The sequence below is a fragment of the Helianthus annuus genome, chromosome 13, assembly GCF_002127325.2.
Source record: "Helianthus annuus cultivar XRQ/B chromosome 13, HanXRQr2.0-SUNRISE, whole genome shotgun sequence".
NCBI lineage: Eukaryota > Viridiplantae > Streptophyta > Magnoliopsida > Asterales > Asteraceae > Helianthus > Helianthus annuus.
In genome coordinates, this window is record NC_035445.2 from 15,797,335 (window position 1) to 15,862,118 (window position 64,784).

The 64,784-nt window shown below is 36.8% G+C and overlaps 5 protein-coding genes and 1 long non-coding RNA gene across 15 annotated transcripts; 2 read left to right on the top strand and 4 right to left on the bottom strand.

Moving 5' to 3' along the window:
- Window positions 1-2,359: 2,359 nt before the first annotated feature.
- LOC110897526 (flowering time control protein FPA) lies at window positions 2,360-8,312 on the bottom strand. 2 transcript variants are annotated; one of them, XM_035981513.1, is made up of 5 exons: window positions 8,149-8,298; window positions 7,874-7,990; window positions 7,474-7,785; window positions 3,951-5,122; window positions 2,360-3,586 (listed from the first exon to the last, which is right to left on the bottom strand). In XM_035981513.1, exons 4-5 carry the CDS (start codon window positions 5,042-5,044, stop codon window positions 2,518-2,520), a joined length of 2,163 nt encoding a protein of 720 aa, XP_035837406.1. In that variant the 5' UTR covers window positions 5,045-5,122; window positions 7,474-7,785; window positions 7,874-7,990; window positions 8,149-8,298; the 3' UTR covers window positions 2,360-2,517. The 2 variants fall into 2 exon arrangements, with proteins under 2 accessions (XP_035837406.1, XP_021999970.1); XM_022144278.2 differs by lacking the exon at window positions 7,874-7,990 and having other exon boundaries at window positions 8,149-8,312.
- Window positions 8,313-15,289: 6,977 nt separating this feature from the next.
- Window positions 15,290-17,845, bottom strand: LOC110897527. Of its 4 annotated transcripts, XM_022144281.2 has the most exons (6): window positions 17,607-17,845; window positions 17,436-17,487; window positions 16,925-17,002; window positions 16,753-16,830; window positions 16,487-16,532; window positions 15,290-15,554 (listed from the first exon to the last, which is right to left on the bottom strand). In XM_022144281.2, the coding sequence occupies exons 1-6, from the start codon at window positions 17,701-17,703 to the stop codon at window positions 15,507-15,509; spliced, it is 399 nt and encodes a 132-aa protein (XP_021999973.1). In that variant the 5' UTR covers window positions 17,704-17,845; the 3' UTR covers window positions 15,290-15,506. The 4 variants fall into 4 exon arrangements, 1 of the variants encoding a protein (XP_021999973.1); XR_004876022.1 differs by lacking the exon at window positions 17,436-17,487 and having other exon boundaries at window positions 17,607-17,844; XR_004876020.1 differs by lacking the exon at window positions 17,607-17,845 and having other exon boundaries at window positions 17,150-17,477.
- A 4,345-nt stretch (window positions 17,846-22,190) lies between these two features.
- Window positions 22,191-25,468, bottom strand: LOC110897528 (ras-related protein RABB1c). Its single transcript, XM_022144282.2, has 6 exons — window positions 25,233-25,468; window positions 23,907-24,046; window positions 23,744-23,826; window positions 22,922-23,126; window positions 22,790-22,858; window positions 22,191-22,430 (listed from the first exon to the last, which is right to left on the bottom strand). Exons 1-6 carry the CDS (start codon window positions 25,276-25,278, stop codon window positions 22,338-22,340), a joined length of 636 nt encoding a protein of 211 aa, XP_021999974.1. The 5' UTR covers window positions 25,279-25,468; the 3' UTR covers window positions 22,191-22,337.
- A 3,655-nt stretch (window positions 25,469-29,123) lies between these two features.
- On the top strand, window positions 29,124-43,763 carry LOC110897529. 3 transcript variants are annotated; one of them, XR_002568723.2, is made up of 12 exons: window positions 29,124-29,331; window positions 29,407-29,463; window positions 29,817-29,871; window positions 30,308-30,485; window positions 31,051-31,101; window positions 41,062-41,151; window positions 41,268-41,326; window positions 41,833-41,871; window positions 41,974-42,084; window positions 42,209-42,315; window positions 43,352-43,457; window positions 43,539-43,763. It is a non-coding gene; the product is annotated as an uncharacterized LOC110897529 (long non-coding RNA). The 3 variants fall into 3 exon arrangements; XR_002568724.2 differs by lacking the exon at window positions 29,817-29,871 and having other exon boundaries at window positions 29,126-29,331; XR_002568725.2 differs by lacking the exons at window positions 29,124-29,331; window positions 29,407-29,463; window positions 29,817-29,871; window positions 30,308-30,485; window positions 31,051-31,101 and adding an exon at window positions 40,941-40,978.
- A 4,064-nt stretch (window positions 43,764-47,827) lies between these two features.
- On the top strand, window positions 47,828-53,051 carry LOC110897530 (uncharacterized membrane protein At3g27390). Of its 2 annotated transcripts, none has more exons than XM_022144284.2 (10): window positions 47,828-47,876; window positions 47,961-48,045; window positions 48,121-48,229; window positions 48,442-48,634; window positions 48,801-48,937; window positions 49,083-49,371; window positions 49,565-49,671; window positions 49,836-50,194; window positions 50,364-50,604; window positions 51,146-51,405. In XM_022144284.2, exons 1-10 carry the CDS (start codon window positions 47,862-47,864, stop codon window positions 51,315-51,317), a joined length of 1,707 nt encoding a protein of 568 aa, XP_021999976.2. In that variant the 5' UTR covers window positions 47,828-47,861; the 3' UTR covers window positions 51,318-51,405. The 2 variants fall into 2 exon arrangements, with proteins under 2 accessions (XP_021999976.2, XP_021999975.2); XM_022144283.2 differs by lacking the exon at window positions 51,146-51,405 and adding an exon at window positions 52,501-53,051 and having other exon boundaries at window positions 47,834-47,876.
- A 122-nt stretch (window positions 53,052-53,173) lies between these two features.
- LOC110897531 (transcription factor bHLH79) lies at window positions 53,174-55,501 on the bottom strand. Of its 3 annotated transcripts, none has more exons than XM_035981516.1 (5): window positions 55,316-55,501; window positions 55,169-55,231; window positions 54,045-54,245; window positions 53,867-53,958; window positions 53,174-53,525 (listed from the first exon to the last, which is right to left on the bottom strand). In XM_035981516.1, exons 1-4 carry the CDS (start codon window positions 55,388-55,390, stop codon window positions 53,935-53,937), a joined length of 363 nt encoding a protein of 120 aa, XP_035837409.1. In that variant the 5' UTR covers window positions 55,391-55,501; the 3' UTR covers window positions 53,174-53,525; window positions 53,867-53,934. The 3 variants fall into 3 exon arrangements, with proteins under 3 accessions (XP_035837409.1, XP_035837407.1, XP_035837408.1); XM_035981514.1 differs by having other exon boundaries at window positions 54,045-54,251; window positions 55,316-55,496; XM_035981515.1 differs by lacking the exon at window positions 53,174-53,525 and having other exon boundaries at window positions 53,865-53,958; window positions 54,045-54,251; window positions 55,316-55,499.
- Window positions 55,502-64,784: the final 9,283 nt, after the last annotated feature.

Sequence of the window (64,784 nt, forward strand, 5' to 3'; positions counted from 1 at the left end):
ACGGTATTCTCTAAGTTTACGTGACATTTATAAATAAATACAATAATAAGTATTATATAATATATTTATTTTTATATTATTTTCAACAACAGTTTGATTACATGCTTCTTTGATAAATTTTATAATACTAACATAAATCATCTTTATATTAACTCATTTATGTCAATTTGGTATATAAATGTCTCCGTCTTTAATTTGCATTTACACGAATATTTATTAAATAGTTTAAATTATTCAACCCGTGTAACACACGGGGAACTAACCCAGTTAGTACTAATAGAAAAAGAAACACTATACATTATTATAAAAATCAGACCATTATCGATACACACTTTCAAATTATATATATATATATATATATATATATATATATATATATATATATATATATATATATATATATATATATAGGGGGCTGCTAGAATGAAAACCACCCCGAGTTGTAAGAACCGCGAGAACTACACCCCACGGAGCGCCGTTCGCCATGATTTTTTTTTTACAAGTAGATGTGTGTATTATAAACACAGCCGTAAAAAATCATGGCGAACGGCGCTCCGTGGGGTGTAGTTTTTTACACCACAAGTTTGGTGTTTTTAATTTTTTTTCTTTTTTCTTTTTTTTTTCACCAAACTTGTAGTGTAAAAAACTATACCCCACGGAGCGCCGTTCGCCATGATTTTTTACGGCTGTGTTTATAATATACACGTCTACTTGTAAAAAAATCATGGCGAACGGCGCTCCGTGGGGTGTACTTCTCGCGGTTCTTACAACTCGAGGTGGTTTTCATTCTAGCGGCTCCCTATATATATATATATATATATATATAGGTAAAGAGTAAAATACAAATGCGCTTATCGTACGATACGTACGCGATCATCCCAGCCGTTCGATCAGGTGCAGATCTGCTGCGAATTCAATACATATCACATGTGAAAAAATGGTTAGCATGGGGTAACGTGAAAAATAGCATGGGGTGTGTAGAATCGCATGTGGAAGATTGAATATCGCATGTGAAAAATGGCATGGGGTAATGTGAAAAATGGCATGGGGTGTGTAGAATCGCATGTGGAAAATTGAATATCGCATGTGAAAAATGGCATGGGGTAATGTGAAAAATGGCATGGGGTGTGTAGAATCGCATGTGGAAAATTGAATATCGCATGTGAAAAAATGGCTAGCATGGGGTAATGTGAAAAATGGCATGGGGTGTGTAGAATCGCATGTGAAAAATTGAATATCGCATGTGAAAAATCTGTGTGTGTGTGTGTTACTGTTCATCTTCTTCGACTGTTGGTCGATCTTTGCCAGTCTTCTTCCGTTTGACCCTTACAACTCCCAAATTAGCAGTTCTTATTATCGATATCGCACTAAAAGGAACGAAGGGAGGTTGGGGAAGAAGATTTTCAGGTTTTTGAATTTGATTTAGGGTTTGATTTTGAACTATCATCGGTCAATTACAGAGATTTATGACCCCGCAATGACGTTTAACCTTCCTGGTATGATTTAGATATATTAAAATGATTAATTTAATCATTTAAATTAGTTTTGCTCGCGTTTGATCGATTGAATATCGTACGGCTGAGGGCATCGCGTACATAATGTATGATAAGAGGTATTGTACGTTAACCGGCCTCTATATATATATATATATATATATATATATATATATATATATATATATATATATATATATATATAAAATAAATATGTGATACTCATTGACAAAGAATTAACACTTTTATTAATCATTTTATTATTGTTACGTAGGTATGTCTCCAATTCATTCATTATAGAGTAAATTACAAGTTTTGTCTTTTATGTTTACATCAAATTGCAGGCGCTGTCCTTTTAGCCAAAGGTTTACAGGCGGTATCTTTAACCTTCCAAAATCTTGCCGTTATATCCTTTAAGCCAAACCTGGTTAGAAATCTCAGTTAATTCTTATCACATGCAATGTACATGATGGTGCAATGGTCTTTTTCCCACAACCCTTTCTATTTCCCTCATTTATAACCCTCACAACCCCTCAATTCATCTCTGACATCAAATTGGAAAGACACCACCTGTAAACTTTTGGCCAAAAGAACAGCGTCTGTAATTTGATGTAAACATAAAAGACAAAACTTGTAATTTACTCTTGTATATTTTGTAACATTTATTTGGTTATCCTAATAGCGTAATTATAGTTCTTCAATCATTCAAACCAATTTTAGAAAAATAAATGGAACTAGTAATCTTGGAAGAAAAAAATAATCCTGTCCAAACCTCCAAACGAAACCAAACCGTTTTTGGATGGTTGGGCTGGTCCGACACAGTTTGGCTTGCTATTTCAAAACCGTAGTCATCCGTACTCTTACTGTAACCAGCCAAAATGGTAAACAACTTAAGACCACGTGTTGAAACAAAAATCTTATGAAACATCAACCACCATCAAACTACAAACACATCAGATTCTTGACCAAACAGAAAACCACTTGCTATGTTCTTACTTTTTAAAGTTACTAGACTTGTTTTAACTTAAGTTTTCCCTTGTTGGATCTGCTTGAGAAGAGTTGCAGCCAACTCTAACGTCGCCTGCAATCGTTTCTGTGGATCCGGATCTCCTTCTTGCGCGTTTACTTGACCGCTTTGACCCACCGGTGCTATGTTCGACACTTGTTGCTGCTGAACTTGTTGCGTTTGCACATGATGGTACTGTGGTGGTGCTGGATGATGCTCAGAACCAATCTGCAAATTTGGTGAAGGATGCGTTTGTGGCATTCCGTAAACATTATCAGATGTGACCATATTACTCATCTGCCTAAAATCTTCTCCCATTGATTGCCTCGCATTCCCAAGATACGATGCCAGCTGTGCGAGTTGATCTTGTTGGATGCCGCCTGCTACTTGTTGACCATATTGTGGCACAATGGTAGGACTTCCAGGTCTGTAACCACTTGAGCTAACGGAATCGTTTGAAGGCGGGATCATGAAATCACCACCGCCTCGTGATGGTGGTGCTAAGTTTCTACCACCCGCGATTAGATTCTGCTGCTGCTGCTGGTGGTGCACATGGTCCTGTGTGTTTTCTACAACAGGCTCAACCATGTTCCTGAATGGCACCGGACCAAGAGGTAGCCCGGGTAACGATGAATTAGCTCTAGGTTTTCCATGATTTGAAAACGGTGGATAGGTTCCGGAAGGTGATGCAAATGATGATCTGGGATCTTCTCCATGAGAGGAGACGAGATACGGATGTGGTTGTGGTGGTAGCGGTGGTGGTGGTGGTGGTGGTGGAAGCGGCTCGACACCGGAAGAAGACGAATCTAACCTCAGAATGACACCAGAAATGCTAAGTTTTCCAGGTACTTTGAGTATTTTCTCTGAAAAATCTGATGGGGGTACAAGAAACAAGGTGGTTTTGTCATCAAGTTTAGCCACTGCAGCGCGCTCTTTTTCTCCCAAATAGTTCATGAATTCGTTGTAAAACCCCATATCCGCATCACTTTCAGGAACAAAGAAGACAACCCATGACTTACTAGCGCGATAGTAATGTTTTGCCAGGACATCTAAATTAGTCCTCGCAGTGCAGTCCAAGAACTCGGGCCTGCATATTGATACAGTTCACATAAAATTTATCTCTGCAATTTAAAGCAAGTCATTTGTGCATATATACAGTGGCAATTCTGACCTGTTTAACTTATAAGTTGTAACCAATAGATCAAATAAAAAAACTTCGACCCTCCACATTTTTTCGATTTTAAGATGTATATCATTTGTAACAATGTCGTCTTTATAATCATAGTTAACGCATTAGTCATTTTTAAGGAATGAGTTAAAGGGTACCGGTGGATCAACTAAGTCACTTCAGCCCAAAACTGTTTTAATCCGTCACACAACCTGGTTGACCCATATGTTTATATTTTTTAAAAGTAAATTGCGTATTTCAGTGAAAGATGTCAAGAACTTACAAATTCATGTCAAGTACTTTCCCAACGGGAAAGCAACGAGCACGACAGATTGATGTCCCTCCCTTTGCAATAACCCCTTCCCATTTCCACTCTCCAGTAGCAGGTTCAGGAGTCGATCGTTTCCATTCAACAGGATTCTGAGCCGATGGAGCTAAACCGGTCTGGAAACTATCATAAGATGAATTACCAGAATTACCCCTACCAACAAACGGTTGTTGAGGGATGTTAACAGGTGGATGATCAGGGATGATTTGCTTGTGGTACCCAAAATGCCCCAAGTTATTATCAATCATGTCATGACGGGGAAACTCAGGTGCTCGTGGAAGAACGTGTTTCACTTGTTCAGATTCAAAAAATGGATACTCTGGAAGCTCAGGTTGTTCATGAGGTACAACCAGATTACTCTTCAGTTTCTTCGCACCGTGATAAACCAACGCGTCTTCAGGCAAATCCCATTCGTCTTCATCATTATATAACGGGCCTTGATGGCGGAAGCTCTGAGGTGGATAATCATGAAACCCCGGGCCCACCCTATCCCTAATTGGACTATTTCGTCCATACATATTTCCAGGTAATCCCATATCGGGCCCCACGTCATGGAACCTAGGTGGTTCGAATGGAGCATTCCTGCCGGTCGGCCTGTTACGCTTTCTATCAAAACCCATGCCATCATCAAGACCCTCAGGATCCATATATCGAGGGGATCTGGATCTTCTGGTGTGCTCAGTGTCATGGTACCTATCATGGCGTCTGCCCCGAGGGGATGTGTTTGACGGTCCAGAATCACTCTTTGCAAAAGATATGTGTACTCTGGGGTTGTTAAACAATTTACCCTGTAAATTGTTTATGGCCCGAGATGCAGAATTAACATGTTTGTATCTTACAAAAGCAAAAGTTCGACCTGGAAACATGGAGATCTTTTCAATTTCACCGAATGGAGCAAAGGCATTCCATAAACCGTCTTCATCTACCTTCATTGATTGTGGGAAGCCGACCCATAAGACCTCACTGGGCTGTTCTGCATTCTCATTCCTGTTGTGGTATATGGGGTCAGAGCTGGCGTGGCGGGTTCTAGAGTCCCTTTGAGGAAACATAGACCCTCTTACTGAAGAACGTGGTTCATCTCGGGGCCGTGAGTAGTGTTCATCATGTTTTGATGCTGATGATTTCTCCTGATATATCAGATGCAAGAGATTTTCATTAACTTATTTGGGACTAGTGAATCATGATATATTTTATTTACTTTTGTGAGAATAATTTTCAAGTGCAGTTTTCAAATATCTAAAATCTGCAATAAAGCTATATGATATTTAACATTTCCATCCTTACTAGTTACTACTATCTATTTACTTAACAAGATGACATGATTCTTGCTGCAAACTCTGTAATGCGATTGTAGATGAATTGTATGTTCTAGTTACATTTGCTATGTGGATGAATGAATATTGATATCATTGTGAGGGCTTCATTCCAGTTACAGGAAGGATTCAAAATTTCCAGGGTGCCAAGTTATTCAAGATTTCAAGTATGTGCATCAAAGCCTATATGTGTTTATCAACTGCTTAATAAGATTTTAAGCACACAGATGGTGTATTTTATTTGACGAGTTATTCTTTCTTTTCTGCCTATTTATAAACCTATGAATCCCTATATAAGATGACAAATTTCAGCATATTCTTCACTCTCCAATGATGTAGAAGTTGAGAAAAGGAAAACCGAAGATAACCTTATATGCAGCTCCATTTAACTTGGTAAAATGGGTGACCTTGTGTGGACATGAATTTGCAGATTAAATGAAGGCAGGTATCTTCTTGCAAATTGTTTCTCCACGAATGCAAGATAATCATCCTATTACTATGGTAAAGCTTATTACCTAAAGGAATTGCGTTAAGTTTCACAGGTTAATCAATCTTATGTATGTGTGTATCATCTATATTCTCAAGACTCTCAGTTCTTTGAGCGAGTAAGCAACACAATTGAAAATGTTATATATGCTATTCTTTAAGCCTAAGATGGAAGTTACAGTCAAGATATGTGAAGTTAACATGATAATGTGTCTGAACGGTGTAAGAATTGCTATAGAGTTGGACATGAGCCACTTTTTTTTTGAAACAGATATGTATTGTACTCCAACAAGGTTGATAGAGTTTTCTGGGATTCTGAATCTAGAAACCCTGCTCAAATCACATTACATAACTTCTGGGCACTGGGCAGCTATCACAAATGACGGGTCAAAATGTTAAATGTTCCCCCATCTCTTAGTGAAGGTAGTTGCATCGAGAGTATATGATTTATAGAAGACAACATTTTCAGCTGGATACAAAAGATTAATCCCAGTGAGAAAGTGTTCACTTTGTTATTGATATCTAGATTTATCATTATGCGAGTTCAGAGGCCAGTGGTTCACCTTGTGCTAAAGAACTTCTTAGTAATTGTGATAACATTAATCTCATTATGAAAGTAAAGAATCTAGAATATAAGAGTTTATTTTATTTACAATATTTAGTTTCACTATTATGTCATCTTAGAAGCCAATGGTTTACCTTGTGCAAAGGTTCTTCTTGGCATTTGTGATTCTGCTCATTATATACTGAATGCACACTTTTTCAAATTTGTCACCTTACCAATTTACCAGTCACAGCTCACAATAAGCAATTGTCCTTTTGAGTATAGGTCATCTGGATAGCTGGTATGATATTAGACAGATAAGTTCGTCTTACGTCACCTAATGGTAGCGTCAAATCTGCAGCAACAGCCAAAGATGGCCCACATTGCAAGTGTGTTTTGTTGTTTTTCGTTTTAGTTTTTTCTTGGGGAAGGAGAAAAGGGGTGTTGGTAAAAGAAATGACTGTTTGTTGAATGAGCATGTGTTGATGCGGAGAAAATTGGTTTTTCTTAATGATGCGGAGCAATTTATGGGGGTAGAAGACGGTGAATCAGTATTGTAGAGAAACTCATGGTGGTAGAAGATAAAAAAAAAATTGCACTGTAAACCCTATAACCTTTGTAATAGACTGCTCTTTAATACCTTAAATTTACTATACCTGTGATATAAAATTAAAAGTTTAACCTATTAATTAAGCCTCTGGGGACCAGTATATTTATTCAAGGTGGATCAGTGGTGTTCCGTTGGTGACAAGTAATCATTCGATTGCATGACAAATACATATTCAGTTAACGCAGTATTAGTCACCAGCCTTTGTTGGTATGAAGGCGTTTTATATAAGTTGAAATCAAGGGCTAAACCTAGAGCAGAGAAATGGTTTTATAAAGAAACACAAGTCTTCACCATAATGCTTTGGGCACTGGTTAGCGTCTTTTGCAAATTTCATAAAGCTGTGACTTAAGACTTGAATAAGCATACATATACATAAAGTATAGAGAAAACATGGGTAGACAACACTAACCGCCTTTGTAAACTCAATTCTAAGTCTTTTGCAAATTTCATAAAGCTGTGACTTAAGACTTGAATAAGCATACATATACATAAAGTATAGAGAAAACATGGGTAGACAACACTAACCGCCTTTGTAAACTCAATTCTAAGTGCATTGCCCGCAAGAACGAAACCTTGAAGTGCTTCATATGCTGCAAACGCAGCACCCTCATCAATAAAATTGACAAAAGCGTAGCTCCGACCAGGTTGAAATGCTACACTCTCAAGCTCCCCAAACTCCCTAAACTGATTGCTCAATGCACGCTCGGTTAAAGAATGCGATAGATTCCCAATCCACAGATGTCTTGAAGGAGGTGCACTGCTACGACCATGATGACTTTTCTCTTCCGATCTCAAAGGATAGTCCCTCCTCGGTCTGTCACGTCCCCCTCTTAAACTCTAGAGAGCAAAAAACAAAACAAATCACATCATTAACATTGATTTACACATAAAACTTTGAAAAACGACACCAAAAAACAACTTCCACATTGTTACTCCTCCCCTATTCCAAATCCAAAAACGGATCGTTTGATTTCTATTACTTATCCACATGTTTCTAACATCGCACATGAATTGGTACTTCAGTAACCCTAGAAACTTGCCACTGCCAATTCGAATCAAATATTATGAAAATTTCAGATTGAATTAGATCAGATTGCAATACCATAAGATAATTACAGGAAGAAAACAATATCTTAAATGCTGACGTCATCATTAACCCTAAAACAATGAACGGTAACGAGATAGAAATTAAGAACTAACCATTATCGTTCGAATTCAGTGACTATTAGAAATTTGGTAACCGGAAACTATGCAAGAGAGAATGGTGATTCTTTGCGTTGGTGTTAGGGTTTGGTTACTTATCAATGACAGCTTCAAGAGCGATCGCAGCCCTTCATTTGAACTTGTACTCATCACAACCCCTTGTACTTATTTGAGGGTGCCATTTTTAACCCACATTCTTTAGGGTAGAAGAGAACAAAACTATAAACCCTGCTTGGTTGGTCCCTGTGGTTTTCAAAAATTTCATACTTGGTCCTAGTAGTTTACTAATTACACGCTTGGTTTCAAAAGTTGTCAAAAATGCACTCGGTTGGTCCCCAGCCCTAACATCAGTTAAATTTCTCAGTTAAGTCCATGTTAAATGACCAAAATACCCATCTTCATCACCATCATCTTCATCACCAACCTCTGCAATTTTTAAAAACCTAAAACTAAGATATTCATGTTTCCTCTCTGTATTTCAACTCACACAAAATCCACCTTTTCTTCCAAATACAACCCCCCCCCCTATCTCCCCCTTTCACTTTTCTTCAAAATCCCAACTCATTTCCCCTCTTAACTAAGCTTCTTCATCGTCCCCTGTTACAATCTGTATAAATTGGTTAACTGCACCAATTACTAGATATCATCATCCCCAATTGTTGAACTAAAACATCAAACTCATTAGAACAATGGGTGTTTCCAATTCAAAAACAGAGCCCTGCTGCGAACCATTGCGATTATGCAAAGAACAAAGACGCTTCATGAAACAAGCAATCGATTCACGCTACAATTTAGCAGCATCCCATGTTGTTTACATCCAATCACTTCATAACCTCGGAATCACCCTCGGTAAATTAGCAAAAACAGGGGAATCCTCTGTTCCACCATCTCCAACCCACATTGACTCTGCGAGCGCCAAGCCTTGTTCTCCCGCAACAACTCCGGCCATAACTCCGGCCATAAATGCTTGTTCTCCTGCAACAACTCTGCGAGCGCCAAGCCTTCGCTGTTAACTCCGGCCTTCGCTTTTAACTCCTGCCATGTCTCTGATAGATTTATCAAGCATTCGCTGTTAACTCCGGCCATAACTCCGGCCACCACATCCGCTACTATGGTGGTGGGGCTTGTTTGAGAAGAGAAAGAGGGACCTTGGTGGTGGTAGGTGATCTGTGGTGGTGGTGGTAGGTACATAGAAAGATATATATGGGTGACAGTGAAATGGGGATTGAAGAAGAAGAAGTGGGGTGCATCTCTTTTTGGGTTTTTTTAATTATTTAATTGTTTAAGGGTAATATAGTCATTTCACACATAGTTAACTGATATTAGGGTTGGGGACCAACCGAGTGCATTTTTGACAACTTTTAGGACCAAGCATGTAATTAGTAAACCACTAGGACCAAGTCTGAAATTTTTGAAAACCACAGGGACCAACCAAGCATTTAGCTCTTATAATAAAGCAAAATCATTATGTACAAACATTGCATCGTTAGACTAGAATCCTTTGGTATCTATACATTATAATAAAGCAAAACAAACTTTTACCCCTTGCGTCATTAATTGTCATGTGGAGGATTTTGAGTCGAAGAGATCAAAATGGTTTATCAAAGATGAGGAAAAGGAAAAGAAAGGAAAAAGAGGTACTCTGAAGAAAGCAACTAGAAAGAAACTTGTTCAAAGACAGTTAGTTGATGAGGGAAGTGAAGATGAAGCTCAGAACGATGAACAGAATGTCGAAACAGGTGCAACTGGTACGTCTACAGCAGAGATTGCTCATGAAATAGAAGAACGACCTTTCGGAGGTACATAAAATGTTGCAGAGAATGTGAATGTTGGTGAAAATGTTGAAGGCACCGCAGAGAATATTAAAGGTGCTGCAAGTTCTAGTTCAAGTGATATTCCGTTAACTCAGATAGCACCAACAACAGGTGATCCTATGGCGAAATGGAGGAAAAGAGGGATAAGGCGTCTAAGAAAAGAAAGAACAGTGACGAGGAAGATGCAAGTTACCAATCATCTGGTTCTGAGGTGCAAAAGATAAAGAAAGGGAGAACAAAGCATTCAGCAAGAAGAATAGATTCTCTAGCACTGAAGCGAGTACGAAAGAGTACAACGAGAGTTATTAAAGCTGCAACTACTAAAGTACCAGAAACTAGAGAACCATAAATAGTTGAAGCATCTACTGCTGAGTCGTTTGATATTCCGATTCTATCACCGCTAAGATCCCCCATGCAACAAACGGTTCATGTTCATACAGAAGCAGTACAACAGACACCACCGTAGCAGCAACCAATCGCTCTACAACAGCAAGGATCGACATCAAAGAAAACATCGACTCCAATACAACTACAGTGATCTGGTGAAAGTTTTCCAGAGATTCCTGTAATCAATTTAGGTACTTGGCCAACAAATTTGGATGATATTCCAGATAAGCCGTTTTTCGATGACAGTAGAATGAAAGCCGTGGAAGATAGGGTTGCTAAGCTCGAAAAAGATAAAGCTGTGACAGATGAAAAAGTGAAGAATCTGGAAGCAGAAAATGTGGTGTTAAAAGATGAAGTTCAAAATTTGAAAGCTGAAAATGAAGCTTTGAATGACAAAGTCGAGAGCCTTGAAGCAGGAAATGTTGCGTTGAACGAAGTAGTTCAAGGCCTTGTGACTACAAATGATAGCTTGTCACTTCGAATGGAATGTTAATGTCAGAGAATGAGTTGTTAAAGAAAATGGTGAATGACCACGAAGCTGACAAGAAGTTGAAATCAAAGCAGATGGATATGTTGTTTGTTGTGTTCGAAAACAAATGGGCATTAGTGTTGAAACTGTATTTGATCAGATAGAAATCCAAAGAGCTGAAACTCGGTGGATCAAACAAGAACGAAAAGCAACAGAAGAAGCATCAGCAGCAGCAAAAGATATGATAGTGATAATGATGATGAGGAGGAAGAGGAAGATGATGATTTAGAAGATTTAGATGATCCTGCTAACTACCCAAAAGACGATAAAGATGATGATGATGATGATGATGATGATGATGATGATGATGATGATCAGGGTGGTGGTGGTAATCTTCAGATTGCTAAGTATTCTAGTGGTAGTTAGATGATAGATTATATAAATGACAGCCAAAATGAGGAAAAAGAGGATGATCACACTCAGGGGGAGAGTGAATCTGGTGGTAAAAAAGATGAAGAATCTACCGGAATCTTCACAGAGGCTGTCCCACTAAACTTTGTTCCGGTAGATCAACCAAAGACGATTTACCTCTGTCACGACATCGAGGAAGGTGAATTTGTTCATAACTACAGTCGTGAAGAGTTAATGGAGATGATGGGAATAAACGATGAATCCTTCAAATTCGATTTCGAAAAGAATTGGAAGAGATCAATCCAAATGAACCAGAAAGCTATGTTTTCAAAGACATTCCTGACGTTAACGATATTAACAACGTTGTCGTGGAGGATGATACTGATTCTGACAATGATGAGCCATTCAGATACTTGGGTGAAAGATCAGAAGACTTCCCAACATTCACATAATTGTTTTCTACTTATAATGAAGATATGTTGCATAGGAAAGTTGAAGAAAGGGTTCGTGATGAAGGTGAACCATCGACAATTTCGAAAGAAGATCTTCGTGAAGCACGAAAGAAGTGGATATGCCGAAGGAACGAAAGTATAAAAGACCACTTGCTTTCTTCATAAGGCATCCTGATGCGTCGTTGGGTGATATACTTTCATGGGGTTATTTGTTTGGATGATATGAAAGTTTATGCGATCAAGAGAGAGTACAGAATTTAATATTCCAAATACCTGAAAGATACAAAGACTCTACCATGGTGGGATGTGGAAGAGTTAGTTCCAACGAAGTTGATTCAAACTAACATATTGAACAAAGTATGTTTTCACGAAGCCAGACTATGGGGTGTTATCAAGTATCAAGCGATGAATGGTTTTCCTGATTGGAAACCCCATTACCCCAAGAAGATCGTGAAGATTGATCCAGTTACGGGTGAGAAGGATGTAACTCTGCACATCAAGAGACCGCGATGTATGAGAAATATGCCGCTAAAGAAAATGGAATAAGATTTCTATACGGAGTTTCAGGTTTGATATTATGATCCTAAAACTGCCGAAGCGGTCATTGCAATGAAGAATGAGGAAACATGGATGTGGAGAGGAATTAGAGTACTAGACCCGATGTGGCTAGTTAACTGCTCAAAGAAAGACATTGAATTCTTGTTCTTCACGAAGATCTGTTACTTAGAAGATGATAAAGAACAAGAAATGCAATTCCAAAAGATAGTCAATGTCTGTTACGAAAAAAACATCAATTCAGGGCATTATTGGAAAATCAAACTAGAGAGACTTGGAAAGAATAGAGTTTCTAAAGGAGGAAAAAAGAATCGAGCGGATCAATGAATAAATAAAGAAAGCTACTTTTCTGGCAGGTTTGCAGCTGCCGAACAAACCGGTCGAGACTGATCAAACTCCTATTCCAAGTGAAGAGAAGAAGAAAGTCAGAATTACAAAGTTCTTCGACGCTAGTGTGAATGCTAGAGAATGGTGGTTAACAAAAGGAAGATGCGAAAGAAGAGAGCTGGGAGAAGAGCAAAGACAGAATAAGAGAAAGAGGTAGACTTTTGAAGACCGAACGTGACTACGGCTACATCCAAGGGGGAGTTTATGAGTACATATGTCAGTAGCCTATGTCCACGTGTCGTGTCTAGTTTGTAATGTATAGATTATGTAGTATATCGTAACGAAAGGTTGGTTTTGTATGTAAAAACTTTCACACGAAAGAGTCTTTCGTGCGAAAGGGAATTCAATGGCTTTTGTGTGATAGAGTCCTCTCGTCCCAGGCATTTCGTGCCACAGGCAATTGCCTATAAATAAGGGATGAGCTTCTCTCATTTGTAACTTTTGGCTCTAGAGGGGAAACTCTACCAAAATTGATTCTCAGTTCAGTACTTCAAATCTTTTAATAGAATCAAGGTTTAAATGGTATATTCTTGTGTGTGTCAACTTCATACATGGATTCCGCACATGATATGAAGATTATCTTATCGCTCGGGGCATTCGGAGACCCGAAATGGTCCTCACAGTTTTACAATTCAATTGACTCTACATACTCCCCCTCAGTTGATCACATAAACCAATCAGTACATACAAGAGAAAAAGGTGAAGTGTGTGATAATAATCACTAACATGTGTGATCTATTTATACTAAGTACGAAAGCTCTGTTCAGTGATTGGCTGACATCACCTTGATATTGACATTTAACATTCCTAACAGAAAAGATTCCACAGATGTTACAAACATCTATGCAAATCCTAACATTTGTTTTCACTAGTCTAAACACCGATACAAGATAAATACTGTTACTTTGGGAAAACACTGTCTAAGCTATCCTCTGTTGCAGTTGTCCAAACATCTGTTTGGCTATACGGATGTTTGGTCTTCTTCATCAGACCTTTGACTTCATCAGTGTTTTGGGCTTCAACAGCCTTTAGCTTTTAACAGATATTGTATCCTCTTGAATAGCAGTTCCAAGTTTTGATCAGATGTTTGCTTTGTTCTTGAACAAATGTTCTGAATAGGTGTTCAAGATTCACTATCTTTGGGAAGAGACTGGTTCGATCTTTTGCTTATTTCTTGATTAGTGGATCATGCTTTGGCTTTTGGACATCATATGTTCTTTTACAGGTCCAACAAATGGCGGCAACACCTCCCGAAAGACCTCTGTCAGCAAAGTACCAAGCTTTGAAGCCCAATCTTCAGTTCATCTCCATCCAAACTCTTCATGGGAAATTCCAACATATTATGAGTCCAAACACCCAAATAATCATCATCACACAACCCTTGACCAATACACATACTCTTATCCAGGATATTAAACCAATTACAACAAATAGAAGATACGGTCAAAACCTTATACATTCTGTATGTGTAAATGCCTAGTGAAGGAGGCTAGCAACAACCGACTGCAACTTATACAGAACATTATGAAAAATTAAAAAAAACATACTTTGATGTATATCTTATCTTTTAGGTAAAGGGTTTTTATCAACTGAGGCAAAACTATTGGATTACTTTAATCCTTGTCGTCTGTGGGACTTGAACCCAAGACCTCTCCCTTCTCAAACCTAGTGTTTAAATCGAGACTAATAACAAAATCAGAAACTAACAAACCAAAAAACATTTCAAGATTAAGCAAATTAAACAATACTAACCACCTTTGTAAACTCAATTATAAGCATGTTGCCCGGAAGAATGAAACCTTGAAATGCTGCAATCACTGCGCTATCATCAATAAAACTAGTTTAATACCCGTCCGGTGGACGGGTTACACTAACAGCGTAACAAACAAAGATATCTGTATTGAGGGTGTTTAGTATTGTTTCTCTTTTTCTTCTTTTCTCCATCTTTTTTGAAAAAGTCACAACCCTCTAACTTTTCCTTTTCTTCTTTTCAAACACAAATTAACTTTTAAGAAGTCTAAAAGTTAAAAGAGCTCAAAATAAGCAATCTCAAACATCCACATTAAGTGGACACAAATCTAAACAACATTACAAACAAAAGCACAATTCTTTAGTTTATAATTCTTTAAAAGGAACCGAACGTGAATAGTGTACAACCACAAAACAATATAAATATAAAAGGAAACGAACGTGAATAGTGTACAACCACAAAACAATATAAAATAAAACTGATAGAATGGTAAAACATGAAATGGTGTCATTTTAATGAAAAAGTAAACGTTAAGCAACATTGGGGGAAGATGTAATAACATTCACACATGGTTGGTTTTTTTCAGCTTTTATATCGTCCTCTTTAAGCTCAAAAGTGGCCTCTTTTCGACCTGTTGACGTTTTTATATGACAACAGTCCAACCAATTAAAACACTTTAACATAACCACAAACAAATAAATTTAGAAAGTCAAGAGGATAAATGTTAAGTAATACATAAAATATTTAAGTTGGATGAAAATATTAGCGGTAGCCAAGAATTTCTCAAAGGGAAAAGTAGCAAGTATGAAAGAGTCAGTATGGCGGTTTGTCATCACTCATATTTTCAGTTTTCAAAAAATGCGCTAAATCCATCTAAAGATCTGGGAGTTTCTCGAGAAGATTAGCAGGTTAGTAGTCTGAAAATAAATGTCATATATAATGAAAAAAAAATAAAAAGCATTACCAAGTTAAACATTACACTCTTTTTTGCTCTGATGCAACAATGGCTAACATGCATTTGAAATGAAATTATATTATATCATCATTCAAAGCATGATGTGCAGATGCAGCAGCAGAAGCATCCGACATAAAGAGGGTGGTGGCATAAGGCAAGAGAATGGCCAAAGCACTCAGCACTTATTGACGCTCTGACCGGGCTGCCTGCATAACAAACATATCTGCAAACACATCCACAACTGTAAGTTCCCAAAATGTCATAAAAGGTCAATAATCCCATATTAAAGAAATAGTAGATCAGGAGGAAGAGGCAAGTTGAGAAGGAATAAAGGAGGAAGGTGGGTTACTACAGATGTGATTATGGTCAAGATGTAGGGATGACAAAAATACCCGAGCCTGACGGGTATTGGGCCGGGTATGAGATTAGTTTTTAAAATTTTTACGGGTATGGGTCGGGTATGGGATTAGGTGATACCCGACCCGATTACCCGTAACCACATACCCGTTTACCCGAACTATATACCCGATCACATACCCGGTTTCTTTTAATATATATTTCTATTTTTCATTAACCATTGTCTATTAGGGATTTATTTTAATATGTTTATAATGTGAAAAAAATAAATTTTCTTCTAGTATATATGCATTTGATAATAGTATTTATATTTTGTATGTTGTGAAATATATACATGTAAGTGTATAAGTATTATAAAGTTATTATTAATTTATGATAAAACTTATATATATGTAATGTACATTTTTAATTTATAATAGCTGTTGTATAAATAAAATAATATGAAATTACGATAGTAAAAGAAATGTATTTAGAAATTCCAACATATATCTTTTAACAAACTAATAGGTATACCCGATACCCGACGGGTAATTACCCGACAAATACCCGATGGGTATTGGGTCGGGTATGAAACGCGATTTTATTAGCGGGTATGAGTATGGGATTACCAATACCCGACCCGGACCCGACCCATTACCATCCCTATCAAGATGGGAATGAATGAACCAAGCCTGAGTTCTGTGTTACCATATAATATTATACAATGAAATATTGAAAACACATAAAAGTAGTCTTCTAGACAATATTGAAAACACATAAAAGTAATCCTCTAAACAATATACTTGATAGACAGCTAACCTTTAGTACTTTTGCAAGTGAAGTCATGCCTAGTTGATCCATCCAACTGCCCATCAACATAAAAAAGGAGAGTATAAGAAATAAGGCGAAGGAAATGAATGCTTTACTATTACGTGGTGAAAAAAAACAGCCACTTATGTCTCAATGTGTGTCCATTAAAGGGAACCCAACAGACATATGACCATTTCATCTCTCAAACGAATGAAACATCATATATTACTCCAACATCATATGAAAGCACAAACATTATAACTTACAAAACTCACTCAAGTTGAATATTTGTTACAATGACCCTGAAATGTTTTGCAATAGCATAACAAATTCTGAAGAAAAGCCCCGAGTAACTGCAAATCCATGTACCATTATAATTATATATGATATCAAAACAATTAGGATAAAATATTGGCCTAATCCAAGAGTATAAGTGTTTGGACTCACCAATGCATTTGCCCATTGGCACAATAACATCCAAACCACCAGCTACCGCATGCACAAGGCCGTATGCCAGCTTTCCACCTGTTTAAATGCAATTCTTAGTAAAAAATACATCAGCAAGAATGCAATATGACTGCAATTGAGTTCATATACAATTATGCAGTAACAGATTGACCAATTGGTATCAAAAAAGATATTTGAAGACAAAATATTAAATGAAAATGTGACCTTAAAGGAACGACGGAGGAGGAACTGGGTAGTCATCCCCTTGAAAGTAATCCGAAATGTATTCAAATGCATAAAACCTTCTATAATTTATAAAAAAAGTTAACATTATAGCTGTAATTAAAATAATGCAATCTTGTACATCTATGATCATACCCAACTGCTAATTATTTATAAAATTCATAAAAAAGGAGAAACTTTTTTTGCGGAATTGGCCTGATCCAACCTGTTTTGACTCATACAACAGAAAAAAGAAGTGATTTGAGCTGAACCAACTATGGTAAGTTACCCAAGAGGGATCGAACTCGAGATGTGGGTGAGTTCCGTAGAGAGGTGTACCGCTAAGCCATTCAAAAAAAATAAAAATAAATAAATAAATAAATAACAGGTGAATACATTCACAAACACAAAATAATTATACATCTGAATGTGGTGAAAAGACATAATAGTATCAACTTACCAGCGGGAGAACTCTTACATTGCACCTTTGTAGCCTGTTTAATTTCCAAGAACAAAATTAGAAGGACCTTACATTGAATTTTACTTAGGCATTTCATCAAACAGGTTGTATTGGTAAACCAAAATCAAAATACTCCAAAAGTCCAAGTTCAGGATCCCCCTGCTCATCATTTCTCCTCAAACCCTATAACCAACCTATCAATAATCTCATTTTCAGCCAGATTTCAAAACATTTAAAGAAGAAGTCCAATTTCAGTTCTATGAGAGAGTTTTTTTAAGTTTACTTTTTCGTTAAGAAGCAGAGTTCTCTCACCTCTTAAACCATTCATACCACCACCATAGAATCTATCCATCACAGAGAGATTAGATTCTATATTTAAGTCGTCGTGATGATAAACCAAATAAAAATTGACAAAGCCATAATCGAAAAAATTGAAGAGAGAGTTCGACTGTTACTTGGTCATGTGAAATAGAACAAATCACATTGCAGGAGTCGTCGAAGCGAGGGCAGTGGTTGTTCGATTAGGGTTCGATTGTTGCGTTGCAACTATAAGAATTGCACTGATCTTTGTTTTTGGAAGTGCTTATGTCATCGCTAGAGAGAGAGAGGAGAGAAGAAGAAGAAGAAGAAGAAGGGGTTCCAGGGTTTGTAAGTCTGTGCGTAACAACAACGGTGGAATATGGGGAGCGGGGTTGTTACTAGTTTCAGGCGAAGTAGTAGGGGAGTGGGGAGTTTCTAGAGAAACCAATGAAACTTATCAATAGGGGAAGGATGAAGACGTGGGTTGAAGATGTAGACGTGGGTTGAAGGTAGAAGAAACTGTTGTGAACTGCCACAATAGCAGTTAAAAAATGAGTTTAAATGGTTGAGATTTCATCTTAGCATGATCCAATGATGGATATTTATTTTGATGGTGGTTAGACTTAATGGGAACCATAGATATATATAATTGTGGAACGCTTAGCTCCAACTAGGCTAAAATGTCATACTCTAGAGCTCCCCAAACTCCCTAAACTGATTACTCAATGCAATATCGGTTAAGGTATGCTATAAATTCCTTATCCACATATGGGGTTGAGATCCTGTACAAACAGTGCTAACTGTAAGAACCGTAAGAACAGATCTGAGCCATTGATAGTTTAAATTAAGGGTTGATATTGATTACAAATAAAACCCCTATAATTAATAATTAATACTATCAAGTTAGGGTATTTTAGTCATTTAGTCATTTCCCATAAAATACTAATTCCATCAAGTTTTTTAAACTAAAATAACTTTTATATATTTCATTAATTTTGAAAAAAAATTATACCATAAAATCAAGTATTTTTTTATCTTTAATATGAGTACCATATTGCTATACTTTTTTTTATTTAGAAAAATGACTTTTAAAAAAGTTACAAAAAAATGTTTTATAATTGTGCTAGTTACGTAGTTGGAATGTGCTAATATGAAAATGTATTGTGTTAATTTTAAATCTATACGTATGTTCTTATTTTATTATGTAATTCTTATATGTTGTTATTTTTTTTTCCTTTTGTGTTGTTATTGGGAGCCTATTTATAAATAAATTTGTTTTCTACTAGTTATGTAATAGTATGTGTTATTTACAAAATTAAAACAAAAATATGAAATTGTGCTAGTATGTAACAGTATGTGTTGTTTATAAAATTAAAAAAAAATGAAATTGTGCTAATTATGTACTAATTATGAAATTGTGCTAGTATGTGTTTATAAAATTAAAAAAAAAATTGTGCTAGTATGTAACAGTATGTGTTGTTTATAAAATAAAAAAAAATGAAATTGTGCTAGTATAGAACAATATGTGTTGTTTATAAAACTAAAAAAATTGAAATTGTGCTAGTTATGTAATAGTATATGTTGTTATTTTTTCCTTTTGTGTTGTTATTGTGAGCCTATTTAGAAATAAATTCGTTGGAATGTCGTATTTTTATTGTGCTAATGTTGTTTTGTTGGTGTTACCGTCGGATGCCCAGACGGTGGTGTTAAGAGAGTGCTAATGTCGTTATTTGATTGTGCTAATGTCGTTTTTTGATTGTGCTAATGTCGTTATTTGATTGTGCTAATGTCGTTTTTTGATTGTGCTAATGTCGTTGATAATGGAAGTTCCTTTTTTGATTGAAACGAGAATGCTGATAATGTGGATGGTCTTACGTTATGCTAATGTCGTTTTTTGATTGTGCTAAGGTCGATGATAATGGAAGTTCCTTTTTTATTGAAACGAGAGTGCTAATAATGGAAGTTCCTTTTTTGATTGTGCTAATGTCGTTTATGTTGGTGTGCTTATGTTTTTTGTATTGGTGGTTCCTGCAGGTTGGTTTGATCTGAATATGTTACAAAAATTCAAATTTTGGTTTAAATTAATCTGCATGGATTTAGGGATACTTTGATAATTAATTTTAATTAGTTATAAATAAATAGGGTCAAAATGTCTAAATTACCCCTAAACTAATTTTTAATTGAATAACACTTGTCATTTATGTATTGGTTCTTATGGTTCTTACAAACATAAGAGTTTGTATTTGATCCCATGCCTCCACATATGTCTTGAAGGAGGTGCACTACTACAACCATGATGACTTTTCTCTTCCGATCTCAAAGGATAGTCCCTCCTCGGTCTGTCACGCCCCTCTTAAACTCTAAATAGCATTTTTTTTTTCATATTATTAATATTGATTTATACATAATATTTTGAAAAACGAGATCGAGATAGCATTTTAACGTAATTAAAGAACTTCCGTACTATTACTCCTTTTATACTCCAAATACCAAAAACAACTTTATGAACATTCAAATCTTATATTTATATCATCTGTAAAGCCAAAAATGAAGCGTTTAGTTTCTATTTCAAGAAAAAAACACACACACATGCACAAATCATTTGATTTTTTTAACATCGCAACTCCATACATCAATTGTTACTTCATAACCCTAGAAACATGTCACTGCCAATACAAATCAAATATTGTGAAAACTTCATATGAATTAGATCAGGTCACACTAAACACACGAAACGTCATCATTAACCCTAAAACAAAGAACAATAACAAGAAGTATCAACAAGAAATTAAGAACTAACAATGATGAAACAGTGGTTAACCAGGGGAGGTTAATTCACTGGTCTCGTCAAGTAGGGTTAATCCCTTCTTTCCGAGGATCGGTGGCTGGATCGTCCGCTGGTTGATCTCCTGCACAAGGAAACAAACCGTGACTCGTAACAAGGAGGATGGGGTAGGGGGTGCTCCTTGTTACTACTCTCCGGCGTGAGAATCAGTAATTTGCTTGTGAAGCAAAGTGTGTGATAGTAGTAGTGAGGGAGTTGTGAAGAGATACCTCAAACTTGGTTTGGGATGGGTATTTATAGCCGAGGAGTGAATATCGTTTTCAAATTCAGTGATTACGAAATTATACTACGGGATTGACGCCTTTACTGTTAGGGTAAGAACATTGACACACGGAGAACAAGCTAAATTAGAGAAGAAGAATTAGCTGATGAAGAAAGATACGATGATACGTCCATATATATAAATCCATGCAATAACATCATTGACCACTACTATATAAATTTACTATCACCCCCTAAACAAGAAACAATAATAATAAAATTGACACTTACCCCCTACATATGGGGTTGACTAATCTAAGGGTGACGAGTTTAATAGTGATGGAGGTGAGATGAAAGGTTGCTTCAGAAAAGGGTTTTACGAAAGGTACTCTTTAAACATAAGCTATTACTCGTTGTAGGGCCTGGGGCCTCCACTATTTTGGGGCCCTAAATTTTAAACCCCTCTTATTTATATATGTAAGTTATGCACTGCTAAGTGCTGATACACCCGTTTCTTGGAAATCTTTATTTCTTACTTTCTTAAGTCTCAACCTTTACAGTATGATTATGCATTCATGTTATATTTTTGTCAATTTCTTATAAATTTATGATTAACTAATTATCTATTTGTTATTGTTTAAACTGATTATGTATCTTGTTTAGTTTATTTATATGAATAGCCTAAATCATGGTTTGAAAAATTACAATATTGTTAGTTGATTTGTGTGAATGATTAGAATGAATTGATATAGTTCGTTCCCAAGCCCAAATCAAGAAAAAGGGTTTAAAGTATAATGAAATTTCAAAAGAAAACTCGGATTTTAGTTTCGTCTTGGCCTCCAAATTGGTTAAGCCGACCCTATAGGTTAGAGACATGTCTATAATTCCATGTAACAAACTAATATCATGCCACCAAACACTCAAACGGAGTGAACTACAAATACAAAGAAGAATTACTTGTATTTCTCAAAGTTAAAGTAAAGTTAAAGTACGAAATATATACGGTATTTATAGATTAAGAAAAGCAGCCATCACCACTTTGGTGGGGTGGCAGAGGCTTTGTGCCTCTTGGAGAGAGACAAGGGGTCAATTCCTGACATGGGGTAAATTGTTATTGTTCTAATTTAGAAGTAGTGATTATGTAGCCTTTGCCGTTCAAAAAAAAAGCAACTTGTCTACCTTATATAGTAATATTTAATTTATATTTTCTAACAAATAAAGATAACAATAGCAACAAAAAAAGACAATAATCACAATGATCATAATCACTGAAAGAAGCATTAAATTAAGAATCTACATGTGTTTAAAAAAAAAGACAAATATGAGCGACGACATGGTCAGAAGAAGACAAGAATGGATCAAGTGATGAAGTTGGTCGTTTCTTTTTAACTGCAACAGGCTCCTCCTTGAGCAGGAGCCCCGTCTCTTCCACCTGACGGCCCGGCAGTGCCACCGTACCCGACTTTAATCCCATAAGACTGCCATAACCCAAAAACAGTAGGGATGGAGAATACTTTAGCACAAGTTAAACTGGAATGTGTTGGATTGACCCGCAAACACTTTTCATATACTTCTAAAAAAGAAATAGGTAGTATGTTAACTGTGACTAGAAGAAAACTATTGTTACAATGGTAATCCAATTTTTTTGATAAAACAATTTAGGAGGGTGTGTGTAGTAAAAATAGACTTGGGCCAACATTTAACCGTCTGACCTATTCTTTTAACTAAATTTCTTTACTTGTTTGGGGTAAAGCACAACCCAAATCAACCTGCTAAAAAATAAACGGGTGGTAATTGTTGCGTCTAATTAAAAAAAAGGAACAAAATGAAAACATGCCTCGTTAGATACGTCAAAAACTCCATCTTGAATCTTCTTATAAATTGTTCCCGCTGTGTTTATAAATGCCTGAAAAGGGAGATTATCAGAAATCGTAAAATAGTAATTATTATACAAGATATAAGAAATTACCTCCTCGACATTCTGTGCGGTTTTGGCAGAGGCTTCCATAAATACGAGACCATTTTCCTTGGCAAACTGTTCCCCTTCTTCAGTGCTAACAGCCCGTCGGTGTGCAAGATCACACTTGTTACCAATAAGCATAACAGTCATATTAGCGTTTGCATGCTGCCTAGCATCCTCCAACCAGCTTGCAAGGTGATTGAAAGTTTCCCTCCTGCATTATAACCACGTTAACATTATAGTAAGGCAGTTATAGTAAGCTTTCAAAATAAAAAATGAGATCACTGATTGTAGATATTTAATTGAACTTCAAAAATGAAGTCTAAACTTGAGCCATAAAAAATGTCCATACTTTCTTATTTAGTATGTTATACATATATACATAGAGAGAGGGTCATTCGATACAAAACCACTTTTAAGATTAAGAACCACTTAAACACTTGCATATCGTTTTGACTGTGACCCTTTATAAACACCTGTACCACTTCCGCTTCATAAATCTCACTCTCCCCCCTACCACGTATCACATCCAGATTCCTCTCATACCCTTTTACCCAAACTTCCTTTTTAGTATATGATGCCCAGCCTACACACACACTTAGACTAAGTTAACAAAAGTTTATTTTCAGTGATGTCCTTTTATCCTAGTTTTTTAGAAAAGAAATTAGACGGACTAGAACATCGATCTAGTGCAAAAAATTGGACTTGTGCTTGCTTTACCACCAGAACAATGATCCGGAGACAAAAGGAGTACACAAACCAGAAATGAAATGCATAATAAACGACATGTGAGCAAGAAACTTTTTATCTTGCAATGCAATGGAATCATACCTGGTTATGTCATAAACCAGGAGTGCTCCAGCAGCACCTCTATAGTAAGACCTTGTTATAGATCTAAATGATTCTTGGCCCGCCTGTCATACCAAAAACAAAAAGCACAAAGATGAATAGAAATTTAGAGATTTGTCAGAAGACACGAAAGAAAATAACAAACCGTGTCCCAGATCTGCAGCTTTATTGGTTTGCTGTCTATGGTGATCATTCTGGCACCGAATTCAACACCAATGGTTAAATCATGAACTGGCTGAAAACGCTTGTCTGTGAACTGCAGAAGAAGGCATGATTTTCCAACCCCTGCATATTAAAGCTAGTTGACATCATTTGATATTTTCTCTTCTTTGATATTAACTTTATTACAATTCATGGAAACTTATTTCCATATGTGCTGCAAATGCTACAAACATCCGTTAATTAACAATCGTCCTTAATTGTTTGAATATCTATTGGATCACAAGACAAGCTATCATGTTCATCCCATGCCCACTCTCAGAAATTCAATACTTGGAAATGTAAGTCTTACCTTTCGGTTGACCTAGTTGAAACTACATGTATAGATAGATCAAGTAACTGGATCCCTCCTGTCTCTCTCTCACACACACACACAAAATGACAACTGGGAGAGGACAAATCAAGCACTGAATCATATACACACCATATGGTATATCTTTCTACAATGTCCGACAGGTGTGTGAAAAAAGAAGTAATAAGAGAAGTAAGGCCACTACATACATAGATGAAGAAGTCTTAAATAAATATTTAGTTGTCAATAGAAACTCATTAACCTGATCTATTGTGCTTAGTTGAGTTGAGAAATTAAAGGATACGAGCAATTCCTAAACTTGGTTTTTAAAGGCGCTAGACAGAAGCTTCAAGTATGCAATCCTAGAAGACAAAAAATAAGATGATAAAAAAAGCTTTATGTACAACCTAAAAAACTTTGTGTATGTTAGGTAATCCTGTTAATGTAAATGGTCAATCGGCCCTAGGGTTTTGTTAGGTTCAGGTTCCGGTTCCTTCTCCCACCAAGGTATTGTGTTTTGTTTTGTTTTGTTTTGTTTATTACATCATTCATATGTCAATTGTGATTCTAAATTTTGAGCTCATAACTTGGAGGTAGTCCTACACTTTGGGCTATGCATTATCATGATACCGATTTAAGTCATACACAGACAAGACCAAGTTTCTGCTGAGCTTTCTTTTCATTTCCTAAATCCTTAATGTATGAATAAGCAAGAATATGCTATAATAGGCACATGTGTGGCTCGGATTACTTGTAGAATTTGATCAATATTTGAATTGAATCTACATTCAAGACAGACATAAGCTAGGGCATAGTGTTACAGACAAATATAAAAACAGATATTATAAACAAAACCTATTACAGTCACTGATTGATGAAAATCATAGAAAACACGGCGATACACACATAAATCTGATTGATTATACATATAATTGAAGAAGAAATTTAAAAATGGAATACCGGTATCACCGATGATGATGTACTTGAAAAGGTAAGCGTAGGACATGATTGATTCTTCAGATCTTTTAGAATTTACGAATATTAGTTGTAGTGTATCAGATCAGATCAGTTATGGATGAATCTGAACAATTTATATCATCACAACACATGGGAAAACGTTTGAGATTAACAACAAATGAAATGCTCAACTCGAGTTTGCTTGATTTTGCCAAAGCCCAAACCATGAAGAATCCAAGGCCCAAATACAACAAATGAATTTCAAAATTAAATAATAATAATAATAATAATAATTATTGGTCTATCGTTCGGATTTGAAGGTTTTGTGCTCTCATCTAAAGCTTTTGTGCTCTCACTTTAGATTTGACACTATTTGCTATCAATCACTTCATTTAGGATCTAATAAATTTCTCATAATCACAATATCCTAGTGGATACTATGACAATTTAGGTCTTTTTATCGATGCATACTATGCCGTTTTAAACCAAATATATGCATCCTCTATGTCACACAAGAATCAACTCGTCTATTATTTAACCACATTTTCGGGATCAGAGGTTGTGATTTGATCAATAAAATAATTATAATTCATGATTTATTATATTTAATTGTAGCAGTATTAGTAATCAACCAAATACAGAAATGAATTGTTGAATGGTCATTAATCATTTTTATATCACTGAATCATAAAGGTGTTTACAGACTCTACTCCCTCTCAACACTAAATCTCACAATCGTATCGCACTCATAATCACAGGAAATGACAGACAATAGATCATGATAGACTCGTGATCTATTAATACAAGTACAGAACAACTGATGACCAATGATGACTTCACCTATATAGCGATTTCTAACAATCATATTATTGAATGGTTCTTCTGTCTTGGGCAACAGTTCTTCATTCAACTTTAACAAGCAATTTTGACGAGCTCTTTCATCGTCTTGATTAGTCGTTTCATTGGAGAAAACATATTGTAACACCTATGATTCAAATCTTTATCTCTTGTGAAGGACAATTTATTTTGGATCAATTATTTGGACTTTTGGCATATTAGTTCTTTACAGGTTCAACAATATCCTCTTGAACTGATGATGCCAAACCCGGTTATTCTTTTTAACCTTCGCTTTGTTTCCCTAACGTCATGTATGATTTGTCCTTTGAATTGTAATTCAAAGCTAGAGTGTCATCTTCTTCCCTTTCCAATAGGAGTTCCAGTAAATCCTTTTGATTATCAATTTCAACCCAAGTATTTCATTTCAATAAGCAAGTATTTTTGACCTACCATCTGACCATTCAATTGTGATTGCAAATGTTGCTTTGTTGCTGCTCCACTTTGTAATTGTTGGTCTTGATGGGTTATTTCTTGCAAGCATAATAGTAGATGAAGGATTTGATGAAGATGGTCTTGAAGGTTGCATGGCAGAAGAAGTGTGATGCATCACATCTGCTTCAAGATCAATATCTATGTCATTGTAGATGAATTTCTCATCCTCAACAACTTGTTTGTGATGTTAAGGCTTGCCATGTAACCTCTTGTAACTGTACATATTATTTCGTTACTTATAGTAGCTTTACATGGCAGAAGAAGTGTGATGCATTGCATTCGCTTCAAGATCAATATCTATATCACTGTAGATGAATTTCTCATCCTCAATAACTTGTTTGTGATGTTAAGGCTTGCCATGTAACCTCTTGTAACTATCCATATTCTTTCTTTGCTGGTAGTAGATTTACTTAGTTTTGCAGCAGTTTGAATTGGAACCTTGATTGAGGAGTTATCAATAGGAGGTTCATGTTGCTAGGAAACCTCTTTCTCAAATCCTCAACGTTCTTGTAAGGTTTTACAAATTTAAGTTCTGGCCATCTGTTTATGGCCATCTTCAACTTTATCAACTTGCCTGTTGGTATTACCTTCATCTTCGCAGTTTTCCAACCTGGAGGAGTATTTGTAACTGTTGGATTTTTCGTTAATCTTTGTAAGTCCAAGAATCTTTTTTTTTATTGCTTCCAGTGTTTAACTCTTAATCTGACTTCTATTGAACTCGTATTTTGTAGTAGCTTCAACCATTCATTTCTGATGTTTTGCCTAAGTTTTGGATCTTGAATTAGAACATTTGATAGTTTTTGACATTAGTCATAAAACTTATTTTCCAACTCTTGTCCCTGGGTTTCCATTGACTATTATATTTTGTACTAAAATTTATCAGCAGACTCCTTTGAATTCCTTTGCTTATACTTAAAACATTTGTTAGTGAAGGGGTATGGTCCCAAATGTCGTGCAAGCCATGCACGTGGAGGACCATACCCACAATTAATTCTCAAAACACTCGACTTGTTCCAAGGTTCTTGTGTCGGGTCTACATGCATACATGCAACCATGACAACTAATAAAAAGTACAACCAGTACAAGGCAACAGCCAATCAACATACGCCAAGCTCGGTCACAGGCAATCCCCACGATGATCAATCGTGCAGGGGATAAACAGTACAAAAGGACAATGACACGTAATAATAGAATACGGTACCACACATAACCGAACGTCATAGATACGACACGTATAGAGCATATACTTCATAAAACGACACGTAGCGACAAAATATGGCCCAAAATACGCATCGAAAAGGTAAAACCTAAAATTATGAAATTTTGACCTATACGATGCGTATAGGGGTAAGATCAAAATTTCATAATTTTAGGTTTTGCTTTTTCGATACGTATACGTGTCGTATTTTGTCATTACGTGTCATTTTATGAATAATACCTTCTATACATGTCGTTCCTGTGACGTTCAGTTCTGCGTGGTATCATATTCTATGATTACGTGTAATTTTGTTTGGAATCAACTTGTACTCTAACGTGTCGTGTTGGATGTACACGCGTCGTACGGTATCATTACTTGACATATTTTGTCGTTAAATGTCGTATTATGACGCATATTGCCATATGTTCCATATTCTTGTCCGTACGGGTCATGTCAGTGACGTTCTGTATTGTCACGTTTCTCGTATGTAAGTGTCTTATTAGGGTGTAGATTGTCTATACGTGTTGTGTTGTCGCGTATTATGGCGTGTTATGGCGTATTATGTCTCTACTTGTCGTATTGTTCCGTATTTATGGCGTATTATGTCTGTAGGGTGTCGTATTTTGGCGTATATTTCCTGTTAATTAACGTATTGAATCCATTAAACAAACAAAAAACACTTGAAATACATTATACAAACAAAATACCTTTAAATAAATTCCTTCCACTAGAAAATTATAACTAAAAATTTCCTAATTTTTGAACATTATATAATAAATGTTACATATGATACTATAGTTTAGTATATTATACTATACTACAACTATAAGCATATACAATATCTATACTACGCATACAGGTCTATATAAGGTCTTATACTACACATATACTACATCTATTCTACACTATACCTATATGTTCATACAAAACCTATACTTCACCTATACTATATTACTATACAATACATGTTTTTTGACAAATCACGGATATAAAACAGATAGTGTGACATATCATAGAATTACAAAAAAGTAGCATATTTATGATTCTCTCTTTTCTTATTAAACAACTAACCATAATTCATGTAAATAGACTAACAAATTTATCAATACTTAATTATATATATCTATATATATATATATATATATATATTAATAAATGAGATGATTTGGGCCATGTGTCATTGGATGATGGAGCAATTTTGCTTATGTGGCATGTTATGGTGGATTAGAAGGTGATTTTGGGAGGGAATCATCTCAATTCTCAATACACAAACCAGATTCTTAAAACACAAACCAAAATCAAAATGGACGCGGGATCCGGATGTCATTTGGATCGGACTAATGGATCACCCACTTCCACCTTTTCAAAACGCAAACACAATTAGGGTTTCTTCTCATCTCTCTGTCGCTTCTCTATTCTCCATGGATCTTAGATCAAAACACAAACACAATTAAGATTTCTTCTCCATCTCTCTGTCGCTTCTCTATTCTCCATGGCTCTTAGATGCTGCTCCATCAATGTGTGACCCAAACGCCTGTTCTTCTTCTACGTTGATTCATCATCCAAATTTTATAGGTATTGTCTTTGTCCATCAATTTTTACAGCCTGATGTATGGGTTAAGATTTAATTAGGGTTTATTTTCTGTGCAGCCTTGGATTAAGATCGAGTTTTGCTTTTCAATCGATTATACGCTCCAAATGCTTAAGGTTTTTCAATTCTTCATTTCCATTTTACATTGCAGCCACCTGTTGATCTCCATCTTCAAATTTTCGATCTTCATATGCATATACAAAATTGAACAAGATCCTATCCTCTTCCATAATTCCCAAAATCGCCATTAATTTTTCACTTGAAGTTCGTATCTCCTCAATTACGAACCAGTTATACTTTTCTGATCTTAATTCCGAGTAGATTTATAAAGATTTGTAATCAAATTGAAGATTTACGGTAACATCGTGAATATGTGTTCTGTTAATTAGGGTTTATTTTGTCTACCACCACACCTTTTGTAATTATTACTCGTTTTGTTATAATTAGTAATCGTATCGCTCATTTACAGGCTTTATCTCTATGATATTATTCATTCATTCAAATCTTTGATCTTCATCTCGACGGTGCAATCTTCTCTCCTTATTTGTTTGTATGTTTTTATTTTTTGTTATGTGGGTTAGGTTCGTCGTTTTTAATTTCTGTTATGATTAGTAATCGTATCACTCATTTAAATTGTTTGTTATATTGATTTTTTATTATTTTTTGGGTACGAGCAGTTTTGTTATTATGCAGATAGTGTGTTTGTTGGTTCGTGATCTTTTAACCGGTTCCGAGAGGATAAAGATTGAAAATTTATGTGCAACATTTGATAATTGAAGTGGGTTTTTATGGATTTATGAGTAGATCATATAGATTTAGCATACAAATGAAGCTTGATCTCAAATGTTCAATCAAATAAACATAGTGTGCCCATTTGTACATGTCACATAGAATCTACAGATAGAGTGTGATGTTAACAAATTGTGAATGAAACAAACTCATGTTTCATTTGTTCTTTAGGGTGGGAGTACTCTAAAGATGGGAAATGTGAGAAAATGCCTTCTACAACATTTGTCACCATGAAGATAAAGTCACTTCCATGCATTAAACATGAGCACATGATATGGATCTGGCTTGGAAATGAACACCTATTATGCCTTAACTAAAAACACTCCTATGATTCCAAATACATGCTGAGGTATGTTACTAATGCTTATGTTCTTTTTTGTGATTATGCAAGTTAGAATTAGAGATTCATGCTCAACTCTTTTTATTGCGAATGAGTCATTTTGGTTTGGGTATAATCTCAAACGGGTCAAATAATTTTTTACTCTATAAAATGGGATGTGGGTCAAGTTGGAAATGCCTACATCTCCTTTGGGCAATGTCCATTTTGGTTTGGGTATAATCTCAAACGGGTCAAATAATTTCAAAAAAATTGTGTCCGTGGGATATTCCAGCTTTTGGAAGCAGAATCTCATAATTATGCTATTGTATTCTTTTTAAAACTTTTAGGAATTAAGGGTGCTTTTCGTATCATCTTTTCAAGATATACTTCTTATTTTTTCTAAAATATTGATATTTTTTTTTTTGTGGATCAATACGAGTACCTACTCATTAGTTCTTGGTTATTTTCATGATTTATCTAGAAATAAATTAGTAGCTTTCTGTTGGCTACAAATACTTCTTTGTCAAATTCTTAAATTGATGTTTTTATATGTTCTTTTTTTAATATACAACTAACAGTTTTTTCTACTTGGAAGGATGTTGCAATTAAGGTAGGTTGTATGTCTCGCAAAGGTACATACCTGCAGGTTAGTTTCTTTATGATCTACCCTTATAAAATGATTGAATTGATATCTACCAATGTTGTCTTAATAATTCTTTAAAAATGGATGAGCATGAGATAGAAGATATCATAAATCTCATATCTAAAATAGAGGCAAAGCATCCAGTGGCTTTGCTTGCAAGTTGACCCTTTGGTTTTTTAATACATGAGAAAGAAATATCCAGCTTAAACGTTGTGACACTCGAGGTTTTTCCGAACGATCACCTTGTAATATTTTGTGCATATATGAATATTATTAAATGAAAACGTGACCTTTGTGCATGATATGTGTGTTGAATGTACGTATTAAATATAAATATACGTGAGTCGAGACCATGACTCGCAACCGGGCGGTTGCGAGTGGGCCGTTGAGCCGAAACCGGTTTGGGCCGAAACCCCAAGCCCAACCCGAAAACACCCCTTGTATATATATCCCACCTTTCCCCCACTTCTTTCATTTTACACACCAACACACCCCTTAAACTCTCTCACTAGAAACCCTCTCCAAACACCACTTCTCTCCTTCTCTTTTCGGTTCAAGCTTGGATCCCGGACAAGAAACTCGGACAAGTTCATCACCACTAAACTCGGACACTTCATCTCCTCGGCTTCTTCCTTTATTTCGGCTCATTCTTCTCCTTTTCAACCGGTTAGTGATTATTATGTGCATAGGGTTTATATTGTTGTATGAACTAGATTTTTATGCATGTTTGGTTAGAAATATTATGCTTGGTTAAGAAATACTATGCATGATTTTAGGAAGATTGTGAAGTTTTAACTATATGTGTTAAACCTTATGTATGATACTTGCTAACATGCTTAAATGGTTATGGAATAATGGCTTAAGGATGTTTAGGGCCAACCGAGTTATGTTAATGCCACTAAGTGTATGTTTTACTTGTTCTTGCATATTAATCTTGTTAGAAATAGGTGATTTTCGGTCCAAAAATGTGTGATTATGTTGGCATGAAAACCCTAGAAATTATGAACATAGGATGAACTTGTTGAATGTGGGTTGAAGATTTCAAATAAGGCAAAGTTTGATCTATTTTTACTACTAGTCAAATGAGGAAAAGTGTTTGTAGAAACCTTATTGGTAGTTTCCGGATTTGGGTCTGAATTCTCGGTACAATTTGGACTGTCATATCTGCATCATCACGTGTTCATGAAAGTGACAGATTACGACTCGCAACGACGGCATTACGACTCGCAACCACAGCATTCCGACTCGAAACCACACCGTTGCGACTCGCAACCAAAGCATGACAAGTCGAAACCACGTGATTGCGACTCGAGACTACGTCGGTTGCGACTCGCAACCACAGCATGATGACTCGAGACCACGGTTACGACTCGCAACCAAAGCATGACAAGTCGAAACCACCTGGTTGCGACTCGAGACCAGCTGGTTGCGAGTGGGCTGTTCATTTTAGTTATTGGGCCATTCTGTGTTGGACTATCTGTTAAATGGACTTTGTGATGCTGTGTTCTGTTTGACTGTGTTACTGTTAGGGCTGGCCCAATAACCCCATGACTGTTTACCTGTATGTATGTTACGTGCCAGTATGTGTTTTACGTGAATGTTTGTACACCGAACCTGACCTATACCGGTAACCATGTTAGGACGTGGTGACCAACGTGATTGACAAGTAACCTAAACCTACCGAGCAACCCAAGGTGAGTTCACAACTTAAAAAGCATGCGTCCCGGTGGTTTGGGACACGAGACTGAAACAATCCTATCCCCTGGTAAAAGGGGATACTATTCACATACCTTCCCTAGTTTTCGGGAACAAAACTTACTTTTCCTTCCCGGGTATTGGGAAACCTTTTGGTTAATTACTGTTTATACGGATTGCAACTAACGGCACTAAACGAAACTCTATCACTCAAGTCCCTACTACAAATACCGATTAGTCGCCGGGTTAGGCGAACGGGTTATTAGTTGATAGCGCTATTTAGGTGTTTACCAGCCTCACACCGTGCCCTGGTTTGGGACGGTCGTGAACTAATGTACTCAGAAATTCGTCAATGATGATAGAACATTGACATCGGGGCATCCTGCGGATACGCAACGGTTACCTAGTGTTCGGTATTGGAAAAACAGTTTAGTCGCTAACTTTTGGGGTAGCTCCCCAGGGCATGTATAAACGGATAAATTAACCGGTGAAACAAAGTTTTTGGTAATTAAAACTGGACAACTAGTGAACTCACTCAGCATTATTGTTGACCCTTTACTGCATGCTTTGCAGGTAACCAGTGACGATGGAGCTTGCAGCTTGGGAACGTGTAGTGTCTGTTCACCCTTGTGTTGGGTGTTACCTTATTTTGAAACATGAACTTTGTTTTAAACTACCTTACTTATGCTTCCGCTACTTAATACTGTTTTGGAACTTAAAACTTTAAAACTCTGAACTTAATATTTGCTAAGCTTATGAATAGTAAGTATTACTTTTGTTATCAACTTAAGTATTCGGTATAATTGGTGGCTGGATCCTGGTCGGTCACGCCCTCGAAGCGGGTGTTATCCGCAGGTGGATTTTGGGGGTGTGACAGATTGGTATCAGAGCCATTGGTTATAGTGAACTTGGTTTTAAAAGGGGAAAAATCTTTTTGGAGAAAACCAGACTATAACCCGTGACTCGCGACGACACTACACTCCAAGTGCAAGGCTCGACACATTTGACCTCATAGCTCGGACCAGTGTTTACTTGTTTGCTTTATGTTTCCTGTTATGCTATACGTACTAGTGTGCCTAAACTAGATAGATACACCTCTCTCTTCTATCTCATTCTCGTTACACTACGGCATCGCACTCATACTGTGTTTTCTGGTTATGAAGACAATGAGTGGACGCGGAAGGGGAAACATTAACATGACGCAGGCTCAGTTCACTAACCTGCTCAACACCGTGGCTGCAGCTTTCGCAGCTCACCCTATAGGTCAGCATGCACCTGCGCAACCACCCGTGTGTACTTTCAAAACTTTCATGGATTGCAAGCCTCTCCCTTTCAACGGCACTGAGGGTGCCATAGGTCTTCTGCATTGGATTGAGAAAATTGAAGCTGTTTTTGCTGTTTGCGAGTGTCCCCCTGCGAACTGGGTGAAGTTTGCTACTGCTACGCTTGAAGGAAGCGCGCTTTCTTGGTGGAAGGCGCAGATTCAGATGTTTGGTTTGGAAACTGCTAATGCTACCGCATGGGAGGATTTCAAGGATATGATCAAAGATGAATACTGTCACCGGGATGACATCCACAAGCTTGAGAACGAGTACTATGAGCTCAAGATGGTTGGGTCGGAAATTGAAACTTACACCAAGCTGTCCAATGACTATGCTGCTCTTTGCCCAAACATGTCTCGACCTATGTACCGAAGGATCGAACTGTACATCAAGGGTTTGGCTCCAGAGATTCGAAGCCATGTAACTTCAGCCAACCACACTACCATTCAGCCAATTGTTCGACTTGCTCACAAACTTACTGATCAGGCCGTGGAAGAGGGCAGGTTGCCCAAAAGGATCAGTGCTACTGTCGGAACTTCTAGTGACAGCAAGCGTAAGTGGGAAGGAAGTCAAAGCAAGGATGCTAACCCCACTCAGGCCCCAGCACAGCAAAGGAAAACTGAAAACAACAAAGGCACCCAGCAACAGGGTGGCTACCGGGGAAGCTACCCTAAGTGCAACAAGTGTAACAAGCACCACAATGGGGCATGTAACAAGGGCCAGTGTCAGCGATGCCACAAGATGGGGCACGACGCCAAGGATTGTCGAAGTCAGTTCCCAGCTAGACAGAATCAGCAACAACCCCAACAGCAACAGCAGCAGGGAAACAACAGGGCATGTTTTAAGTGTGGAGCTGAGGGGCACTTTAAGAAGGATTGCCCTGAACTGAATCAGAACCGCAACAATAATCAGGGAGCTGGGAACAACAATCAGAACAACAATGCTGGGAATGGTGCAAGAGGAAGAGCTTTCGTGATTGGAGCTGGCGAAGCAAGGAATGACCCCAATGTCGTGGCGGGTAAGTTCCTACTCGATGATCGTTATGTTTCTGTGTTATTTGATTCCGGTGCCGATGCTAGTTATGTATCCCTACGTATTAGTAAGAAGCTTAAGCGTCCGCTCTCGTTACTAAGTTCTCCTCATATCGTCGAGATAGCCAATGGTAGAAACATCGAGGCCTCACATGTTGTCAAAGGCTGCAAACTAGAGTTGTCTGGTCAGACCTTTACTATCGATCTTTTCCCTGTTACTCTCGGAAGCTTCGACGTCGTTATTGGTATGGATTGGTTATCCAAGCATCGCGCTGAGATCCTTTGTCAAGAGAAAGCAGTTCGTATACCTCGCCGTTCTGGCAGACCCCTCATTGTACAAGGTGGCAAAAGTGGAGAAATCTCCGGCATTATCTCGTTCTTGAAGGCCCAGAAGTGTTTACGAAAAGGGCACACCGCTATCTTAGCACTCGTCACCAACACGCAGGAAAAGGAGAAGAGGATCGAAGACTTTCCAGTAGTGCGTGACTATCCCGAGGTGTTTCCTGAGGAATTACCTGGACTCCCTCCCCATCGTCAGGTCGAATTCCAAATCGAGCTAGCTCCCGGAGCAGCGCCTATAGCTCGTGCACCTTATCGACTAGCCCCCGCAGAATTGAAGGAACTCTCGACACAACTACAGGAACTTTTGGATAAAGGGTTTATTCGCCCTAGTTCATCACCCTGGGGAGCACCGGTACTCTTTGTTAAGAAGAAGGATGGCACGTTCCGAATGTGCATTGACTACCGTGAGTTGAACAAGGTTACCATCAAGAATCGTTACCCTCTCCCGCGAATCGACGATTTGTTTGACCAACTGCAAGGATCGAGCTACTACTCTAAGATTGACCTGCGATCAGGCTACCATCAGTTAAGGGTCCGTAATGAAGATATTTCCAAGACTGCATTCAGAACTCGTTATGGTCATTATGAATTCCTCGTTATGCCCTTTGGAATGACCAACGCCCCTGCAGTGTTCATGGATCTCATGAACCGGGTATGCAAACCCTACCTCGACAAATTTGTGATCGTATTTATAGATGACATCTTGATCTACTCGAAAAGTCAGGAAGAGCATGAACAGCACCTACGCCTTATCCTCGAACTCCTTCGCAACGAGCAACTGTATGCCAAGTTCTCGAAATGCGACTTCTGGCTTCGAGAAGTCCATTTCCTTGGGCACGTGGTTAACAAGGATGGAATCCACGTCGACCCAGCTAAGATCGACTCTATAAAGAATTGGCCTACCCCTAAGACTCCGACTGAAGTTCGCCAATTCTTGGGATTGGCAGGTTACTACCGCAGATTCATTCAAGGATTCTCAAAGATTGCGCAACCCCTCACTACGCTCACTCAGAAAGGCGTCACCTACAAGTGGAATGAAGCGCAGGAATCTGCTTTTCAGAAATTAAAGGATAACCTCTGCAGCGCTCCTATTCTATCGTTACCTGAAGGAACGGACGACTTTGTGGTTTACTGCGATGCGTCTATTCATGGGCTCGGTTGTGTGTTGATGCAACGCGAGAAAGTTATTGCTTACGCCTCTCGACAACTTAAGACACACGAAAGGAACTACACAACGCATGATTTGGAACTGGGAGCAGTGATATTTGCGCTTAAGATATGGAGACATTACCTGTACGGTACCAAGTGCACCATCTACACCGATCACAGGAGTCTCGAGCATATCTTTAAGCAGAAGGAATTAAACATGCGTCAACGTCGATGGGTTGAACTTCTGAATGATTATGAATGCGCCATTAAGTATCATCCGGGCAAGGCCAATGTCGTGGCAGACGCCCTCAGCCGAAAGGACACTATACCACGGCGCGTGCGAGCATTGCAACTTACCATCCAGTCTAGTCTCCCTACCCAGATTCGAAATGCTCAGGTTGAAGCTCTGAAACCGGAAAACATCAGGGCTGAGTCCCTGCGAGGATCGAGACAGCAACTAGAACAGAAAGAGGACGGCGCCTACTATGTGGCAGGGCGCATTTGGGTCCCACTTTACGGAGACCTACGAGAGCTTGTGATGGACGAAGCTCATAAATCCCGTTATTCAGTACATCCTGGTGCAGATAAGATGTACCACGACTTGAAAACCACATACTGGTGGCCTGGCATGAAAGCCCACATAGCCGCCTATGTTGGCAAATGTTTGACCTGCGCAAGAGTCAAGATCGAGTATCAGAAACCAGCAGGCCTACTACAGCAACCCGAAATCCCGAAATGGAAATGGGAACAGATTTCTATGGATTTTGTTACAGGGCTACCTAGATCTCAACGCGGGAATGATACTATTTGGGTAATAGTAGATCGTTTGACTAAGTCTGCACACTTTCTGGCCATTAAGGAAACAGACAAGTTTTCTACCTTGGCAGAAATCTATTTGAAGGAAGTAGTCTCCAGGCACGGGGTGCCAACTTCTATTATTTCCGACCGAGACGCTCGTTTTACTTCCGAATTGTGGCAAGCTATGCACAAATCCTTTGGCTCACGTTTGGACATGAGCACCGCTTACCACCCGCAAACGGATGGGCAGTCTGAACGCACCATCCAAACCCTGGAAGACATGCTTAGAGCATGTGTGATCGATTTTGGCAAGAACTGGGAGAAGCATCTACCGTTGGTGGAATTCTCCTACAATAACAGCTATCACACTAGTATTCAGGCGGCACCTTTTGAGGCATTGTACGGTCGTAAATGCCGATCACCTCTTTGCTGGGCGGAAGTCGGTGATAGTCAACTCACAGGCCCAGAACTAGTGGTGGACACAACGGAAAAGATTTCCCAGATCAGGCAGCGCATGGCGGCAGCTCGTGACCGTCAGAAAAGATACGCTGACAAGCGTAAGAGACCATTAGAATTCCAGGTCGGGGACCGGGTTCTACTAAAAGTCTCACCCTGGAAGGGTGTGGTCCGTTTCGGTAAACGAGGCAAGCTGAATCCACGGTATGTTGGACCATTCGAAATTACCGAGAAAATCGGTAAGGTTGCTTATAGATTAAATCTGCCTGTAGAGCTGAGTGCAGTGCACAACGTTTTTCACGTATCTAACCTGAAGAAGTGTTTGTCGGATGAAACACTTGTGATTCCTTTTAAGGAACTGACGATTGATGAACAGCTACACTTTACTGAGGAACCGATTGAGATCACGGATCGAGAAATCAAAACCCTCAAACGTAGCCAGATACCCCTTGTGCGAGTTCGTTGGAACTCACGGCGCGGCCCAGAGTTTACCTGGGAGCGGGAGGACCAGATGAAGTCCAAGTATCCCCAGTTATTCCCAAACGAAAACCCCAGCACTGAAGCTACAACCGAATTTCGGGACGAAATTCCAAACTAACGGGGGGATGATGTGACACCCCGTTGAAACACGCTAGCTTGGCAGTGGCTGCTTCAACTTTCGGGACGAAAGTTCTTAAAACTTGGGGATAATGTGACACTCGAGGTTTTTCCGAACGATCACCTTGTAATATTTTGTGCATATATGAATATTATTAAATGAAAACGTGACCTTTGTGCATGATATGTGTGTTGAATGTACGTATTAAATATAAATATACGTGAGTCGAGACCATGACTCGCAACCGGGCGGTTGCGAGTGGGCCGTTGAGCCGAAACCGGTTTGGGCCGAAACCCCAAGCCCAACCCGAAAACACCCCTTGTATATATATCCCACCTTTCCCCCACTTCTTTCATTTTACACACCAACACACCCCTTAAACTCTCTCACTAGAAACCCTCTCCAAACACCACTTCTCTCCTTCTCTTTTCGGTTCAAGCTTGGATCCCGGACAAGAAACTCGGACAAGTTCATCACCACTAAACTCGGACACTTCATCTCCTCGGCTTCTTCCTTTATTTCGGCTCATTCTTCTCCTTTTCAACCGGTTAGTGATTATTATGTGCATAGGGTTTATATTGTTGTATGAACTAGATTTTTATGCATGTTTGGTTAGAAATATTATGCTTGGTTAAGAAATACTATGCATGATTTTAGGAAGATTGTGAAGTTTTAACTATATGTGTTAAACCTTATGTATGATACTTGCTAACATGCTTAAATGGTTATGGAATAATGGCTTAAGGATGTTTAGGGCCAACCGAGTTATGTTAATGCCACTAAGTGTATGTTTTACTTGTTCTTGCATATTAATCTTGTTAGAAATAGGTGATTTTCGGTCCAAAAATGTGTGATTATGTTGGCATGAAAACCCTAGAAATTATGAACATAGGATGAACTTGTTGAATGTGGGTTGAAGATTTCAAATAAGGCAAAGTTTGATCTATTTTTACTACTAGTCAAATGAGGAAAAGTGTTTGTAGAAACCTTATTGGTAGTTTCCGGATTTGGGTCTGAATTCTCGGTACAATTTGGACTGTCATATCTGCATCATCACGTGTTCATGAAAGTGACAGATTACGACTCGCAACGACGGCATTACGACTCGCAACCACAGCATTCCGACTCGAAACCACACCGTTGCGACTCGCAACCAAAGCATGACAAGTCGAAACCACGTGATTGCGACTCGAGACTACGTCGGTTGCGACTCGCAACCACAGCATGATGACTCGAGACCACGGTTACGACTCGCAACCAAAGCATGACAAGTCGAAACCACCTGGTTGCGACTCGAGACCAGCTGGTTGCGAGTGGGCTGTTCATTTTAGTTATTGGGCCATTCTGTGTTGGACTATCTGTTAAATGGACTTTGTGATGCTGTGTTCTGTTTGACTGTGTTACTGTTAGGGCTGGCCCAATAACCCCATGACTGTTTACCTGTATGTATGTTACGTGCCAGTATGTGTTTTACGTGAATGTTTGTACACCGAACCTGACCTATACCGGTAACCATGTTAGGACGTGGTGACCAACGTGATTGACAAGTAACCTAAACCTACCGAGCAACCCAAGGTGAGTTCACAACTTAAAAAGCATGCGTCCCGGTGGTTTGGGACACGAGACTGAAACAATCCTATCCCCTGGTAAAAGGGGATACTATTCACATACCTTCCCTAGTTTTCGGGAACAAAACTTACTTTTCCTTCCCGGGTATTGGGAAACCTTTTGGTTAATTACTGTTTATACGGATTGCAACTAACGGCACTAAACGAAACTCTATCACTCAAGTCCCTACTACAAATACCGATTAGTCGCCGGGTTAGGCGAACGGGTTATTAGTTGATAGCGCTATTTAGGTGTTTACCAGCCTCACACCGTGCCCTGGTTTGGGACGGTCGTGAACTAATGTACTCAGAAATTCGTCAATGATGATAGAACATTGACATCGGGGCATCCTGCGGATACGCAACGGTTACCTAGTGTTCGGTATTGGAAAAACAGTTTAGTCGCTAACTTTTGGGGTAGCTCCCCAGGGCATGTATAAACGGATAAATTAACCGGTGAAACAAAGTTTTTGGTAATTAAAACTGGACAACTAGTGAACTCACTCAGCATTATTGTTGACCCTTTACTGCATGCTTTGCAGGTAACCAGTGACGATGGAGCTTGCAGCTTGGGAACGTGTAGTGTCTGTTCACCCTTGTGTTGGGTGTTACCTTATTTTGAAACATGAACTTTGTTTTAAACTACCTTACTTATGCTTCCGCTACTTAATACTGTTTTGGAACTTAAAACTTTAAAACTCTGAACTTAATATTTGCTAAGCTTATGAATAGTAAGTATTACTTTTGTTATCAACTTAAGTATTCGGTATAATTGGTGGCTGGATCCTGGTCGGTCACGCCCTCGAAGCGGGTGTTATCCGCAGGTGGATTTTGGGGGTGTGACAAACGTCATCTTTAAAGTTCTATAGTTGGTATTGAAAGGTAATTTTATTTGCAATAGCATATGATAAATATTTTTTTTTGCTATTTATGGACCACTTCTTTACTATTTTTATGCATTTCAGAATCAAAAATCACTGCTGATTATAGCCGAAGATATTGAAAGTGAGGCCTTAGCCACTCTCATTCTTAAGAAAATTTGTGTTGGCATCAAGGTATAATTTCTTTTTTTTTTCCTCTCAGTTTAAGATCAAAGCATAACTGTATGCAGAATTTTTTATTCGTTTTTTAATAATTTAGTTGATTGGGTAGTGTTCTATCTTTACAACAGGTCAAACGGGGAAGCAGAAAATAGCTAGAAGGATTGAAAGCTGCCAAAAGTGTATTTTAGTATGTATTATTTTTGGAAATCCAGATAATCTATAAAAGTTATGGTTTATAGAAAAAGTGGTTTGAGCTAGCCTAACTGTGACAACCGAGAAAATTATTGCTTAACCCGTACGACCAAATCACAGTTTAATTATACGATTACGTGTATTTGGACTTAATTATCAGTAATTGAGTCCATGAAGTATGGCAAGGTCAGAGTAAATGCATGGGATTGCATTTGATAACCATTGGATATAGCTTTATCGCATTACGGTAAAATTGTTCAAAACAAACGTTGGTGATAAGTCATTCGAAATATTAAAATATGATATATAAATTTAGACATGGTTGTTTTGACTCTTTTATCTAAAAGCGGATTGACATGGGTTTTTTTTCTTTTACGGGCCAATAAATTACGCTTAAGAATTAACTAAAAAGGAAGCACGTCAAAGGGGTCATGAAAGTCAAATGGGTTGATGGTCTTTTGTTTGACTCATGATTTTACGTTGTTTGTTTTGTTTTGGCAGGCGAGCACTCGATGGGTAAAAAGACAAAATAAGATTTTGGTAACTTTTATTTAAGTTTTTTATCACTTTCCGATTCATAAAACATACATCAAATTGTGTCGTACTCATTTTATAACAAGTCACCCATATCCTGAATGTCAGTTGGAACCTAAGATAAATGAAGACTCGGCAAAGAATGGACACGAGGATTATGAATCACATTCACATGAAACTGTTGTGTGGATATGTTGTGATGTTAAAGATACCAGGATAGTACGTTTTAAAATTTTATTTTGTCAAGTTGGCGACTATTTTAGTTGTTTGAATTATTAAGTTATGAGATATGGGGTTTTTATTCCTGCATTAATTGTGGTTTATTTTATTACTATGATGTCAGAAACTGTTTTGCCAAATTTATTCAAGAAATACATGCAAGCTGGTGCAGATACAACTCCAAAGTATGGTGGGACTGGATTAGGTTTAGCAATTTGCAAACAACTACTGGTAATGTTTTCTTGGTTGAATTCTTTTGTCTTTAATCAAATGAAATGGGAGCTTAATTGCATATTCAAGGGAAGTTTTATGCTTTTTGTGTTCACCATGATTATATATTTTTATGACTTTTGCTTTTATTCCTATAAAAACTTAAGAGATGACGACTCTAAATAGATGACTTTTGCTTTTATTCCTATAAAAACTTAGGAGATGACGACTCTAAATAGGACCTTAATCAAGGATGGTGTTATGTGTGTGTGTGTTTAAGACTTAAGTATGGTTTATCCGGATGTTTTTTACTTATGTAGGCAGCTTATGTTGTTTTTTCAATCTGAGTTTAATAAGAGTTGTTATTTAAAGCTCAATTTGATTCTGGACAGAAGCATTAAAATTTTCTACAATCTTTGTATCTTAAATATCATCTCTAATGGTAAATAGTTAAAGAATTAATAATTATTTTGTTTAGAAATTGAGTATTGTTGACCAAAAAAGTCAACAACAATAGTTAAGAGTAGTTAAAAAATTAATAACGATTTTGTTTAGAAGTTAAGTGCTAAAGTCAACACTAATAGTGAAGAGAAGTGGCCATGTGGGTGTACGCTAATTCTGGAAAGAGGCTTGCTTTGCTTGAAAAAGAATATTTTTTAAAATATATTAAATTTTATATTCTGAAATATATTAAAGGATTTACTCTCATATGGGGTTCATTTGGTCAGATTTAACAACAAAAATACCCTCATGTGGGGTCCATTTGGTCAGATTTAACCATAAAAATTAACTGAGTTAGGGCTAAAGAACATAACTTGCAAGGGTTTGCAAACATCGAGTACGTTTTCTGTAATTATTGAAGATAAATGACACAGTTTGCAATAAGTGACATACGTAAAGGACGATCTTTGTAATTTACTATAAATATATCTATATATGGCTTACCTCTTATAGTCTTATTTTGGCTTCTCTTAGGTGTCGGCGCATTACCTTTTTCTGTGTTTTAAAAATAAGTAGACGTTCTACAAGTCTAAATATGGCGTTTATGTTCCTACAGGAACCACAATTAGGTTTTTTAAAGTAAAGGAAAAACAAAAAGAAGAGGCTGGAAATGCATATAGGAGCGGACCTTTAAAGAAACAAAGTGCAGGGGAATCATAAAGGTTAACCTTTGATCTATTTATGTTGAGCAACATATAGGTTTTATGTATTTATATATATTAATTTTGTGTATCTTTTGTTAGGAATCAAGTGATCGGTTTTCTTAAACTAAGGTTTTGCCTCTCTACCATTACCCGAAAAGCAAAACATTCATTGGGATTAAGGTTTTGCCTTTCGACCATTACTCGATAATGTAGGTTTTCCTTTTAACTCATTTGTATGAAAACGGGCGAAATATGGGTGTATTTGTTGAATAATGGGTCAAATGTGCAAAACACATTGAATATATAAAGTGGATCTTTATCGTGTATTCATGTGTTCACGAAGCCACCAATAGTTTATTTAGAGGACATATTATAATGCCAATAATATATTTTTTAATTGTATCAAATACATCAATTATTTACGTATTTCTAAAAAAATGATGCTGAAGTGTTGGTGGATCAGCCCAACCACCCGTTTTGACCTGCATATAAAGTTATCCACTTTGACCTGAACCCATTTCCCATCTTTAATACATGTGACTTACTTCGTCACCTCTATGATTAGTTGATGTGATTTTTAATGCATGAAATCTGCCCTCAACATAAATACAATTGTCTTATGGATTGTATCATCGTATGATTTACATACTTAGATCATAGATACATACATATAAAATCTCAAATCCTTTTAATAGAATTAACTATTAAGTGGATAGTTATTGTAACAATATAGCTTTTGTTATATTATTTAACTCATTAGTTAAGTTTTAGTAAAGAAAGAAAAAGCGTATGTAGGTTGGGCTGATCCAACATGTACTTATAATGATCCATTTCACTACCAAGGTGTTTTCCCTCTCTACTGAAGGTGTACATAATATGCAGGGACCAAACCATAAAGATCCATTGAATCTGGAGGCTACTGTTGTTCTAAGTGACAACCCACAAGCATATAGATCTAATGTTAAGACAAAAATGGGTGAACGACATGTGGGCGATACATATTTTGCGCGATGCATGTAACGTTTTTCTCGCTACAACAGAAACCTCACACTATATAAAGTACAATGTATTTGGTTTTTCTCTAGCCTTTTGGTTGCTCGGTTTCAGAAATTACAAACTGTATTGGACGATTTGGTTTACAATTATTACTTTTATACTTAAAGTCATTTGTATAAGGTTTGTTTATTTTAGTTTTAAATTATTTTATATTAATATGGAGCATCAGATCAACGTACATCAAGGGGAAAACCATGGTGAAGAATGTTAAACGGCAGAAAAAACGAAGGTTTTAGGTATGCGATTGAAGGATGGCTGCTTTTCATGAAAGCGAATGACCTTAATACGGGTGATATACTGCATTTCACTTATGTGACTTCAGCAAATATGCTCGACTTAACACATGTGGATGCGGTATAACAGGTAAGGTTAGACGTTGATGGTGTAATTATTGTCTCTTTTTTAGAAAAAAATCCAATCGGCCCTATTGTTCGGTGTGTATAATGTTTTTACTAATTAATTTTCAAGTAATTGATGCATAGATTAGCAAAGAGGCATTGGCGGATAATTCATTAACAAAGGAGGGTGGGCATTTACCCACTGGACAACCCATAAGTTTAGTGGTTGTGGCCCAAGTGCCCAAGCTTTTTTGAAGAAATTAAATGCCTTATGTTATGGGTGATTCTATTGCATTGACCAAAAATGTTTCATGTACTTTCTTTAATTTTTTTTTCTATTAGAGATTCCAATGTGATGGTATTTTTGTTGTTTCCTCTATTATTTTCTCTATATAATATAGAATAGAGGCTCCAATGTAAATGCTCTAAATATACATGCGTACTTTACATTCTTACTTTTGTATGTTTTTATGTCTCTTTACAACAAGAAAAGTTTAAGAAACCGAATTAAAAATTTATGGTGGAGAAAAGGGAAAGAGGATACTTTAGAGGTTAAAAGTGTTATTTTTATACTTTTATTTGTTGCAAATTAAATTTTCCTACCCGGAAAATTTCCGGATTATAGCCTAGTATTAATTTAATATATAACAAAAGTAATTATGAGACACGTGTTAACACATGAGGATTTTCTGTGTTTGGTTTCTCGCGTCTCTCTCATATTTAATTACTAGGTTAGAACCCCGTGTATTACACGGGTTGAATAAATATAATGTAATTTAATATATTAAGTAATAAAAAGGTAAATATATTTATAAAAAAACCCGTGTATTAGGTTGAATAAAACCATATATTACACAAGTTGTATAATATATAATTCAATCGGTTAAGAATAGGGGGAAGCGGAAAAAATAATGATTTGATATTGTGATTTAAAAGGAGAGAGGAGCAAACATATTATTATTTAATAAGAGAGTAAGACGTTCTATTACTTTGAAATCTCATATATGACCTTTAACTTCATATATTATTTTTACTCTTTTCTAGCTTAATTTAGTTAGCTTAAATATTATATATATGGAGAATACTATTGTGTATAGAAAAAAATAGAAAAATAAAAACAAAAAAAAGGGTAAAAATAAATTTAAGCTTAAAATGTATTATATAAAAATATGAAAATAGAAAAATAAAAACAAAAAAAGGGTAAAAATAAATTTAAGCTTAAAATGTGTTATATAAAAATATGAACATATAAGAATACTTAAAAGTTAAGAAAAAAGTGTAAATTGACTATTTATTAGATTGTTTTTAATAAATTGGGTATTTTTGATATTTTAACTATTTGTAAGGACATATATGATATTTTTGGTTTTTGTAAGGGTGTATATGATATTTTTCACTTTTTGCTGGGCATATATGAAAATTTTCAAGCTTGTAAGGGTATATATGAAATTTATCCTATTATTATTATTAATAAAAGGTAATGATAAATTAAAAGATTAAGTGATTAAGTGATAATTAAATAAATAAGCATTAGGGAATTAAATTTAATAAAAAGGAAAAACCAATCACATATGTATAGTATACGTTCAAGGAATTCAAAATTTTAAAATTAAACTTCCTTAATTTTAGGATTTATAAAAGCAGATATATTTGAAATTTAAAGTATTTATCTACAGTATAATATGTGCTGATAATTCTATTTAGGCGGGAAAACACATTAAAGGGCTTCCTATTTAATGACACGTGTCCTTGATACGATTTACTTTAAAATTAAACTTCCTTAATTTTAGGATTTATAAAAGCAGATATATTTGAAATTTAAAGTATTTATCTACAGTATAATATGTGCTGATAATTCTATTTAGGCGGGAAAACACATTAAAGGGCTTCCTATTTAATGACACGTGTCCTTGATACGATTTACTTTATTATATGTATGGATGAGTACATATTTTTTTAATTAGTAATAGTTATCATATCATAAACCACATAAATTTAATATAAAATTACTTATGATTTTTCAAATAAACTAAGTTTATTTAAAAGCTTTTACTTAAGTCTCGGAATATCAGTAAGTTAAAAATCATGTTCATTAAAATTAATCTAATTCTTTTTTTCTAATGTTTTTTTATTTAACAAAAGATACCACTTTTATATGGTTATTCAATTCATATTTAACACTAAATATATTTCAACCACTAAGTGTTTTTTTAACAATTTATGAAAAGTTGATGATGTAGTTTATAATTGATGGATCATATACATTGAAATTTATAAAATTGATAAACATCACATACATTTTGATCATACACACCACAAAAATTATTCAGATATTTGAAAAAGGTATCAAAAGTATTGTTTTATAGTTATTAAACCTTTATTACTAACTATTTAATTTTTCTTTATTCAACACGTATAAAACACGAGATTATAAGCTAATATTAAAATAAACCATATCTATTATTCTTTAAAAAGCTAATAATATAGTATGATACTTTTTTTATTTGTAACAAAAAATGGTGTAAACCGTAGTGTTCGGGCAGCCAATGGTTTTAGACTTTTAAGGAAAGGAGTGAAACAAATACTATTATTGCAAGAAGGATCAAGAGAGAGCGACATAAAGGGTGAGACTGGTGTAAGACTTCTTGTTTGTCTTCTCGATGAGGGATATATTAGAGATGTATAATTGGGTTGGTTTCGGCGGTCAGAAAAAGAAAGTATTTCATGGTATTGCCATCCTTATCTGTTGGAGTGTTGGAAAGCTAGGAATAGGTTGGTTTTCTCGGATAAGCCTTTAAAAATTGAATATGTTTTTAGTGAAATTAGGTCCTTGGGGTTTGTATTGTATAAGAATAGATTGAAAGATAGATGTATAGATTGGAAGAATTGGTGTAATTTTGTAAATATGTAAGTTTGTGGGTCGGCCGCTCGGTTTCGAGCTGGCTTTTGGTTTTTAATGAAGTTATCTTAAAAAAGGGTGAGACTGGTGATGTGGCAGGTATAGGTCGCCACGTACAAAAGAAGAGCCATGGCCACACTCCACGTACCCATCCATCCTGCTTTTTCATTCATCCTTACTTTTTTAGTTTTTTTTACCAAAACAAAATTTCATTCATTCTGTTTGCAGATTGAGTGTAAAATGAAAGTAGCAGTAGGATTTATATGGAGCTTCATCTCCTTCTTCCTCCTGCTCTCTCTTGGCATCCTCAAGGGTATCTTTTTTCAAAAATTTGTTATCTATAATTAATAATAAAAGTTAATAATAATAATAAATGGAGTTGCTGCAGGGACAATAATCGGCCCAATTGTGGTGCTCATAATGATGGTCGGCAATTCGTCGGTGGCGATTGGGCTTTGGCCGGCGCATTTCTTCTGGACTTACTACTGTCTTATCAAGTATTTCCTTCCTTCCATACATACATATCATGTGTAATTAATTTATACAGTAACGTGCTAAGTATATACTCTCTTTTATTAATGTGATAAGTTATTGTATGGTTAGTAAGCATTCCAAGTTATCACTAATTGACCATTTTGTAGATACAACAATTAGTTCGTTAAGTTTATATGAAGAAGAGATTCTTTCTGAAATTGTGTTTTGTTTGTAGGACCAAAAGGCTTGGATGGGTGTTGAAAATGGTCATACTTTTCTTATTGTTTCTGCCTCTTGTGCTGTGGCCGCTGGCCGCTGTAGCTGGCAGCCTCCTCGGCGGCATAGGTTTTGGGTTTTTCGCACCCTTGATCGCCACTTTTGAAGTCATCGGCACTGATCACAAAGACAAGTGCTTTCATTGCCTTGTTGTGAGTATCAATGAAATGAATTATCATCCATTTTGTTTAGGCTAACTAACTGGATTTTAACACTCGTATCTTTCAGTTTTCTTCACTCAACGGAAAAGTAACACCCTCTATAACGGATATATTCCAATTTGCTATTTATTTTAATGGGTCTTGATTTCAAATTTAGGATGGTTGTTATTCAACACTCGAAGGCAGTTGCACGGTGGTTCGAGATTTTACAGATCTTTGCTTCCATTCTTACTTCTCCTTCATGGATGATCTCAGTGAAGAAATGCCCGCTGGCGAGAAACCAGTCGATATCCGGTTAGAAAAATCCAGTCTTTCTATTATTTTTAGCCACCCTTTTCAATAAACATCGACACCCAGATCCCAAAATTCACAAATTTACAAGAAAATCATCGTTTTTTTTTTTATGTTTGTGTTAAATAACTTTGTAATGATGCCGTAGATTATCCAAGGTGCCAAAGTGTTTATTCATCATTCCAGTAGCCATTGCGATTGATGTGCCGCTGATAACCGCTGTGGCTCTATGCAAGAGCCCATATATGTTGATAATAGGATGGAAGAGGCTATTAGAAGATCTAATTGGGAGAGAAGGCCCGTTTCTCGAAACTGTTTGTGTGCCTTTTGCCGGACTTGCAATTGTTTTATGGCCTCTGGCAGTTTCCGGAGCAGTGATCGCTGCTTTATTCTCGAGTTTTGGTCTTGCTCTATACAGTGCCATGATCGTTCACCAGGTACGGTCCAAAAACCTGCGCTACATGCAAATGCTGACCAGAAAATGGTTGCTAGTTTCAGATTGCTATCATATTGAACAATTGATAATGAATGCCCCTCTTAACTAGTTTTTTCCAGTGGGTTTATAGATTATCTGGACGGTCTGGTTTTAGATTTGTAGGTTCTAAGTCTCCCACACCTCCATTTTTTCAGGAAGATTCGGTTAAGTTCGGGCTTGCATACATTGTGGCTGTAGTTTCATTGTTTGATGAATACACAAATGACCTGCTTTATTTAAGGGAGGGATCATGCTTTCCAAGGTACCAAACCAGTTGTTCGGGTGTTATGTTAGACGTGGCAAATGGGCCCGTCACATAGGTCATTAGGTTGGGTAACGGGTTCAGCTTGAAAGTGAAACAGGCTCTTTTGGTGTGGTGTTAGAACCGATTGTTTGCTTATTTTAATGGTTTTTGTTTGGATGCAGACCAAGATACTGTGAGAACATGAAAACTTCAGATGGGCTCGAGAGAAGGAATTCATATGGTAATGATTTAAAGAATGAAAAAGAAAGCACGAGAGGTTCTAGGCTGGTTTCACAACGGTCAAGAACTTTGAAGCAGGCTCTCCAGCAGTACACACCTGTGCAGGTGTGGGATTGGCTGTTTAAATCATGTGAGGTGAACGGTAGAATACTTCTTCGTGACGGTTTACTGGACGTTAAAGACATCGAGGAATGCATTGTTAAGGGAAAATGTAAGAAGTTGGGCATAAAATTACCCGCATGGTCCATATTGCAGTGTCTTCTTGCGTCGGCAAAATCTGAATCTCCCGGTTTAGTTATCTGTGAGTTCCGTTCCTAGCCTTTTAATTTTGGAACTATTCATTTGCGACAGATCTTCTAGCAACACCGCAAAGGGGTTTTTAATGTATATGGATCAAGATTGACACCGCTTAGCGACTAGAAGTGTGTCTTTAATAAACATACATTGATAATGTACAACGTTATTTTCAGCAGAGGAGGTAGAACTAACAAGAACAAACTTACCGAGGGATAAGGTTTTCGAGTGGTTCATTGGGCCACTTTTGATCATGAAGGAGCAAATCAAGGGGCTTGAATTGAGCGAATATGAAGAGATCTGCCTGCGAAAACTCGTGATGAGATACAAGAACGAGAAACACGAAGACTGGGATGATAGCGGTTTCCCGTCTAGTGATCATGTTAGACGGGCACAACTACAAGCCGTCATTCGAAGGTACATCATAGCTCATGTCTTGTTTTTCTTACAGCGGGGAAGCCGTAAATGGGATTTGAACGTAGGGGTATGAATCTATCCTGTTTAACGAAATTCCGGAGTTGAGTTTAGTATAAATGGATTTGGGTCCGTTTTCAGGTCTAACCGCAGACTAGCTAAACGATTCATCTATGTCATAGGTTAAACTGAATATAGCTATTTTATGCCAAAATTTAGAGTGAATCACAAAGTTTTGTCCTTTATTTTAATACCATTTTTCAAACGGTGTCCTTTATGTTTAAAATTGACGACTTTTATACTTTATGTTTCAAATGCTTCACGTTACCCTTTAGGCCTAAACTAGTTTATTCTCTTTAGTTAAATCTGATCATGTGCCTTGCACAAGAGGGCAATTTTGTCATTTCACCCTTTCAAGTACTAATAAGAGTAGACTTTCGTTTTGCTCCCTGTGGTTTGGTCATTTTAACGGTTTTGCTCCAATAGTTTAAAAACAGTCATTTTCCTCCCTGATTTTTCTAACTTATATTCATTTTGCTCCCAGCCTCTCCATCAGGGAGGAAACTGGCGACAAACTCGAAAGATTAGGGAGCAAACTGGAGACAAACTCGAAAGATCAGGGAGGAAAATGGCTATTTTTAAACTATTGGAGCAAAACCGTTAAAATGACCAAACCACAGGGAGCAAAACGAAAGTTTACTCTACTAATAATGTAAACAACTAAGGGGTTGTTTGTTTAGCTCTTAATGGTTCGGACCTTTTACTTTTTCAGTATTTAATGGTTAAGACTGTTTGTTTCACGAATAGATGTCTGAATGATTCAAACATTTGCCTTTGAATGGTTAAGACCTCTAATCTGAGTTGGTGAAACATCTTCTTTTTAATGGTTTAGATCTCTTACTGGTTCAACACTTAACCATTCAAAAGTTGCCAAACAACCCCTAAATACCAAACAAACAATCTCTATTAAATTTAAAGAACACTTTAAAACAATAGATTAAACCTCACTCTCTCAACTCTTTTCTCACTCTAAAACTCTTTGTCCACGCACTTTTCCTTCTAAGAATAACAAAGAACATGGCACACCTCCTTGCTTCATCTTTGACAACTCAAAACCATTCAAACAAATATCATCTTTGTTGTTAAACTCAATTGTTACAATCAAAATCCTTTATTTGAAATCAACTCAAATAAACAATTAACAGTGAGTATTTTCACTATAAAGTCAAAACAACCTCAATTCCCAAAGCCACAACATATCCGATTCTCCAATTTCTTCATCTTGTTTTTGAAATTATTTATTGGTTGTTAATAAAACATTGAAATGAGAAATTAAAAAAACATGTGACAAAATGAAGAATTAGAATTAGAGTATATGCAGAGTGAGACCACTAGGACCAACGCCTGACCCGAACGCAACCGCATCTGGGTTCGTCAAACAACAAGACCACTGATGAGAAAGGGTTTTATGTTGAATGGTTTTTTGTTTTTATTTTTTGTATTAAAAGGGTAAAAAGACCATTTTACCCCCATGTGGGGTCCAAGTGACCTGATTTAACTGAAAAAATAAACTGGGTTAACGTGGAACATTTTGTAATATAAAGTATAAAAGTTGTCAATTTTAAACATAAAGGACACCACATAGAAAAGGGTATAAAGATAAAGACAAAACTTGTAATTCACTTTGAAATTTAAAAGACAAAAAAGAAATGAGCATCACATGATTGTTTTATACGCAATAGTAATTTTTTTTTTTTTTTAAATTTACATCTTCTTGTTAATATTTAAGTAAAACAATTCCGGGTTAAAACAGTTGGTGTTCACGTCACCCCGCGAATAGACGTGTCGTAGGTTTGACAAGCTTTGTGGGTTTAACTCACTTTGAAATTTTAATTACAGGTTGAAGGGGATAGTGGGTTCCATGTCTAGGATGCCAACTTTCAGAAGGAAGTTTAGGAACTTGGTTAAGGTGTTGTATCTTGAGGCGCTTCAGGCGGGAATTATAGCGAGCCAGGACGGCGGAGGTTCAACAAGTTGGCTTAGTGGTCACGGCTCGGGCTCGGTTGGAAAACCGGGTCTAACCGTGGCCCAAGACACTCTAGATTCTATGGAAGTGGTATGATTTGTTTCAATTCGACTTCGTTGATACACTTTTGCATGACTAGGTCCACCCGAACCATCTTAGGTGATTCGGGCTTGGTTTGAAGCGTGGGTGCATGTGGAAATGGTGACCGATCGCGTGCACATATCATGTAATATATGCCGATGGAGATTAAAATTTTATCGGTAGGAATATATAAACATGTGCTTGTTATTCCTACATGGTTATGGTTTTGAGTTGATGTATATATAATACTAGCTTATATCCCGTGTGACACACGGGTTCAAAAAACAAAATTTAAAACATATTAATAAATATGATGTATGCATTCAGTATCTGGACTGTATGTTTTGGCAGTTGTAAAATAAGATATTAATGCCACGCATGTCAAAGGAGGTTTAACACAAGCAAGTATGCATTCAGTATCTGGACTTTCAATGTGTTGATTCTGAAGGAGAAAAGCATTGAGATAAAAAATTGCTATCTTCTGAAACGCTAGAGTTTGTAATTTGATCTGACATCTTGTACTAATTCAAGATATCAGATTTCAATAAGTTCCAACAAAAACAGAATGTGATAAATAAAGATTGACACATGCAAGAAACAGCTAAGAACACACGGCATTAAAGTAACTACAAGAATGTGATAAATAAATATTACAATGTTAGCAGATACTTACATAGATCATGTCTCTATCATATCTGTTTTGAAGATTGTACAAGACTGACGGTTCGTTTAGATAACTTAGTTGCATAAGGTCATCTACTCCATCAAGGATTTCGGGATTTGCAGGTAATAGGCTATCGGAGCTCACCTTTAATACCTAAAATGAGATATCAAATCATAAGTCGTGGTTATTTGAATCACCGATAAAAATAAGTAATGAAAATAAAAATATTGTCATTTGTTTATGGGTCAGAATGTAAACTTCTAGTCCTACTTCCCAGTTTAATACCCAAATTGCCGTTTATTATTATTTTTCAAATTTTATTAGTTTTACTGATTTGTAGCCTCACTGGAATCCTGAATTTGTTTTTTTAGCAAGACAAAGCGTGTTTATATTTGGTTTTCTGAGACTCGCTTAAACTTGGCACAATGGGTGATTTTTTTGTCGATGAGTTTTTGGAAAGCATGATGAGTAACCAATTATTGGCAAAAACTGACCCATTTGTAAAACGATCCGTATCTACTTGTTACAACCAGGGACAAGATCTTGAAGGAACTTCATTCTCTCACTGATCTTTTTCTCTTCTGACCTGAAATTTTCAAAATGACCGGAATGAGAAGACAAATACTGGAACGGAATTAAAAGAGAGTTATGGAAAGAATAGAATTGGCATACCCTTTCCGCAAGACTATGGCAATCAGTAGCTTGACCCCTTCTCGCTCTAACATGAATGTAATCCCTCGGTGGCTCTGGTTTCGCATTTTCCTTTGTAGGTTTTAGATTCCCCTCTTCCTTTTCTTTTTTAATTCCATTCCCTTCTTCACCTGACTTGCTTCTTTTTGCATCCGATACCTCTTTCTCTGGTTCCTCTACAGCCTGCAACTGAAAAAAAAATCTTTAATTTATAACTTTAAAAAATATATATATCAAAATAAGGTGTGAGAAAAACACAATCAGTTCCTTGAGAACCATATTCTCACCTCCGGATTTCGGGATTCCGGAGTGCGAGTTCACCGGAGATGAGACTATGGAACTCAATGCAGATTCAAAAGGATCGCTCTGATCCATTGAATTATCCCAATTGCTATTGACAAAGCAATTGAGAATCTGTTCAGTAACTTGGGTTTCTAATTCCATTCCAAATATTGAATTCCAGGCTTGTGGGATTCCCATTCCATTGCCTTCATTGTTAAAGAACCCATCTTTTTCCATTCTTGAAGCAACCCACTAATTAGTATCAAGCTTATGAGCTAAAATCCCCAAATGGGTGTCTGTTTTTGGGGAAATTAAGGAAGAAAGATTGTAACTTTGGAGAAAAAATATGATGATTTTGAATACTTGGTAATCAAAATGCCCAAATGGGTGTTTGTTTTTATGGGGATTAAGTAAATTTAACAAAAATTCAATAAAAAATCAATAAAAAGTAAAGTAACCCATATTTTTTACTACCTTGAAGAGCTGGGTGATTACCTTGAAGAGCTGGGTGATTTCGTTGCAAAGAAAATTCAATAAAAAAGTAAATCAACCCATATTTTTGACTACCCAAATCAAAGATATCAAGCAAATCATCAAAGAAAAACAGAAAACACCAAACATACTTTATTAAATCGGTTGGCAATTGATTAATTAGGGTTTCAAATCGAACAGATCTGTGACGTTTAAATTAGGGTTTTGGAAAATGAACGACATACATGAATCCTACAATTTCCCAATAGACTACCCGATTAAGTTCTTCAACAACACCAAAATTATCATCCTTTGTAATGAGATTAATAGATCTGAGATGAAAGAAATCTTACATGAAGAACAGGATCAGGAGGTAGTCTGCGACAGCAGGTCGACTTCTGGATTGTGTGAAAACCCTAGTGAATATATCGAATACGTGAAACACAAGCTTGCAATGATTTTACCCCATATAAATCGAAGTCAATCAACATAAATCGAACCTCCAAATAGCTAGTACATTGCGATGAAGGAGATGAGTAGAAAAAAAGGATAGATATCTGATGTAGGAGAAGCATCTTACAAAGGAGAGAGAGGTAAGATAGAGAAACGGCTGAAGGAGAAATGAATTAGGGTTACAAAGAATACATGGAGGAAAAAAAATAACCCGGTTCAGGAGCGTGGAGCGTGGATAGGCTGAATGATGAACACGTTAGTAAATAAAATGAGAGTTTGACACATGTCTTAGGTAAATATGGAGGGGACAAGTGTCCTAAAGGTTGTTCTTTTATTATATATAGAGATTTTATGTTTTCTTTTATAAAATGACAGGTCAATATTTTATCACCTTACTTTCCCAGAGGTCACGGTCACTTATTGTTTCCATTCAAACACAATTAAGGATATGTTTGGTATGGAACTTTTAGGAGCTTTTAGCTTTAAGCTTTTAAAAAAAAGCTCCTACTCAATAAAAATTCTTGTTTGGTTGAAGGAGCTTGAAGCTTTTAGGTTAGAAGCTTGAAGCTTTTGGTTGAATGCTCCTACTAGTAGCGTTTAGAAGAAGCTACAGGCTTTTCGGGAAAAGACGACTATTTTAACCTCTAAAGATAATTAACTTTTTAATGTACAAACTTTTTAAATTTTTAGTTATCTCCATTTGGGTCATTTTATACATTTACTAAAAGCTTCAGCTACTCTACCAAACACCAAATATATCTAAAAAGCTACAACTATCTGCTTCCAACCACCAGCTTACAGTTACCAGCCATCAGCTACTTTTGCTAAACATACCCTAAATATGAAATTCTCCTTCCATTCACATCCCACAACTAATGTACCCACACACATTGTTGAGATCGTATGTGGAACATTCTCTTATAGTCCGTTCCACTATCTCTTACCTGGACTTGTAGCCCGTTCCGTTATCTCTTAGTTGGATAGAAATAAACACGACCAATGTATGATTTGTCTAAGGTGTCATAAACATTCTTTTGGGACTTATCATCCCAAATGAAACCTCACGTTATAACTATAATATAACATATCATTTGTACATATTGACATCCAGGGATGAGCACGGTACCTGTTTGGTATCGAACCGGTACTAGTACCGAGAAACGGGAAAAGTGGGTACCGGTACTGAAAAACAGAAAAAGTGGGTACCGGTACCGAATATACCGGTTCGGTCAGTACTTACCAGTGTTTTACCCGTAAATAACGGTATCAGTATCGAAAAACGGGGAAAGTGGGTACCGGTACCGAATATACCCAGTACGGTACCGGTTCGCTACCGGTACCCGGTGATAACTGTCATAAGGGGCATGCAAAAATTGAAGTAACCTAAATAGCTAGGGTAAGTCAGGTATCGAATCCAGAGTAGTATGGTGGAAAGTGTTATGGATTAAGTAATAATGAACTAATTGCAAAAATGTAAAATCTAGTGTTTGGAAGTTTGTTGAAAATTAAAATAACTATAAGTTATAAACAATTGAGAAAACAATGGTTTCTCCGTATTTTAGATTCAAAATAACTTCAATTATGTGTGTGATTGCTACAATCACATAGACATGATTGCATAACTCAATTAATCGATTGTGATTATCCAAAGACCACTTACTTCGATTGCGAAATAACGGAAGGTTATCATATAAATAATCAATTGAAATTACCAACCCTAACCTCTATCAAATATATCCCAATTGCTAGAATTCTCGAGAATTGAATGATTTAGAATTAAGAATTAAAGTAAAACCAGTCGTTACAATCCAATCAATCAAATCAAATGGTAACAAGCATCGAATACTTAGATTACCAAGTTCAAACACAATAAAAAACACATAGCTTAGTTTACTTACAAGAATCCTCCACCCGGAGGAAACCACTAGGAAATTAGCCACTCATCTCGGTAAATTGATCTTCAAAAGCTTGAACAATGGTTGAAATCATCTTCAATATCTTGAATTCGGTAAGAAAGTATGATGAGAAGGATGAAAAGTGCTCAAAATTAGGGTTAGCCAAAAAATCCTTTTTATGCCGTCAACAAGTTAAAACTCGGAAGTAAAACGGAACCTGCCATAACCTACGCTGAAGAGCCGTAGGCTACGGTGAGCAGACTCCGTTTCCTCTTCTTAATGCTTATCGTAACCTACGCTTCTCAAACTGTTGGTTACGGTTCTGACTTGTTGTTGCTTTCTTGAAAGACCTAAGCAAGTCGTAAGCTACGCACATACCCCCGTAGCCTATGACGGGTTTTGGGTTTCTCATTTCCTTCACCTTTCATCTTTCTTTAATTGACATTTTAGACCCCTGGACTTTATTTTCTCACATATCTTGCACTTCTAAGCTATTTTCCGGCCCGAAACAAATCTCGAACACTATCTTTTGCTCTGTTTATCATCCTCAGGCATTCCATTCCATCTTTAAAAACTTTAAGTTCACCGATTTAAGCGATTAACCTGTAAAACCACAATCTCTCGTAGTTATCACATTCAAAGCATGTAATCACTTAAAACACAATAAAACACATAATATAAGGACATTAACGCTCGGGTTTCACCCTCTCCATCACATTCCCACACTTAACCTTTCTTGTCCTCAAGCAACCATCACAAACTTTACTCACCATATTAACGAATCACTTCTCAATCCCTTACGGATTTAACAATTTAAGATCCCAAGTCATACCCGTCCCAAAGACTAACACAATCGAGGTTGACAATCTGACAAGTAAATGATGCATATTTGAAGCAATTTTAAGACTTGCCTAACTAAAACTAACATGTTTATGATAATCCCCACATGCCAACACGCCTTTCAAAAGTTTGTTGAAATTCATTTGCAGCATGGTTTAGAAATATGAATTTTCGTTAATTGAAATATTGAGTACTTTTGCAAAACTTCATGTATTTCCACCCCCGAAAACATTTATAAACACGTAAAACCATAAAAAGTGGGGGTTATGAATTCACCTTGATGTCTTTGTGCAAAGCTAGCTTAACGTGATTCCGTAGTTCCGTTCCAAGAACATGAATTAGCTAGCATGCAATCTATGGCATTCCTACCAAAGAGTACTTATAAGTTTCTAATAAGACGACGTATCTAAACTACGTGTCCAAGCTCTACCGAGTCGTTAACAAACGACTCTACGAAGGTGTTATTATTTTGATTTGAAATAGCCAAACTATGGTTATTTGATCCCATTTATAATCGGGATAACGCTAAGTCTCGGAAATAACTTAGTTTTCCGAGTGATTTAAAATAAATATATTTACGGAGTCGTGTTAGTCGTCGCGAATAGAAGGCGTAGAGGGATAGCGGTAAGTCTCGTTGTGGTCTTCGTAAGATGAATATATATATACACACACACACACACACACACACACACATATATATAGGAGAAGGATCCGTTAGGAAGCACCCTTTATTGCGAGAACCGCGAGAACCAATGTGAACACAACAAAAAAATACCTAAAAATAGCTAAAAAACACACAAAAAAATTTTTGTTTAATATTTTTTAGAGTTAATTGCTCGGATGGTCCCTGTGGTTTCACGTTTTTTCACGTTTAGTCTCCATATTTTGAAAATAGCATGTATGCTCCCTATGGTTTGTCATTTTGTTACTCGGATAGTCCCCCAACATTTACTCTGGGGACTATCCGAGTAACAAAATGACAAACCATAGGGAGCATACATGCTATTTTCAAACTAACTGACATCTACTCAGGGACTATCCGAGTAACAAAATGACAAACCATAGGGAGCATACCTGCTATTTTCAAAAGGTGAGGACTAAACGTGAAAAAAGTTGAAACCACAGGGACCATCCGAGCAATTAACTCTATTTTTTATAAAAAAATCGCTATATTTTGTTACCAAAAAAAAAATTCTTTTTTGCCTACTAAAAGTAGCGAATTTAGTGTAAAAAATATTAAAAAATTAAAAAAAACTGTGTGTTTTTTAGATTTTTTAGGTTTTTTGGGGGGTTTAGTTTTTAGCACTTTAGCTTGGGTGGGGGGGGGGGAGGGGGTGGGGTTAGTTTTTTTTTAGGTTTTTTTGGTGTGTTCACATTGGTTCTCATGGTTCTCACAATAAAGGTGGTTCTCAAATGAACCTTACCTTATATATATATAGAGGTCAGTTAACGTACAATAGGGCTTATCATACGATACGTACGCGATCATCCCAGCCGTACGATCTGGTGCGAGAGTTCGAGCTCGGTTCGCGTAATCTAAAATCTAAAAATAATGTAATAGAGTTAAATGTCCGGATAGTCCCTGTGGTTTGCACTTTTTTCACCTCTAGTCCCTAACTTTCTAAAATTACAGCTATAGTCCCCAACTTTTCAATTTTCGTTTCCGGATAGTCCCTAATTTTCTCAGATAAAAGGGTGTGAAATGACAAAAATACCCTTTCCTTAAAAAGGGCAAACCACAAGGACTATCAGAGCACTTAATAAATAAAAAAAATAAAAATCTAATTAATAAGTCAAATTTCAAGTGGGCCCCACATACTACCCCACCCTCACCCTACCCCTATCATCTTCTTCTTCTCCACATCCATCACCCACATGCAAATCACCACCATTCCCAACCATCACCACCATTCCTTTGGGAAAGCATGAATATCGTCCGATTGGTGTTTCGTTTATTGCAAATTATGGATCTGATAAGTTTCTTCAAGATACTGTCTTGGACATGTAGGAATCTCTACAAGTGCAAGTTAATGCTGTTACCAGTTTGCCACCACCATTCCCAACCCTCACCGTCAATTCATCATATCAATTCATAATATCAATTCAAAAAATAATGGTCAATTCAAACAATCTGGTTCACATACATATCAATTCATCATGCTTCAGAGAAATCGTTGAAACTTAAAAAACCCAAATGACGATGCCCAATTTTGATCAATTCAAACTTCAGAAGGGGGGGGGGGGGGTTTGATGAATGTGGTGGTGATGGTTGGGAATGGTGGTGATTTGCAGGTGGGTGAAGGATGTGGAGAAGAAGATGATAGGGGGTAGGGTGAGGGTGGGGTAGGTTGTGAGGCCCACTTGAAATTTGAATTATTAATTAGATTTTTATTTTTTTATTTATTAAATGCTTGGATAGTCCCTATGGTTTGCCATTTTTAAGGAAAGGGTATTTTTGTCATTTCACACTTTCTTAACTGATAAAACTAACTGATGTTAGGCACAGGGACTATCCGGGAACGAAGATTGAAAAGTTGGGGACTATAGTTGTAATTTTAGAAAGTTAGGGACTAAAGGTGAAAAAATGGCAAACCACAGGGACTATCCGGGCATTTAACTCAATGTAATATAATAATCTTGCGACGTTAAAATGTTGTTACCGGGTCTTTGAGTTAACTGAATTTAACCACAGTTGACTGATGTTGACCGGCTTTGACCGTTGACTTTTGTTGACCGACTTGAATCTATTGAACCAAACCATGACCCGAGCCAAAATCTGAACCCGAACAATTCTGTTGAATGATGTTGACTGGTTTGACTGTGGTGACCCGAGTTGACTCAGGTTTGACCGAGTTGACCCGGGCCCGAAATCTGACCGCGTCGACTTGAACTCGAACCCGAAACCTGGACCGACATCAAATATGCACAGACTGAGTTAAACCCGAACTCAATCCAACGAAACCCGATCCCCACCAAAAACGAAATCGAACGGACCCGGTGTTGAACAAACTGACCTAAACAAAATCACGTCGGTCACCACCGTCGATCCCAAGATTCCAAAAAAAAATAAAAGCTTAGCCACTGTGTACAATCATCGTGTTAACCCAAAACGGAAAAAAAAAGAAAGCACACTCACCGGAGTTCTTGTCGGTGTGAAAAAAATTGTCGTCGGAACCATCATAATCACCGGTCATCATCATCATCATTTTAGTCGATATTGTTAGGCCCTAAAGTGTGAGACTGACGCATCAAATTAGCACATGGGGCTATGGTTACAAACTGGGTCTCACCGGGTTAGTTAATATTAGGTTTTGGACTTTTATAGGTCACTTGGGCCAAGCTTTAGGCCATGTAGGCCAAGCAGGCCCAAGGGGAGCCCATGTAGGGAAATGGGCTTGAGTAGGTATATAAACAAGTTTTCAACTTTTTTTAGGTTTTTGAGCCTCATTGTTTCACAACTTCTAGAGAGTCAGAGAGAGGCGATTGTGGTGTAGGATACCTGTACCAGACGTTTTGCTTATTCAAGTAATAGAACGTGTGCAAGTATTGAAAGTGATTCGGTATTGTGTTCTTCGTATTTTTTGTGTTTTTCTTGAATCACCTATTGATTGGATTCCACACAATCAATAGGTTGTTTGATATCATTGAAAGATCCGTTTTACGGGACTTACAATTGGTATCAGAGCCATTAGAACCTGTTTCTAGGCTCGGTTTGATATCAAATATTCAAGTTTTTTGAAGAAATTGTTGAAAATCATCAAGCACATTCTTCGCGTTCTTCGTGTTCTTGAAGTGTTCATCGGGTTTCGATTGAAAAATAGCCATATTTTGGTGTTTTGATTTTTTTTAGGTGGATTAAATTTTTTATTAAACAGATTTGGAAATATTTTCTAATTTTTATAAGATTTTAAATCTTTAAATAATTTCCAACAGTTTTGGAACAAATTGTTTCTAAAAGATATTTTCAAAAGATTTTTTGGTTGATCAGATCCTTGTTTCAAAATCACATTAAAGTTGCGAGTTACAACAAGGGAAGGAAAGAGATTCGCAATCTTCATTATCATCACTGGTCTCGACTCCAATTTTAAGGAAACAGCTCTCGACTCACATCAACTTTCACAGTCTCGAGTCGCAAGTCCTCGCAACCAACGTTCCAACTCGTCCGACTCGCAACCAACCTTTCCAATTCCGAGTTCTCGAGTCGCAACCTCCATTCATCTTTTACAAGGTCTCGAGTCGTATTCTCCCGAGTCGCAACAAAGGTCTCGAGTTGTACATTTTTTGAGTCATAACCTCCACAGTCGCAACCGCGGTTCCGAGTCCGACGTTTTCGACTCGCAACCATTTGCTGTTTCATCTCCGTCTTCTCTGATTCACTACCACCGACGACCAAACCTGCAACTATCATCATCTCCATTGAATTTTCAAGTTCAGATTTCGAGTGTCGGTTTCGAGTTCACAGCCTCACAGCCGATCATCATCACAGAGTTGAAAGAGGTTTAGTCGCATTACATCTTCCATTAATCTTCTTCATCAACGTTGAACCACCCTGTTCACCGTGATAACCTCCATCGATCACCATCTCTATCTACATCATCACATTCTAACAGTTACCATCTTCTCAGTCATCAGTCATCGTCCTTCACCTCATCATTCATTGTACACCACCTCAGGCCATCGTCAACAACCACCTCACCATCACTTTGCATCATCATCCTTCTCGATCACCTCCGATCATCATCAGCACCTCCGGTCACCATCGCAGTCACCTCCACGTTCTTTGTTTGCCATTACCAACTCCGACGCATCATCGCATCACACATCAATCAACTCCGATCAGTCGCTTGAGATTTATAATTAGGGTTTTGGTTTGTAGTTTTACGAAGAAGAAGACAGACAACTTGCATTTGTCGTTTAGTTTTATTATAATAATAAATATAATATGTAGGATCGGTTTCGACCTGAATGAGTCGTTCGGAAGAGCTCTCGTACGTTTCAGAGGCGGAAACTAAGAAACGCACTAGAAAACAGCTAGAAATACACTTTAATCCTCTTTTATATTCAATTGACAATGTTTACAGCGAGAGGAAATACCGGCAGCACCTCGGTATCAACTTGCCTGACCGTTACAAATGTTGACAGTTTGAGATCTATTTATACTAAACAACCTATCCGTTTGAACATGCTCAAACGGTCAACTATTTCAAACGAGGTGGCTTCAAACGGCCACAAGACTCAAACGGTCAACATGCATATTACAATATTCAAACGGTTGACCTTACATATGATTGGTCAGTTCAAACGGCATCCTTCATATGGCTACCATTTCATTGGACCATTCCAAGGGCAACTTCTCATTGACCATACTCCATTTTGTCTTATGTGAGGTGACTTTCTCGTGAAGGTTGAATTGATGAGCATGATTAACTAGTGACATCATATATGTGATGTCACTCGTGATGTCACATATATGATGTCACGCTTGTTCAGAACCGCACCGAACCCGAGACTCGATATAAAGACGAAGACGACAGATGACTGCACCAACATAATATAATAATATTAATCATTGGATCATCATTACACCATCATTAATAATAATAATAATAATTATAATAACATTAATAATAATATATTATTTAAAAATAAAAAAAAATTATATATATGAGAAAAGTGAATATGTGGCTGAGCTTAGATGTGAAACCATCCAAAACTACGTAGTTTTGCTAAAAATCTTTCCAAACTTTAATTCCTAAATTAACTTTGACTAAAATTTATCTAAATCTTTTTAGTTAGAGAAACAATCATCCTCCCCAACGAATACGTAAAACTTAGTTCAACAACATCCAAGAGAATCATTCGACCTTGTTTGGCAGTCATCATCTTCAACAATTCCAATCCTATTAATATTGTATCTCCAACCACTCACAATTGATTTCGATCCAGATTTCCAATTAGTAGTTAATGGAGGTAATTGATTACTTTGAATTACGAACCAATTAAGTTTACATACAATTACTTTCCATCATCGGCAATCGATTAATTTGAATTACGAATCAATCTGTCATACCATTATTCATATCCTTAGTTTGATTTCCACTTGGTTGATCATGGCGGTAAACTGATATGATATAAAGTGATTGTTGTTGTTCAAAATTTCTACATGCAATTTCTTTCCAGTAATTCCAATTGACTAACTTGAAATACAAATCAATATGTCGTACCCTAATTCAAACCCATTAATTTTATTTCCAATTGGTTGACCACTTAGGTAAACTAATATGAGATTAAAGTGATTGTTGTTATTCAAAATTTTTATATAAAATTACTTCCCAGTAATTTCAATTGCTTAATTTGAAATACAAAGTTTTTACTTTTGTTCATACAGGAAATACATAACACAACGGATTTCAAATCACGTCTGATTGAAGATATTGACGCGGACGGGTATTTGGCCAACAATAACAACCTAGACGTTGAAACAGAGAAAATAAATGATGTAGACATAGATTATGGGTTTGAGAAAGAATAAGCCAATGATGTAATGGGAATGAATTTTTATTCTCCCAATGATGCATATGATTTTTACAATCGCTATGCATTTTTACATGGATTTGGAATATGTATATCTTCGTTTTTTTTAAATAAGACCACAAACGAGCCTTATCGAAGGAAATTCGTGTGTAACAAAGAGGGTTTTAAAGACATGAAGTGCAATAGTTCTAATAGAGATGTTAAGAAACGCCGTAGAGAATTAAGGACCGGATGTGAAGCATATATT

What these genes read in the sequence shown, in the direction of transcription:
- LOC110897526 (XM_022144278.2), bottom strand. An exon ending in GAATTGAGTTTACAAAGGCG is followed by an intron (nt 5,123 to 7,473) that starts GTTAGTGTTGTC and finishes CTGATATATCAG; the next exon opens with GAGAAATCATCAGCATCAAA. An exon ending in AAAGTACTTGACATGAATTT is followed by an intron (nt 3,587 to 3,950) that starts GTAAGTTCTTGA and finishes ATCAATATGCAG; the next exon opens with GCCCGAGTTCTTGGACTGCA.
- LOC110897527 (XM_022144281.2), bottom strand. Translation starts at nt 17,703, where the DNA reads ATGAAATGCCTAAGTAAAATTCAATGTAAGGTCCTTCTAATTTTGTTC. An exon ending in ATGTAAGAGTTCTCCCGCTG is followed by an intron (nt 17,488 to 17,606) that starts GTAAGTTGATAC and finishes TGAATGGCTTAG; the next exon opens with CGGTACACCTCTCTACGGAA. An exon ending in GTAACAAATATTCAACTTGA is followed by an intron (nt 16,533 to 16,752) that starts GTGAGTTTTGTA and finishes GTTGATGGGCAG; the next exon opens with TTGGATGGATCAACTAGGCA.
- LOC110897528 (XM_022144282.2), bottom strand. Translation starts at nt 25,278, where the DNA reads ATGTCCTACGCTTACCTTTTCAAGTACATCATCATCGGTGATACCG. An exon ending in CATCATCATCGGTGATACCG is followed by an intron (nt 24,047 to 25,232) that starts GTATTCCATTTT and finishes TTTAATATGCAG; the next exon opens with GGGTTGGAAAATCATGCCTT. An exon ending in CCGCACAGAATGTCGAGGAG is followed by an intron (nt 22,859 to 22,921) that starts GTAATTTCTTAT and finishes CTCCCTTTTCAG; the next exon opens with GCATTTATAAACACAGCGGG.
- LOC110897530 (XM_022144283.2), top strand. An exon ending in GTGCCATGATCGTTCACCAG is followed by an intron (nt 49,372 to 49,564) that starts GTACGGTCCAAA and finishes CCATTTTTTCAG; the next exon opens with GAAGATTCGGTTAAGTTCGG. An exon ending in CTACAAGCCGTCATTCGAAG is followed by an intron (nt 50,605 to 52,500) that starts GTACATCATAGC and finishes TTTTAATTACAG; the next exon opens with GTTGAAGGGGATAGTGGGTT.
- LOC110897531 (XM_035981514.1), bottom strand. Translation starts at nt 55,390, where the DNA reads ATGCTTCTCCTACATCAGATATCTATCCTTTTTTTCTACTCATCTCCT. An exon ending in AATGTACTAGCTATTTGGAG is followed by an intron (nt 55,232 to 55,315) that starts GTTCGATTTATG and finishes TATATTCACTAG; the next exon opens with GGTTTTCACACAATCCAGAA. An exon ending in CTCCTGATCCTGTTCTTCAT is followed by an intron (nt 54,252 to 55,168) that starts GTAAGATTTCTT and finishes TTTTTTTTTCAG; the next exon opens with TTGCAGGCTGTAGAGGAACC.